Here is a 72,089-nt window from a genome sequence, read left to right as displayed (position 1 = left end):
AGGAACAAAACAAAAAAGTACAGCTATAGGTTGATCCCAGCCATGCCATTCTAGTTTCTGGCGACTAGACATCTTAGGATGACGTAAATAGTTAAAATTGCAGACCAATTTTTTGCTTATAGTTATTGATGGACTTACATCAAAACATAATATAAAAACATCTTAAATGTCAAGGCTGAAGGTAGAGATCTGCATGGGGTACTCAGATGGTTACAGACTGTAAATCCTTGGAAAACAGATTAATGGGTGGTGCATAGCTGAACTGAGTAGAAATTAGATGATATACTCTCAATCTATGGTATCACTCTTGTTGAACTCATGTCATCCATGTCCATTGGCCAAGCTAGCTAGGCCTGATGGAATTTGGAGTCAAGCAACATCTGGAAGGCACCATGTTGACTGTCCTGAATTTTGAATAGAAGCAAGAGGACTTATATCCCCACCCCAAAAATTCAGTCTTTGGAAATTCTTGTCATTCCTTTTAACTGAGCAGGAAAGGAATTAAATCTTTGTACTAAGATTGTTGCCTGCAGGGTTACCTGTATAAGGAGTATTCCAGACTACATTTGGATTTTGCTAAATTCTTAATTTTATTATATTATAGTGAGATGCAGAAATAAATAAAGTATTAAGTGGAGTTCAAAGCATGTCTGACATATGCTTGTTAATAATATACATTGGTTAACTCACTTTAATTCAGATTTACAGATCACTTTAGTCCTATTGAATCCACTCCTTCTGAATCTTAATGGATTGCTTGCAATAAAAACTGGTAGGTCTGCCAACTGCTAATATCACTGACTTTAGCACGAGTCAGATATTTAGAGTTTGTGGAAGTAAGATGAACTATGTTATTTTGGTTCTTGAATATTTCAGGAAATGCATAATTATATGGCACAAAGAGATGGTTTATGATGTCATTTTTACACACCATGATTAGCCAGCTTCTGTGCAGCCTACAGATAAAAATATGCTCATGATAAGATAAGGCTTGTTTCAGTGCAAAGGGATTTAATATTGCAAAAGTCAAGAAGCCTACAAACCTGAAGGTGGGGCAAATGGTTTCTCACACAAATCCGTTTCTCACACATTGCTATTGTATACATCAACATGAAATCTTCCTTGTAAGTGGCACAAGGACAACACCACCAATACTGAACCTCAGATTACAAGGAGATTTGAGAAGTATTGTGGCCCTTAATTCCTGTGCAGTCATCTCACCTCCCCAAACATAATACTCCAATGTGATGGCAAACTAGAGATGGAGATAGACCTTGATACATGCACTGATTTTCTCCTTCAGGAATGCTGATGAAGAGAGACACTTGCACAATTTAAATTACAGTCTTACTGTAAGATGATCTAAAGTGACCATTTGAATGGGCAGAGTCTGTGATGTTCACTCAGATTTTTTTAGCAAGTCCTCCGGTGTGTGTTTGCACAAAAGTAGAGATTTCCAACCCAGCATCCCTAACCATTGGTACACCAGTGAAACAGGCTGGATAATGACTAGAGCGCAAGCAGCAAAAGATGTGATGTGAAGCTGATTGGGCACGAGTAAAACATCAGAACAGTGCCTATTGTGTGGCAGTGAGGGTGAGAGAGACAAAGAAGGCCTACTTCTCTGCCTCCATCACATCCTCAAGTAGCCGTCCAGTGAAGCTTTTCCGTATTGTCAGGGGTCTGTTGACATCAACTCCAGGAAATGGAGTTTTAGACCCTTTGGAGGCCCACTGCGAATTGTTTGCAAGGCACTTTCAAGGTAATTTCTCGCTTCCGTAGCAATCTTGATGTCCCTGACTCGCCAATGTGATGTTCAGAGCAACATCTGCTGCAACTTCTTGGGATCAGTCAGTGGCGTACCTAGCATATTTGACACCCGGAGCGGATCACTTTTTAACACCCCCCTCCTCTATATGACAAAATTATTTTCAGTAATAATCATGAAATGAAACAAATAGTAATAACGGCCAGAAAAGAAATTTGCACTTACCAAACAAAAATATTACACCTCGCAGTTCGCACTCTGTTTCACTATTTTAAATTTTAAACACAAATAAAAACTCCAAGTGGTCACATAGAATGACAGAATTGAAGTAACTCAAGTTCTCTTTCTTCATCTTTACAATTACTGTGCTATCATTGTTTATTTCAAATCTCCTGTTTAAATGCAGGAATATATAGTACCATCCTATCTACTATGTATTTCTATAAATAAAGTAGCTTTTCTTACTTTACTAAGTCTTAAGTCTCAATGCTCTCAATGTAGGGTAAACACCTGCTATTAGGATGCACACTAGGATGCACACCTTAACGTGGTGAGGGGGTTTGAGAATGTTGAAGAAGCTGAGAGCAATGCAGTCAGGAGTCTAGACCAAGAGGCTAGACTCCTAGCAGGGGCAGCCAAGGCAGAATGGTCAACGCTGAGACACCAGACTAAGATGCATTCAAACTCAGAGGAAGGCAATGGTAAACCACCTCTGAATACCTCTTACCACGAAAACCCAAAATGCAAGATAGTGCTGGAAGATGAGACCCCCCTGGGTCAGAAGGCACTTACCAAGCTACTGGGGAAGAACAAAGGACAAGCACGAGTAGCGCTGTGACTAATGACGCAGCTGGGTCAAAGCCAAAAGGAAGCCCAGAGGCTGATGCGCACAGATGTTAAAGGAGAGTCCGGAGTTGTACGACACACACAATAGAAACATGGAATGTGAGAAGCATGAACCAGGAAAAGTCAGAAATTGTCAAGCAAGAAATGGAATGTATCAACATGACAATACTTGGTGTGAGTGAATTAAAATGGACGGGAATGGGGCATTTTCAATCAGGCAACTACAAAATATTTTATGCAGGAAATGAGAAACCAAGAAGAAATGGGGTTGCTTTAATAGTGAGAAGTGATGTAGCAAAAGCAATTAGGAGCTACAACACAAGGTCTGAGCAAGTGATATCAACGAGATTAAACAGGAAACCTATTAACATAACCATCATCCAAGTCTATGCTCCAACAGCACACACAGAAGAAGAGGAATTGGGAGAGATTTTATGCAAAAGTACAGGAAGAAATTGATTACACACCAAAACAAGATGTGCTGATAATCATGGGAGACTGGACTCTCCTCTGTAAAGTTGGGCACATGGTCACCCCATATCTTGTTGTGGGTGAATACGGTTGGTCACAACTGACAGGGAAAGACATGGATAGGTAAGAATACTTGTAAGCATGTAAGATGTTTTGTTTTAATATGTTTTTAATGGTTGTTTTGTTTTAATATATTTCAAAGTCTGTTTTGATGGTGTTTTAAAGTGTTTTTAGTGCTTTTGTTTGTTGCCCTGGGTTCCTACTGGGAGAAAGGGTGAGATATAAATCAATTTATTTATTTATTTATTTATTGTAGTTATATACCGCCCCATAGCCGAAGCTCTCTGGGTGGTTTACAGTAAACAAACAAACAAATAAATAATAGGGATTCCTGAATATTACCATTCAGTTCCACATCTCGAAGCAGTTAAATGGGCACATACGGGGTAAGGCAATCCTGCAAATAAACTGGTCTAAAGCTGTTAAGGGCTTTATTTACCAACAGCAACACCTTGAACTTGGCCCAGTAAGAAACAGGCAACCAGTGCAGATTTCTGAGCAGAGGTGATATATGCTGACAGGGCCTCACTCTTCTTAACAACTATGCTACAGCATACGTAGCAGTAATCCAATCTTAAAAGTCATGCATATTGAATAAGCAAGCACCTGACACTCATAAACAGGACACGTGGAAATATAATGCAAAAACTAAACTACAATATACTTATCTATCTTTGAGAGGAATTGTATGTATCATAAGATTCTGGAAGCAGCTCTGAAGTATTCAGACAGTGTTTTTCAGTTTCAGCAGATTTCCAGCATCCCATATGGCTAGATACTTGGGGTGTGCACTGGCCGCAATATACAACTCGTATCTGTATATGGGAAGCAGCTTGATTGGTTTTGAAGTCATTCTGTGTCTTTCCAGTTTGACTTGTTATATGAGACTGAATTAGATCTGTTAAAAATGAAACTCTCTTTTTCCCCGTTGACTATAGTGAGGAATCTAAAAACAGCTATAACGTTTTTCTTTATCACAGAATTGGATGCAATTTGCAGACAATGAAGAACCTACAGAGTGTATTAAGTCTGTCAAAATGTAGGCAAAAAATAGGTTTTTTTTGTACAGGGCACTTAAAAAAATTGATTTAAAAAAAGAAAAAGAAGTATATTTTATTTTCTGAAAGAATTGGATGCAATTTGTATCCTTCTGAGGGGCCAACACCTGCCAAATTTCAGTATGGTCACTGTTGTGTGATTCTCCTACAAGGCAAACTTTACTATTTTGGGATGGATACAGTAGGAGGAGGTGGTGGAAAAAGAGCATGATACTCAGGAAAGACTGGAGTGGGGGAAATGCCATCCTCCTAGCAAAGACCATGTTGCCCCAGAGGTCATTGGTGTGATGTGGGCTTCTCCCCCACCCCAACAAATTTCAGGGGATATGGCCTATTCTACCTGGGAGAGAAATCTCTTGCCACTGACTTGCACAGAGAAAGGGGTGGTGGTAAAAAAAATAGCATAGCTCAGTGTAAAAAACAAACATAGTTTTTAATATTAACTTCAACATCCCTCCTCCAAATAATTATAATTGGAGTATCCTGGGAAAACCTAGACCTCTAAGGAGACAAGAAGAAATATTAACTGCATCTCTCCACCCCTTCCCGCTTGAGCTCAGGGTGCTTCCCTAGTCAGCTTGGTTTATCTTTTTATTTTTATTTTATTTTAAACAGCAATCACTTTTAAATTGCAGTGTTTTCTTGGCACCCAAGTCCACAGAGTGACTTAGGACTTCTGGAAGTCCCTGATCTGAGTTGAGGTGCCTTATTAAGAGCTCAGTCTGATGTAGGCATGTGAAAACCTCATAGGAATCACCCATATTCACCCTGTAATTTGGGAAGTACACAGTTTTAAAAAAGACTATTTGCCCTTGGCCCTGGGAGACTAAAGCAAGATTCCATGGGGGCTTAAATGCTCCCTGTAGAGCATATTTATGTAAAGGTCAATAGAGCCCTTGAGGCTAGCACTTACTGCTGACTTCAGCAAATCCCAAACTTGGCCAGAGAAGCAGCCACATCCTTGTAATCCTTATTACATGCTGGGGTGTTTTTTTTGGGGGGGGAGCCTGTACATTTATGATGTTAGTGCAGCCTGGTTCTTTGCACTTTCCAGGGCTAGAAAGGGATCATGTCTTGCCTGAGTGTGCAATGTGTCTCTGTGTGTAAAATACAGAGATACCTTGTACTTCCCAAGTGTCTTTGCAATATACAGGAGCTCCCTTCAGGGCTAACTGAATAGATTTTACTCACTATTCTCTTTTATTATAGTGTACATCCTTTTTTTTTACCAGAGTGGCCTAAGAATCATCCAAATAATCAAATCGTAAATAGCTTGGATAAACTAGAGTGCTTCTTACAGATAGTTACCTTGATATGGATCAACATTCATTTATCCAAGACAGATGAGGCAGGTGACTTCAGGAAACCAGGAGGTTGAGATAATGGCGTTCTGCTGTAACTGATGAATGGTTAGAAAATGTTGACCTAGAGCAGTCCTTAGGCAGACTTCAAAACAGAAAGGACAGAATTATGAATAATACACACCCTTGTAATTTAAAGCACATGGAATAAAACTAATTTATTTCCCATTAATCTTTAAGCACTGTGTCCATTCTGCTTAGGCATAGTGATGGGGGGGGGAGTGATCATCCCAGCTGGATGCTTGACTAGAAAAGCCATTGTGGGTCCAATAGATATGGGCCTTAAGTGGAAGCATAAATATTTATTCCAAACATGAGAATATTTCAAAAGGGTACAGATTATGCATGGCATACTTTTTATTTAATCTTGGAAATAGGCCACTTTTGCATGTCTCTAAGGATACCAGTCCTCTTATGAATTATGTACAACTGAGCACCTTGCTTTTTGATGGTTGTTGCGCTGGGATAACACTGAAAGGCCAAATAAACAAGGGAGGGATCCTGAAAAGTTCGCTGAATGTAAGCACCTGCTCCCAAAGCATAGATGTGAGATGTCATCCCCAGAACTACTTATTTACAAGACACTGAATTAAATAACCTTTTATTGCGTCCATTGGTGCTTTCAATATTGCTGTCCTGATACTCTATGGAAATGGAACAAAATGTGTGTTTGCTGTCCAACTAGCTAGATAGAGGGTTAACTTTCATTTATTGCACACAATTTGGGATCCTAAGCACTTAAATCCTTTCATCATAATTGTAGGGTCTTTGCACTGGGCTTTTATGGAGCCAAGGGGGAAGGACTGTTTGCCTCCTCTAAAGCTGCATTTCGGTAATATTTATTTATTTTCAAGATGTCTTACCCACCCTTCAAAAAGTCCACAAGGTAATGCAATCTGAAGTGCTTTAAACCTTAGAGCTGGATTATTCTAGGCCTTCATGTTGCCATAAAGTTTCATTTACAAATTGTTTAGACAGGATTTCAAAGGTTTAAAGTCAAGCTTCATGAACATCCATCAAAACGGTTTAAATCTCTGGCTATAAAGAATAGGGAAGAAAAGATCTGTTGATACCTGTTCTCTCAGTTTTTCATTTTTCTATTCTTAAATTCAGTTTTCCACATTTCTACAGCAATTTGCAGATTTTTAAAAATCCTCATGAAAATTCTTCAGTATTTTAATCCAAATTTCTCCTAATAAATTTCTGTATGCAGTTTTGACTAATCACACTTTTGCAAGCAATTTATCCTAACACAATGCATTGCTGTATGTTATTTTCACTAATATATTTATTTTGTGCACAGTTTCCACTAATGCATGCACTTTGTAAACATTACTTTGTTGGAGAATTGCATCGCAAAATTTGAATAAGTGTGCATTTCAAAGGATGGCTTGCTGGAGTGGATGAAGGTCCAGGGGGACATTTTTACATCTTTGGTGGGAGTGTCCCCCTGTATACTATTTCTGGGTGGAAGAATATCAAGAAATTTCAAAAATATATTCCAGTCAAATATCTCAATTACCCCACAACTGCTGCTGTTGAACCTATGGGACCCCTGGATAACAAAGTTTCATGCAAAAAGAACTGCTTACATGGATGTTGGCTGTGGCTCGAAACTCCATTGCTCAAAGATGGAAAACTGCTCAGGATCTCCCGTTAGCTATGTGGTATAAAAATCTATGGAATCTATCAATCATGGAGAAATTGACTCATGGTTTGTGGGTATCTAGAAGAGCAGAGGAACCAAAGTGTTTCTATGCAATATGGTGGGAATTTGTCACGTATTTTACTGATATTGAGATCTGTACATCTTTACCTGTTTCTGTACAAGACATGGCATAATGTATTTTCCTCCTCCTTTGGCCCTACTAATGTAACACCTCGTAATGGCCCTGTTTATGCTTCTGTTCTAGTTTATGTTTATATATGTAATAAAAACAAAACAAACATTAAAAAGGATGGCTGTGTTTTGGTTCTCATATTGTTTCAGAAAGTGCGAATTTGATGAATTCAGCTTTAAATGGGAACCAAATCAAATTTCTCACCCATTCTTATGCTTTGTGTATACAATTGCTCTTTGTGTTTTGTGGGCACAATTGCACAGTAAACCTTCCTCAGCATGGAACAGAATGGATCATCCTCAATTTCTGTGAATGTATGTGAGCATCAGAGCCCAATGGAAGTCAGGATTGTGGCAAATGTATTAAGGTGTAGGATTCTATGTAAAAAAAATGTAAGTGGATTAACAAATTAGGCAACCATCTGGTAAGCATATATTAATCCGTTATAAGCCACTTATACATTCCAGGTGTGGCTCTTTGCCTTTTAGAATGACTATTACATTCTTTTGAGATGACTGTTGCATTCCTCTTCTCTTCAATGTAAAATTTTTCTTCCCAGATAAAATACAAACTGTCATAATTTATTCTTTCCTCTTGTGATATAGGAGAAAAATAAAGCAAAGCTTTTTATTTGAAGCCTGTGTTTCAGTCCTAAGATAACAGTAGCTCAAATCCTCAAAGCATAAAAGTGAGTATGTACTTGCACTCAGTAGCAGAAGGCATGGTGAGGCTGTGCTGCTCATCTGACCTCCATCCAGCTGAGTTACTTCTGAATACTGGGACAGAGAGGGTGAGTGATGTGGTGGTGAGGTCAGTATTGTACACAGTGTGTCAGCAAGAGCACTGGATAGGCTCCACTGGTGCATTTTCACCACACCAACTTTATGGCTGCCTTGCACTTCCCCCCTCTATATGCAGCAGCAATTCAGCTGGAGGGAAGTCGGATGAATAGTGCAGCCCCACCACGCCATCCGCTACTGCTTGCACTTAAGTTCAGGTCCAGTATTACATGCTGGTGTCATTAGTCATTTTCCATGGCCTAGTAGGGAGCCCACTGCCAATCTCTGGAGTCTCCTGTTGCTGCCATTTCACCTGCCTCTGGGTGGATGAGCAGTGAGAAGAGTGTATAATAACCTCTACACCAGGGTGGGGAACTTGTGGTCCTCCAGGAGTTGTTAGACTACAATTCCCACCAGCTCTAGCCAACATAGTCAATGGTCATGGCTGATGGAAGTTGTAGTCCAACAACATCTGGAGAGCCCTGGTTTCCCATTCCTGCTCTACATCCAGTTTAAATCCAAGTATAGAAACAAGCACATAGCTAGTGGCAAAAGTTGGGAGAAAGAGGAGGTGTCCATTACTTGCCTGAGAGACCTTCAAAACATGACATTGGTACTGCTTGAGACATTTCAGCATATACCAAAACATTTGACAAAGGAAATATTGTAATTACAAAAAGTAAACAAGAGTTATATATTGAAGTGAGCAAATTGTTTTATATCATTTTGGAAGAATTAACGTCAGAATACATCACCCTAAAAAGGTACATTTAGATCTCTTAAATTAGTATGTTTCCATTTCCACACAGCCATAACACCAAGAGTTGGTTCAAATACGTGTGGTATAATCCTCCTTTGAACTGCAAAGTTTCATACTGCACTGCTACATACATGTTTCAGTGCTCCACTGAGGTGTATTGGATGGACATGTTTCCCTGGTTTATGTTGTTGCTCTGCTGCTAAACTAATTTGGCATCCATTTAAGTTCAAACAATTCAAAGGGGAGAGATCACATCAATATTGTCTCACATAAGGTTGCAATTCAGGTACTTCTTGATTAATTTAAGAAATTGAAATTCTGCAATTGGGCTATTCTTTCCATTAAAGTTATTTTTAAAAATTGGACCCACACTTCAGGTTTATAATATGGATTTATCAGAAACAATAGCGAATGGCATGGTGGAGCAGTGATGCTCACCCGATTTCTGGTTGGTCACGTCACTGCTGCTTACCAGGAAGTAGAGGGGGAAGGAGGAGACAGCAGCGAGGTTGGCAAGAGCCTCCACTAGTTTGTTTGCACCATACCAATCTCGCTGCCCCCTCTCCTTGCCCCCTCTCCCTCTTGGTAAACAGTAAGCATGTGACTGACCTAAGGTCAGGTGACCACTGTCACCCTACCATGCTGACCAATTCTGTTTCATACCCAAATTAAAGAAGATGGTGAAAAATAAGGACTGGCCTTTAAGGCTTTCCCCAGGAACTACATATGTCAAGCAAGAAATGGAATGTATCAACATTACAATACTTGGCATGAGAGAATTAAAATGGACGGGAATGGGACATTTTCAATCAGGCAACTACAAAATATTTTATACGGGAAATGAGAAATTAAGAAGAAAAGGGTTGCTTTAATAGTGAGAAGTGATGTAGCAAAAGCAACTAAGAGCTGTAATGCAAGGTCTGAGCTAGTGATGTCAATGAGATTAAACAGGAAACCTATTAACATAACCAGATCTTGGAAAAGTTACTTTTTTGAACTACAACTCCCATCAGCCCAATCCAGTGGCCATGCTGGCTAGGGCTGATGGGAGCTGTAGTTCAAAAAAGTAACTTTTCCAAGCTCTGAACATAACCATCATCCAAGTCTATGCTCCAATGGCAAACACAGAAGAGGAGGAATTGGAGAGAATTGTACGTCTGTGTAGACGTACCAGAAGAAATTGATCACACACCAAAACAAGATGTTCTGATAATCATGGGGGACTGGAATGCAAAAGTATGGAACAGAGAAAAACTAGAAAGACCTCAGTGGATGACTGATGAAACTCTTAAAATGGTTCAAGAAAGAAGGAAAACAAAAGTAAAAGGAGATAGAAAATGGTCAGAACCCTCAATGCAAAAATACAGCGACTAGTACACAGGAACAAAGAGAACTATACAATAGTTATTGTATAGAAATAGAACAGGACAACAAAAAGGGTAGAACAAGATCCCTATTCCAAAAGATTAGAGAAATTAAAGGGAAATTTAAACCAAGAGTAGGGATGTTGAATAATCAACAGGGGAACACACTGACTGACCGAGATGAAATAAAAGGAAGATGGAAGCAATACACTGAAGAACTCTATAAAAGAGATGACAGGACGACAGAATCATTGATGGAGGAACTGTATGATGAAGAACCAGAAATTTTAGAATGTGTGGTAAAAGCTGCTTTTAAAATACTTGGAAGAAACAAATCACCAGGAACTGATGGCGTACTAATACAGTTGCTACAAGTTACTGAGACTGAATCTGTCCAAATTTTGACAAAAATTTGTCAAGAAATATGGAAAACTAAACAATGGCCCACAGACTGGAAGCGTTCAATATATATCCCAATTCCAAAGAAAGGGGATCCCAGGGAATGCAGTAATTATCCAACTATTGCCAATATCTCATGCAAGTAAAGTAATGCTCAAGATTCTACAACAAAGGCTCTTACCATATATGGAGCGAGAAATGCCAGATGTCCAAGCTGGATTTAGAAAAGGACGAGGCACCAGCAGAGCCGGTTCCAAAGGGTGGCCAGGTTGGGCACTGGCCCGAGGGCCCTGCAGCTACAGGAGCCCCTGGGGGGGCCCTGAGGGGCCCTCTGCTCCCCTTCCACAATCCGTGGCATAAGCCGTGCCGCGGATAGCAAGACAAGAGCTTCCGAGCCACCCGCCACCATCCCCCAAGCTTCACCTACCTTTCTCTGCTGTTCTTTGCGGCTGCGCGCACTGTGCGCACAGGGTTGCCATCAATCAAGATGGCAGCCAAGGTTTCCGTAAGGGGGGATGGTGGCGGGGAGATGGTGGCGGGTGGCGGCGGCGGATGGCTCGGAAGCTCTTGTCTTGAGATCCGCAGTGCAGCTCATGCCATGGATCACAGAAGGGTAGCGGAGGGGCCCGGGGCAGGCTGATGCCCAAGGGCCCCGGCATTTCTGGAGCCGGCCCTGGGCACCAGAGATCATATCACAAACATACACTGGATAATGGAATGGACCAAGGAATTTCAGAAGAAAATCACCCTGTGCTTTCTAGATTACAACAAAGCCTTTGATTGTGTAGATCATGAAAAACTATGGAATGCTTTAAAAGAAATGTGGGTGCCACCACATCTGATTGTCCTGATGTGCAACCTGTATTCTGCACAAGAGGCTACTGTATGGACAGATTATGGAGAAATCGATTGGTTCTCAATCAGAAAGGGAGTGAGACGGGGTGTATTTTATCACCAGATTTGTTTAATCCAAATGCAGAACATATCATACGGAAAGCGGGATTGGACCAAGATGAGGTGTGAAAACTGGATGGAGAAACATCAATAATTTAAGATATGCAGATGATACCATACTACTAGTAATGATTTGAAATGAATGTTGTTGAAAGTTAAAGAGGAAAGCAAAAAAGCAGGACTACAGCTGAATGTCAAGAAGACTAAAGTAATGACAACAGAAGATTTATGTAACTTTAAAGTTGACAATGAAGACATTGAACTTGTCAAGATTATCAATACCTCGGCACAGTCATTAACGAAAATGGAGACAATAGTCCAGAAATCAGAAGAAGGCTAGGACTGGGGAGGGCAGCTATGAGAGCACTATAAAAGGTCTTCAAATGCAAAGCTGCATCACTGAACACTAAAGTCAGGATCATTCAGACCATGGCATTCCCGATCCCTATGTATGGATGTGAAAGTTGGACAGTGAAAAAAGTGGATAAGAAAAAAATCAACCCATTTGAAATGTGGTGTTGGAGGAGAGCGTTGCAGATACCACAGACTGTGAAAAATACAAATAATTGGGTGTTAATTTGTTCTAATTAAACCAGAACTATCATTAGAAGCTAAAATGATGAAACTGAACTTATCATACTTTGGACATTATGAGAAGACATGATTCACTAGAAAAGACCATAATGGTGGGAAAAACAGAAGGGAGTAGAAAAAGAGGAAGACCAAAGTAGAGATGGATTGATTCCATAAAGGAAGCCACAGACTGAACTTACAAGATCTGAACAGGGTGGTTTATAACAGATGTTATTGGAGGTCACTGATTCATAGGGTCGCCATAAGTCGTAATCAACCTGAAGGCACATAACAACAACAAACGTTTTCTCAGAACAGCCAAGAACAATATCAACCACTCGAGGATGAGACTAGAGAACAGCCTGTGGTGGAAGAATTACAGGAGACCCTGTGTGACAACGAGCAAGAGGCTGAAGCTCAAGCAAGTAATAATAATAATAATAATTTAATTTATGTGTCGCCTATCTGGCCAATGGCCACTCTAGGCGACGTACAAATCAGTTGCAGTAAATGCAGCACAATAAAATACACATAAAATACAATATAACAAGGAAACTATAAATCGGAATGATAACAGTTCAGAGTAATAGGCAATTAGTCCTGAAAATTAACCATCCCCGGAAGTCCCAAAGGCCTGTCTGAAAAGCCAGGTCTTCAAGGCTTTGCGGAATACATTCAGGGAAGGGGCATGCCGAAGATCGTACGGGAGGGAGTTCCAGAGAGTGGGGGCCGCCACTGAAAATGCCCTCTCTCTAGTCCCCACCAACCTAGCTGTTTTAGTTGGTGGGACTGAGAGAAGGCCCTGAGTGGCTGATCTTGTCGGGCGGCATAATTGGTGACGCTGGAGGCGCTCCATCAGGTAAACTGGTCCGAAACCGTGTAGGGATTTAAAGGTTAGTACCAACACCTTGAATTGAGCCTGGAAAATAACTCGAAGCCAGTGTAGATCGAATAACACTGGAGTGATGTGTTCCCGGCGGCGACAATTTGTAAGTAGTCGAGACACAGCATTTTGTATAAGTTGTAATTTCCGGACCGTTTTCAAGGGTAACCCCACGTAGAGCGCATTGCAGTAGTCTAAACGAGAGGTGACCAGGGCATGTACTACCAGTGGGAGCTGATGAGCAGGGAGGTAGGGGCAATGAAACCACACCCCACAACAAGAAGAGTACTAATAGTGAGAGACTTCCTACTGCGTGGGATTGAAACCCAAGTATGCTGAGAAGATCCATGGACTCACCAGGTTTGCTGTCTACCTGGAGGACGGATTAGAGATGTGATGGAAGGGTTGCCATCACTCATCAAGCCCACCGACAGGTATCCCTTCCTCCTCATCCATGTGGGAACAAATGATACTGCCAAATGGAGCCATGAAGAAATCACATCAGATTTTGAAGCCCTGGGAAGGAAACTCAAGAACTTTGGGGCTCACATAGTCTTTTCATCCATCCTTCCAGTACTTAGAAGAGAAGTAGAAAGGGAAAGAAAAATACTCCGTGTGAACGAATGGCTATGAAGGTGGTGCCAACGTGAGAGATTTGGATTCTGGGACCATGGGCTATGGTTCCTGGAAGATGGACTGCTGGCAAGTGATGGGTTGCATCTCACAAGGACTGGGAAGAATGTGTTTGGCCACAGCATGAAGTTCATCAAGAGGGCTTTAAACTGAATCCTAAGGGGGAGGGAGACATAAACTTCAGGATAAGATCTCTTGCATCCGCCAGGACTTGGACTCCAATGTTATAGCAGTTGAATCAATTGAGGTGTCCAGCGCACAGTCTTGTCCTGTTTTTTTGGATGAGTTTCAGTTGGTACAGCTTGAGGACGTTGACAAGGTGCTTGGACTGGTGCGTGCGACCACTTCTAGGTTGGATCCTTGCTCTTCGTGGCTAATAAAAGCTAGCAGGACTGGAACAGCCAGCTGAGCCAGGGCGGTGATTAACGCTTCTTTGCGGGAGGGAGTGGTCCCTGGACTCTTGAAAGAGGCGACAGTGAGACCACTCCTAAAGAAACCGTCCCTGGACCCGGAAAATCTTAACAACTATCGGACGGTAGCTAATGTCCCATTCCTGGGCAAGGTCCTGGAATGAGTGGTCGCCAACCAGCTCCAGACACTCTTGGATGAAACCGATTATCTGGATCCATTTCAGTCCGGCTTTAGGCCCGGTTTTGGCACGGAGACAGCCTTGGTCGCCCTGTATGATGACCTTTGTCGGGAGACAGATAGGGGGAGTGTGACCCTTCTGATTCTCCTTGATCTCTCAGCGGCTTTTGATACCATCAACCATGGTATCCTTCTGGGGCGACTCTCTGATTTAGGAGTGAGCAGTACTGCGTGGCAGTGGTTCCGCTCCTATTTGGCGAACCGTCCCCAGAGGGTAGTGCTTGGGGAGCATTGCTTGGCACCTTGGGACCTCCGATATGGGGTTCCACAGGGGTCAGTTCTGTCCCCCATGCTCTTTAATATCTATATGAAGCCGCTGGGTGCTGTCATCAGGAGTTTTGGGGTGCGTTGCCATCAGTACGCTGATGACACGCAGCTCTATTTCTCCTTTTCATCTTTTTCAGGTGAGGCTGTCAATGTGCTGAACCGATGTCTGGCCGCGACAATGGACTGGATGAGAGCTAACAAACTGAGGCTTAATCCAGACAAGACTGAGATGCTGCTGGTGGGTGGTTCTCCTGACCAGATGGTGGTTGTTTGACCTGTTCCGGATGGGGTTGCACTCCCCCTGAATGATCAGATTCGTAGCTTGGGAGTTCTTTTAGAACCATCCCTGTCGCTTGAGGCTCAGATCTCCTCAGTGGCACGGGGTGCTTTTTACCAACTCCGGCTGGTGGCCCAGCTACGCCCCTATCTGGACAGAGAGAACCTTGCCTCTGTAGTTCATGCGCTGGTAACCTCGAAACTAGACTACTGCAATGCGCTCTACGTGGGGCTGCCTTTGAAGACGGTTCGGAAACTGCAGCTTGTGCAGAATGCAGCGGCCAGATTGTTAACGGGGACTAGACGGTCCAACCACATTACACCGGTTCTGGCCCGCCTGCATTGGCTGCCTATATGTTTCCGGGCCCGGTTCAAAGTGCTGGTTTTAACCTACAAAGCCTTACACGGCACAGGACCACAATACCTGTTGGAACGCCTCTCCCAATATGAACCTGCCCGTACACTACACTCATCATCGAAGACCCTCCTCCGAGTCCCTACTTATAGGGAAGCTCGGAGGGCGGCAACACGGAAAAGGGCCTTTTCAGTGGTGGCCCCTGAATTGTGGAACAACCTCCCAGAGCAGATACGCCTGGCACCAATGTTACTATCTTTTCGGCACCAGGTTAAAACTTTCCTCTTCGCCCAGGCATTTTAATCATTTTAATCATTTTAACCATGCTTGTATGTATGTATTGGAATTGTTTTAATTTAATATTTTGAATTTAATTGCGTTTTAATGTGTTATATGCTGTTGTGTTCTTATGTTATTCCTGTGAAGCGCCCAGAGAGCTTCGGCTATGGGGTGGTCTATAAGTTTAACAAAATAAATAAACTTGGTGGTAACGACTGATGAAGGCTTGTGCACAGTAATGGGAACAGATAAATCAGCTCTAATAGGACCCAGTAACAGTCCTCAGAAAAATGTAGTAAGGAAGCCAAGCCACAAATCACATGGTCTTCAATGTCTGTATACTAATGCGCAGAGCATGGGAAACAAGCCGGATGAACTTGAACTCTTAATATAGGAGGGTAATTACGACTTGATAGGTGTAACTGAAACTTGGTGGGATGACTTCCATGACTGGAATACAGCAATTGAAGGATATAACCTATTCAAAAAGAACAGAAGGAATAGAAAGGGAGATGGAGTCATGCTATATGTTAGTGGAGGAAGTAACCAGAAGATCAGCTATCCTGTACTTGATTCTAACCAATAGAAATTGGTGGATGAACTGGCAGTTACAGGAACTCTGGGGGAAAGTGACCACACCATACTTGAATTCTTGATTTTAACAGAAGCAAAAGCCATATGCGCACCCTGGACTTCAGGAAAGCTGATTTTAATAAACTCAGAACAATTGTAAGTACCGTTCCATGGCAAGCCACCCTAATGAGAAAAGGAGTCCAAGATGGGTGGGAGTTTCTAAAAAAGGAAATTCTAAAAGTGCAATGGCAAGCAATTCCAACAAGGAAAAAAGGGGGGAAACAACAGAAGAAGCCAATATGACTTCATAAAAAGCTTAGAGAGGACCTGAAAACAAAAAAGGACACATACAAGAAGTGGAAAGAAGGCCAGGCCACAAAGGAAGAGTACAGGCAGGTATCATGGAATTGCAGGGATGGCGTCAGGAACGCTAAAGCTGAGAATGAGCTGAGGTTAGCGAGAGATGCTAAAAGCAACAAAAAAGCTTTCTTCAGCAAAAGAGAGAGAAAAGAAATGGTGGCACAGCTACTCACTGAGGATGGCAAAATTCTAACAGATGACAAAGAAAACACAGAAGTGCTCAATTCCTACTTTGGCTCAGTCGTCTCCCAAAAAAGGGTCTATGACCCTCCCGGGAAACATGAAGTAGAAGGGGCAGGATTGGGGCTTGAGACTGATAGACAAACGGTCAAGGAATACCTAATCACTTTGAATGAGTTCAAATTGGCAGGGCCCAATAAACTGCATCCTAGAGTATTGAAGGAACTGGCTGAAGAACTCTCAGAACAGCTGTCTATTAACTTTGCAAAATCATGGAGGACTGGTGAAGTGCCGGATGACTGGAGGAGAGCTAATGTTGTCCCTATCTTCAAAAAGGGCAAAAAAGAGGAACCAGGGAAATACGGACCAGTCAGCCTAACATCAATCCCTGGAAAAATTCTGGAGCAGATTATAAAGCAGTCAATCTGTAAGCACCTTGAAAACAATGCAGTGATTACTAGAAACCAACATGGATTTATGAAGAACGAATCCTGCCAAACTAATCCTATCTCATTTTTTTTAATCAGGTAACCTCCCTTGTAGACTGTGGGAATGCTGTGGACATAATATATCTCAACTTCAGCAAAGCTTTTGACAAAGTGCCCCATGATATTCTGATTAGCAAGCTAGCTAAATGTGGGCTGGATGGAACAACTATCAGGTGGATCCACAGTTGGCTCCAGAATCAAACTCAAAGAGTGCTTATCAATGGTTCCTTCTCAAACTGGGCGGAGGTAACGAGTGGGGTACCACAGGGCTCGGTCCTGGGCCCAGTGCTCTTCAACATTTTTATTAACGACTTGGATGAGGAGGTACAGAGCATGCTTATTAAATTTGCGGATGATACATAATTGGGGGGCACAGCTAATACTGTGGAAAACAATAACAAAATTCAAAGGGACCTTGATAGGCTGGAGCATTGGGCTGAAAACAACAGAATGAAATTCAGCAGGGATAAATGCAGAGTTCTACACTTAGGAAAAAGAAATCAAATGCACAGTTATAAGATGGGGGATACTTGGCTCAGCAATACAACATGTGAGAAGGATCTTGGAATTGTCATTGATCACAAGCTGAATATGAGCCAACAGTGTGATGTAGCTGCAAAAAAGGCAAATGCTATATTAGGCTGCATTAACAGAAGTATAGTTTCCAAATTGCATGAAGTATTAGTTCCCCTCTATTCAGCACTGGTCAGGCCTCGTCTTGAGTACTGGATCCAGTTCTGGTCTCCGCACTTCAAGAAGGATGCAGACAAACTGGAACAGGTTCAGAGGAGGGCAACAAGGATGATCAGAGGACTGGAAACCAATCCCTATGAGGAGAGACTGAAAGAACTGGGCATGTTTAGCCTGGAGAAGAGAAGATTGAGGGGAGATATGATAGAACTCTTCAAGTACATGAAAGGTTGTCACACAGAGGAGGGCCTATATCTGTTCTCAATCGTTCCAGAAGCAGGACATGGAATAATGGGCTCAAGTTGCAGAAAGCCAGATTTCGATTGAACATCAGGAAAAACTTCCTAACTGTTAGAGCCATACAACAATGGAGCCAATTACCTGGAGAGGTAGTGGGCTCTCTGACACTGGAGGCATTCAAGAGGCAGCTGGACAGCCATCTGTCGGGAATCCTTTAATTTGGATTCCTGCATTGAGCAGGGGGTTGGACTTGATGGCCTTATAGGCCCCTTGCAACTCTACTATGATTCTATGAGTGTGATAATGATACACAGCTCTATCTCTCTGTTCCATTTGAATCAGGAGAGGCTTTGCAGGATCAGTGTCTGGAAGCAGTGATGGGCTGGATGGAGGCCAATAAACTGCAGCTGAATCCTGATAAGACATAGATGCTATGAGTGGGCAGTTCCAATGTCCAGGAATTAGATAGACAACCTGTTCTAGGAGGGGTTGCACTCTGCCTGAAAGAACAAGTTTGTAATGTGTGAGTACTCCCGGATTTCAACCTGACACTGGAGTCTCAAACAGCTTCTGTAGCAAAAAGTGCTTGTGCTCATCTTAGGCTGGTTTGACAGCTATGGCCGTTCCTGGACCAGGATAGCCTGGCCTCAGTTGTCCATGCTCTGGTAACATCCTGCCTGGATTACTGTAATGCATTCTATGTAGTTTTGAAGGTTGTAAGTACTGCAGAATGTGGCTGCTAGGTTGGAAAGTGGACAGCCCGATGGGACCATATATCACTGGTCCTGGAAGTGCAGCACTGGCTGCCAATGAGTTACTGGGCCCAATTCAAGGTGTTAGTACTAGCAAAGAAAACCCTAAACAGCTTGGAACCCAAGGGTGGTATTCAACTAAATAATAGTGCTAGCACAAAGATTGGTACTAGCATATTAGGACTTTCCCCCCTCTCCTCCCCCCACGCACACCCTGCACTGTCCCTGAATCTTCTCTGGAGAGTTGGGGAAAACCTAGAACAGCTTTATGGGGCAAGTGGGAAGAGGAGAGGGGGCAAGTCCCATTGTGCTACCACTAATACTTGCGCTAGCACTATTATTTAGTTGACTACTGCCCCAAGTACTTAAAACAGCACTCCCCCAATATCAATAATTTTGGGCCCTATTTTTAATTGTATTGTTTTACCACTTTGGTGGTTGCTTCCCTGGGCTCCTTTCAGAGGAAAGGCAGGATAGAAATTTAGATGATGATGATGATTTGTCTAGATAAAGTTGCTTAGACTGCTAGACCAGAAGAAATGATTTTCTAGGACCTTGTGCCTATACACTTGCCTGCAAGGTCAACTAACCACTTTCAGGCTGACAGAACTAGAGGGTGTCCTTGCTCTGTGGAGCGTGGTCTGGCTATCTGGTGGTGCAGGACCTAAGGTGCCAAAATCTGATAGCTGGAAACCACGGCTTGAGACCATCATGGTGCATTACAGTGAGTTTTGCAGAGATGTCAAGAGGTTAGCCTATATACGCCTCATGATGGCTTCAATTTTCCTGATGAGATCAGGGAAAATGAGGAGGCCATAAAGTAAAGAACAGTGGTGTCTAGGAAGATCTTATACTGAAATAATATGAACCCTATACAGAGAGCAAAAACAGGATCACACCACCATCAAATCACAGTTGCAACTTTGTTGAGCAACTACAACTGGAAAGAAGTGTTCTTACTTCCTATAAGCTCATAGAGGGAATTAGGAGCCTAAGTGACAATTCATGAATGGCATTTGGTTCATTTACTTCCTTTCCCCATAGAACAGCCAAAGGCTAGGCCTGGACACTTTCCAAAAGTGATGCAAGGAGTTTGAATTTAAGCAGGCATTTAGTGGTTGAGGATAAGTGTGGGGTTATTTTAGTTGTATATGTATCTTAGCAATATCCGTTGAGCATGTATAATATTTTCAACTTGTTGCCTAGACTGACCCTGATCAATAGGACAGGTTAGAAACTAAGCAAATCAGTGCTGAATTTTTTTTCTAAACATTCAGCACTGCCACATTTCTAAGAATCCTGCTCAAGACTGTAACTGTTAAAAAGGCATGATATATCAGCCCAACAGCTGACACAGCAGCCAGACATGGATGCGACTGCATTCTTGATTAGGCTCTGCCTTTGCCATGACATTTATTCAGTTTCAACCCTCCCTACAAATACAGCTTATACTGGGCTGTGCTTGCAAACTCAAACCTAACTCTTGGCAAGTTAATATATTCCTGCTGAATATACAGGAAATAGCTGCCCACGGGAATTGGTGGCAGGATAAAGCAATAAACTTGGATATCTTTATGAGCTGATGAGTTCGGGTTCACCCCCTGCTCTGTAGCAGCATACAAGAGAAGGCTCACACACCTGGCATTTTTCACATTTTTAAAAAAAACTTTTCTACACAGTTCTATGCATTTTCTAATACCAGATTGAATGTATTACACAATCTACATTCTGGCTAATGCAATTGTAGCTATTCACCAAAACCCTAACTCACAGGACTTAACAGAAGTCTTGGGGTGATTTCAGTGGGCTGTGTGTGATGGACTTTGGAGATCACCATCCTATTTAGTGAATCAGGAAAGTTCTGTGGAAGCGGCTGCTCCTTTGCAAGATATAACAGGGTGGCATTGCAATAACCAAAGTAAAATTCGCCCTGTCTTTGTCAGCCAAAGCTGAATTCCAAGGCATTTCACAAAATAGCCTGAAAGTGCAGATTCCCAAAATCAACTTGTGAGTGTGTTGACTCAGACTATATGTTGATCCTTTTACAAGACTGTGATTTACGCAGATCTTCATTGCAAGGTGACTGCAGAAACTAGTGTTTTCTTGCATTCTCTGCATCAACATTGGCTAGACTGTACAGTTGATTTAAAAATGACTCTACTATATTCAGAAACAATGCTCATGCATGGAATATCTGTATGAGCAGGACCAGCACTGAATAGCCTCACCTCCAACTTCATGCATGCTAACTTGCCACAACTCTTATATTTGCATGTTCATTGTGAACATAATGAATATGCAGAGGTCATGGGGCGCGACTACTTGATGTGGTTCTGTTCTCTGCTCTCAAGTTGATTCAGTGTGAGAGCTTTATTTCTGAATATGGTTTCTGCCTATCACATATGTATAGAATTCACAAGTAATGCATTTCAACTCAACAGGGGGCCTTTCAGCATGCTCACATGAGGAGCAAATACATAAGAACATACGGATATCACTATTGGATAAGATCTGGGGTCCATCTGTTATAGCACCCTGTTTCCAACAGTGGCCAGGTGCCTTCAGAAAGTCTGCAAGCAAGACATGACCTACTTTATACTGAGAAGTGAACTGTATCTGAACATGCAGGTTCCATTATTTAGCTATCATGGTAATAGTCATTGATGGATCTACCTTCCATTAATTTGTCTAACCCATTTTATAAGCTTCTAAATGAGTTGTCATAATTACACCCAGAAGTGACTTCCTTGTTAATTACACATAATAAGGAATTAGTGCTTTCTATTATTACACCTGCTGCCAGTTAATGTCGTTAGGTGACCATGACTTCTAGAATGGGGAGGGAGGGAGAAAAAACTATATTTTCCTACCATGCATTTTTTAAAATAAATCTCTATCATGTCTGCCCCCCACACTTTTTTTTCTAAACTAGAAAGTTCCAAACATTTTAGACTTCCCTTATATAGAGGATGATGCTGGGGTGAGGCGGGATGGGAAGAACTGAATTTACATTCTAGCCAATGCAAAGTTTACATTCACAAAATAGGCATATTTTAGCACAAACCGATGTATCCCACTCATGTGGCAGTTCACCTTCATTTCAGTTACTAAACTTGCCTTGTGGCTTATTTCCTTTCTTCGTTCGCAACATGTTCATTTCTCAGGCTAAGCCATGTTCGTCCATGTTAAAAACATGTCCTGGCTAGGGCGCCCTAAGGCTCCAGAACAGTGCTAAGAAAGAAAAGGGCATCCAGAAAATCAAGGTATTTCCTTCCTTGCCAAACATGCCTGTATTCTCTTTCAAGTTTCTACTATATTTTCATGCTCAGATTCTATCTATTATTTCTTTTTCTTTTTTTAAACTTCAGTACCATTTCCTATTGCTCCACTTTGCAGACCTCTCATTCAAGGCAGGCATTGTCCCAGTTTCACAAATCCCTGTAACACAACAGCTCTCTGTCATTTTGCTTTCTAGGTGTGCAACATCCCACCACAAATGTATGTGTGTGTGTGTTGCGGGTGGGAGGGGAGGTCTCCACTGGTTCTACTAACACTTGGAGAAATGCATGGTAGGAAATTTCTATAATATATAGAAAAACAGCAGTGAGAATGATTCAGTAACATGAGTGCCTCTATGCACATATCATAAATGTGCATGCCTGTAAAGTGGGACTGTACTGGGTTGTATTCTTACAGTTAGGAATGCCTCTTTCCTGAGAATGATTTTTTTAAAAGCTACATTTATAGTATCATCTTCAACTTAAGCAACTTGTGGAATGACTTAGCCACTGCATATTTGCTGAACAAACATGAATTTTGCATTTCCAATGAAAATTCAGTCTGTACAAACTAAGAGGGCACTGAGGGCTCTGCCTTGGCTCATATCATGCTTGTGTTGGGCTATCATTCAGGAATGTACTGTATTTGCATGCCACACACCAAAGGCTGAATATCTAGAAATAGATGGCAGTTTGCCTGTCTCAACCAGAAGACCACAACAAAAAAGTGGAAGACAGTATCAAAATGAGAGCACAGACAGATGTATCAAGTCTCTTCATGGAGGTACTTCAACCAACAGGTCTGTAGTAGGATCAGAACCACAGTCCAGTTTGGATGGGCTAATATAATCCAGATACTTCAGGCTGATTTTCATCTACATGTTCAGTAATTGCCAGTAATTATGGCCTTTGCTTGCAAATGGAGAACAATATTACTTCAGTTATTTCTCCATCCCTGATGGGGAAGACGCAAGAGGGACTTTTCAGTGGCTCTTCCATGCAAAAACCTGGAAATGCCATCCCTTTCCAAATGACATCTCAGCAACATTTTATCCTGGGCTGGTCTTCAGGAGTGAGCTTTATAGAATCAGTTAGGTAGTTCTCGATGATCCCTTTGTACTAAAAGAAAAACATAAACCGATATGAGTTATAGTCTACATTCCTTGCTGGCTCAGACCATGTCATCCAGCACTCCAACAGTGTCCAGATAGCTGCCCCTGAAAAGCTCACAAGAAGAGTGTGATAGATATAGTCACTCTGTCTTATGTCATCTGCATCTGGCAATCAGAAGTATGTAGATGGTACATGGGCAAGACGAGGCAATTGCCTCAGGTGACAAGTGCAGAGTTGCAGTGGATTGGCATCCCCTGGGCCCCTGCTCGCTTGCCTTGCTGCCTGCCAGCCACTGCTGCTGCTCTCACTGCCCACCTGCCATGCCATGCCTTCCTCTCTGCTCCCTCCCAAACCTCATCTCTGCCTTCAGATCTCTTTACCAAGTCAAGGGCTGTTTTGCTCCTGAGCTCAGCCTCTGCGGGATAGCCAAGGCTACATCTCTGGTGTCAACACACTAGCCACTTCCCTAGAATGCCAGCCACTAGTGAAAGAATAATGATGGGTGAGGCCAATGATGCTGGCAGGAAGAAGCAGCATGACTGATGTGGACATCTCACCTGGTCCCATAACAGCTGGGAACTGTGCAGGGAGATATGGCAAAAAATGGGGGGAATGCAAGGCAGGTATTTACAGATAAGCAAGCTAAGGCAGCTCCAAAAGGTTGGTGCACTGAAGAGAGGAGGATGGATAGTGTAAATCACTTGCTCCTGTTTAGTAGCTGAGGCCAAGGGAAGAAAGGACTGGGTCATCATGACTAGGGATACTTGAAGAATTTGATTTTTCTGAATTTGGGCATGAAGTGATGTGATTTGCATCTCCTAGACCAATTTGCAGATCAGAACATAGTTAACCTTTGAATTTCACACTTTTCTGAATTTTGTGATGCATTTCTCAGCTCAAAAAAACACAACAAAATGCATTTTAAATTTTTTAGATACACTATAGTTATAAATGCATATTCTCAGATTAAAAAATGTAAACATTTGCATTTAAAATGAAAATTTTCATATGGATTTAAAAAACCCAAATGCAGATCAATGCAGAAATGGGTTGAATGAACACAAGGAAAATAGATAGTAACCCATCTGCCAGAATTATCTGCTACATTTTAGAAGGGTCCAAGAAGACTCCAATTCAGTGTGAGAACAAGGCAAAACAAAAGGCAAACATGAGCTTAATTGCTACATTATAAGGTCAGCCCTGGTTAAGGATGTGGGAGATATTTGATTTACAGAGCAATCTAAGTCATGGGGGCCAGAGGAGAAGGAGCCGGCGTAAAACTCTTCAGCATCCACTCACCGCTTGGGTGCCACTGGGCTGGCTCAATGACAGCTCAGTTGGGAGCAGCACTCACAAACAGAAAAGCAAAGCTGGCTCTGGCAAATACCCCTACCAGTGAGTAAGAGCTCCCCATTGAGTGTCATTGTAATTGATTTCTTACACCTTTTTGCTGATGAAACATCTGCAAGGATTGGGACCCGTGGGAGCTTGTGATGTCCTTATATGTTAACACCTGTAAATATGGTAAGTGCGGGTTTATTAAGGGATATATGGTAAGTGAATTGAATGAGAGGGGGGAGAGCATGGGTTGGAAGGCTGGAGAATGCTGGATGATCATTGGCTGAGTGTTTGAATGGCTGAAGGTATAAATGGGAGGATGACAGTTGAGAGGGGGTCGGTTGGTGAGAGTTGTTGGAGAGTCGTTAGTGGAGAGTTATTTGGATGGGTTGGTTTGCAGAGTTCTGAGGGAGGGTTGGATTATATTTGGCTGATATTTGCACAGAATATATATAACTGGAAACATAAGAGTGACACTATATGAAACCATATGCTTGTTAAACATTCCTAAAGTAATTTGTTATTTCCTAGTGTTATCAAATAAATACTTTTATTGGTTTACCAAAAGCCTGATCCTTGGCTGGGGATATACAGACCAGAAGGGAGGGCAGGGTAATTACCAAGGCTGAAGGGAAACTGTATCTAATGGTGGCAGCAGTGAAGGAAGAAATTGTAACATCGTCAAGTATCCAGAGCAACCCAGGATTGTATGCTTTATAGACAAAGATACAGGGGGGGTGCGGACAGCAAGGACACCCAGACACAAAGTAACAAGCCAAAGGGAGACTAAGGCGAAGTCTCTAGCAGCATTGTTTACAGGGAGTGGCTGGTGGTCCTGCCTAGCAGTGGGATCTTGAGAGATCTGTGCTAGAGCGGAGTGAGAAAAAATAAAAATGACGATCCTGACTGGTGGTGTCCTGAGGTGGTGCCTAGTGAAAGGCGGTAGCCACAAGCGGGTGGGAACCTGACAGGTGGAGCCAAAGGTGGGATTGTCACATGTGGTGGCAGTAGCAGTGGGATACGAACAAAAGAGAGTCCCTAAAAAGTGGTGTGACTGTAAAGGAATAACAAATAAAGATTATTTGTGAGTGTGTGGCAGAGAGTGTGTGGCAAAGAGTGTATGAGCTCCGAGAAACATGGCTGAGTTCATGAAGATGAAGAGAGAGGAGCTGGTGGGAAAATGTATAGCGTTTCATTTACCTCATGAGGGTAAAGGGGTGGATGAATTGTAGGTGGCATTAATAACATATACATCAATCCAAACCAAAGAACCAGTAAGAGAAGAAACCCCAGAAGGGTGCTTAAGTAACCCTGCCTATGTGGAGTATTTAAGAGAGAAGTTAAGATGGGAACGTGAGGAAAAAGATAAAGATAGAGATTGCAATGGTGAAAGTGAGAATGGAGGCTGAAGAGAAGGAAAAGCAACGTGTGATGGAAACGAAGAGATTGGGAATGGAGGCTGAGGAGAAGGAAAAGTAATGTGTGTTGGAAACTGAAAGGTTGAGAATGGATGCTGAAAGAGTGAGAATGGATGCTGAAAGAGTGAGAATGGAGGCTGAGATACAATGGAAAGGTTAAAATTAGAAAGAGAGAAGTTTCATTCTGATGAAACAAGGAAAGAGAGAGATGAAACAAAAATAAAAGTCACTCCAAAAGACTTTGCTGTGTATGAGCTTGGTGAAGATCCACAAATTTACCTCACAACATTTGAAAAGGAAGCTCAGATGTGGGGGCTACCTGAAGATAAATACTTGCAGTATTTATCAAATTTAATTAAAGGGGAATTGGCTGAGGTGTATCAGTATTTCCCCTCAGACAAGCCAGTGACATATGCTGAATTCAAAGAAGCAGTGTTTAAAAGATTTAGACTGGGGCCTGATTATTTTAGAAAACTGTTCAGAAACTGCCAGATACAGACAGGAAGGTCTTTCGTGGAGCTGGGGGCAAAACTGATGGACATATTTGGAAAATGGCTGACAAGTGCTAAAGCTCAGTCTGTGGAAGAAGTGAAAAACCTAATGATATTAGATCAGTTGTACCATCAATTGCCGCCTGAAATTACGTTGCTGGTGAAAGATCATTCCCCTAAATCTGTGCAGGAAGCAGCAGAGCTGGCAGATCATTTTACCTCAAACCGAACTGGTTGGATGGGGAAACCACAAAGAGATTTTAAACCAAGACCAAATAACAATAGCAGAAAAGATGTGGCACCACAGAGAGTAAACCCTCCAATAAAATCAGAAGGGCACAGGACACCTCAGTTTGGGTCTGTGTTTCCTAAAATGGAGGAGAAACTCTGCTACAAATGTGGTAAGGCAGGCCATCTCCATATTCAATGTGAGAATATAAACCCCATCAGTAATCTTGTTCAAGTAAGTACAGTGAAAAGTGAACTGAGAGAGGGAGAAACGAAGAAAATACAATTCTGTCAAATAAGCTGGTCAAATGTTCAAGATTTTGACTCAAGCTTGAGAGAAGAAGTATGTGTGCAAGGGGCAAAATATTGGGCTTTGCTAGACACTGGTGCTGCTCAGACCTTACTGAGGCCAGATTTGATAAGATCTGAAGATATTTTTCCTCAAGAAAAGTTGGTAATCCAAGGTGTGAGAGGTGAACCAGAAAGCATTCCCATGGCCCTAATAAAACTGAAATGGAGAGGAAAAGAGGAGACTTATAAAGTGGGCATCAGTGCCCAGCAACAAGAACCTGTAATTTTGGGCAGAGATGTTATGGGGGCACAAGGAAAAATTTATGTGGTGACCAGACAACAACTTGGCAAAGCAGCAGAGGCCATTTTATCTGATGCTGAACAAAACAGGGTGGAACCTGTAATCAAGCCTGAGGTCGCTATAGCAACCCTTAGTGTGCCTGGAGTGAATGAAACTTTGTTACGAATGTTTTCTACTGCAGAAACACAACAGTTCAGGGATGAGCTGGAAAATGATAGCAGTTTGAAAATAATAAAGGAAAAAGCCCTTCCACAAAGAATCCCCTTTACAGAAACTCTGAGGGATCAAACTGTATGGGAGAATGGTGTACTGTATAGGCTGTGGTTACCTAATGAGAGAGAGAACTACTGTGAACCAGTTAAACAATTGGTTGTACCTAGCAAATTTAGATCCAGATTGCTAGAGGTAGCACATGATGTTCCTTGTTCAGGGCATCTTGGAATAAAAAAGACCAAGAAAAGGCTGGCTGCACATTATTATTGGCCAAACATTTCTAAAGATGTCAAACAATATTGTTCATCATGTATCATATGCCAAAAAGCGGGAAAAAGTGGAGTAAAAACAAATGCTCCACTGAGATTTCCTATTCCATTGGTGCGCTATGTTGTGAAAGAAACCTCACCCATTTGGCACCTTTATGGGGGGAAGGACTTTGGAAATGCACCACCTACATCTTCAGCTAAAAACTGCATTAGTCCTCAGAGTTCTCATTCTCACACACCCACGAAGCATGGGCGTAATACAGCTTGTGGAGAAAGAGGAAAGAACCCAGATTTCTTTATGGAAATACAATTAAGCATGGTGAAATTCCAGCCTGAGGTATATCCATCTGGCGAATCAGAGTGTGAGGTCAACTTGTAAGAGCAACCAGTTTCTCGTCAAGTGTTTGTGGTTCAAGATCTTGAGATCAGAGATCGCTTGGCTACATCTCAGATGAATAAATTTCTCTACCTTTACTGTAGTAAGGAAATGCTTAGAAAGGCACATTCTAATACGTTGACAGTCAAAGTGTTGCATGTGCATCCTGAGTTGGGCAGATCACAAGAGTGTTGTTTATGAGTGTCATTAATGCCACTTCGTCTCAATATTGATCAGGATGCCCTGTTTTTCTTGAAGGATTTTTTTCACTAGTCTGTCTACAGAAGTAGAAATCCTAATGACTCCAGATCCTGAGGTTAAAAAGCCTCCTGGTGCAGACATAACATGTACCTTACCCAAGCATCCCAGCAGTTTCAAGGAGCCAAGCCCGATTATTTCTTTCTCATTACACAAACGAGTGAGTCAGAATGGAAGAGTGCTTGAGGAAATCAGGAAACAAGTGAGAGCATTTTTATGTATGGCTGGTTTTTATAGAAAGTTAATAAAGGGGTTTGGAGAAATAGCAAGCCCACTGCATGTTAATGCAGAAAAAGTGTGCTGAGTGCGTGAGATGGGATGAAAGGTATCAAAAAGCTTTTGACCAACTGAAGCAAGCTCTGTGTCAGGGTCCGATATTGATAGCTCCGGACTTTGAACAACCGTTTATAGTGGCAACAGACGCATCTGATTTGGCTCTTGGAGTTGTGCTGATGCAAGAGAGGGAAGGCATCAAGCACCCCATTGCCTACCTAAGTCGCAAACTGTCAGCGAGAGAACGAAACTACTCTTCGGTGCAAAAAGAGTGTTTGGCAGTCATGTGGGGCCTGCGAAACCTGCATCCCTATGTGTGGGGAAGGAAGTGCACGGTCATCACAGATCATCGTGCGTTGCTGTGGCTGGACACTATGAAAAACAGCAACACTATGCTGCAACGGTGGTCCTGGGCACTGCAGGAATATCAAATATACTTTGTTTTCATCAAGGGAAAGGACAACGAGCTGGCGGACGGACTTTCAAGGCAGATTGCTGATACTACAATCAAGTGATCAAGATGTGAGACATAAAGGACACTTTACCCCTGAGTGACGGACACTTATATAACGCGTCGCATTATTCCTGGGAACAGGAGTAATACTTTACTTTTGTTTAAAGGAGGGAAATGTGATGTCCTTATATGTTAAAACCTGTAAATATGGTAAGTGCAGATTTATTAAGGGATATATGGTAAGTGAATTGAATGAGAGGGGGGAGAGCATGGGTTGGAAGGCTGGAGAATGCTGGATGATCATTGGCTGAGTGTTTGAATGGCTGAAGGTATAAATGGGAGGATGACAGTTGAGAGGGGGTCGGTTGGTGAGAGTTGTTGGAGAGTCGTTAGTGGAGAGTTATTTGGATGGGTTGGTTTGCAGAGTTCTGAGGGAGGGTTGGATTATATTTGGCTGATATTTGCACAGAATATATATAACTGGAAACATAAGAGTGACACTATATGAAACCATATGCTTGTTAAACATTCCTAAAGTAATTTGTTATTTCCTAGTGTTATCAAATAAATATTTTTATTGGTTTACCAAAAGCCTGATCCTTGGCTGGGGATATACAGACCAGAAGGGAGGGCAGGGTAATTACCAAGGCTGAAGGGAAACTGTATCTAATGGTGGAATGCAGTGAAGGAAGAAATTGTAACATCGTCAAGTATCCAGAGCAACCCAGGATTGTATGCTTTATAGACAAAGATACGGGGAGTTGTGGACAGCAAGGGCACCCAGACACAAAGTAACAAGCCATAGGGAGACTAAGGCAAAGTCTCTAGCAGTATTGTTTACAGGGAGTGGCTGGTGGTCCTGCCTAGCAGTGGGATCTTGAGAGATCTGTGCTAGGGCGGAGTGAGAAAAAAATAAAAATGACGATCCTGACTGGTGGTGTCCTGAGGTGGTGCCTAGTGAAAGGCGGTAGCCACAAGCGGGTGGGAACCTGACAGGTGGAGCCAAAGTGGGATCGTTACAGAGCTCCCCAAACAAGAGTAGGATGTCTCATAAGTCCCCCCTCAGCACCTCTTCCAACCCCCCCAAAACACCGCATTTTGGACCTTCCTTCTTCCAGGTTCCACCAGCTCCCTATCCACCAGGCTTGCTCTCCCCAGTAGGTCCCCGGCTGAGCTGGCAGGGTCCCAGTGCCACCATGGCTCAGCCAAGATGAGGGGCTTCTGCTGACTCAGCCAGGGGTCTGCCACACCCAATTCCCCCCAGGCTGGCACAAATACAAGTTGGATTGTACCCTTAGTTCACATTCAAAGGCAAGCTTACCTAATTTGCACTTTCCAAAACAATATGTGAACCAAAACACAGCCATCCTTCAAAATTTGTACTTATCTGAATTTTGTACTGCAGTTCTCTAGCCAAATAATGTGTATAAAAATGCTAAGGATGGAAGGATCTGTTAATTTTGGTTCTCTCAGTTTCTCATTTTTCTAATCTTAAAATCCACATTTTTGCAACAATTTGCAGATTTAAAAAAAATCCTCATGAAAATTCTTCAACATTTTAGTGCAATTTTTGCCTAATAAATACATTTTGTATGCAGCTTTGACTAATGTATGAATTTTTGCAAGCAATTTAACCTAACAGAATGCATTTTGTTTGTTTTTTTCACCAGTATATTCATTTGGTGCACATTTCCCCTAATATATGTATTTTTGAAAAACATGTTTGGTTGGAGAACTGAATCACAAAATTCAGATAAGTGTGAATTCTGAAGGATGGCGGTTTCAGCTCTCATATTGTTTTGGAAAGTGTGAATTTGATAAATTTATCTCCAAATGCGAACAGAATCAACTTTCTTTGCCATCCTGAAAAAATGCATATACTAGGGTAAAGTGAGCATATAAATGCATATAGTAGTGAAAATAATATGCAAAAATGTGTTAGAGAAAATTGCTTTGCAAAAATGTGTATACTAAGCAAAATTGCATTAAAAATGAGCAGATTGGGAGAAATTGGGCCTAAAATGCTGATGAATTTTCATGAGGACCTTCAAAAAAATCATAAATTGATGTTGAAATGTGGAGAACTGAATTTAAGCTTGGGGAAAAATGAGAAACAGAGAGAAACTGATATTGACAGATTTGCCCATCCCTAGCCCTGCACAAGGAGGTACTTTGGAACCAAAATCTTGGAATGAGATTCTATGGCCTTTCTCTGTGTCATAGCCTGAACAGATGGCAACACCTTGTGGTCAGAGACAGTAATCTCACTTAACACACTTCAGTGTTAATGAGACCCAGAGAATCCTTTCAAACACAACTATCTTATGACCTGAAACTGGTTTTAATATAAAGTTCAGTTTGTCATAGTTCTATGGCTAGGAATCTCTAGATTTCAGTTCATATAAGTCTTACTCTTTTTGTAACGCCATATTATTTGTTCATTTCCTTCCTTCCTTCCTTCCTTCCTTCCTTCCTTCCTTCCTTCCTTCCTTCCTTCCTTCTTTAAAAGTACCCATAACCTATTAGTGGTAATTCCTATATAAAAAAGGCTTTTTAAAAGGTACTCAGTCATGGCTTCTGTTTTGTAATCTGTAGCATTCTAAAAGGTGTATAAAATTATAAATATTCACTAATAGGCAAAAAACACTTGCGGTTTAAGAAAGTACCTATAGCCCACAGCTATTTCTATCAAACTTTAAAAAGCAGGGAAATTGGGCAGCTATAATGAATTCACCAGGGGAGCAGGAGACCTGAACTCCTCTCTCTGAGATATTGTGCTCCCCTACAAATTTGACAAAATGCAAACACAATTTGGGTTGGTCTTTCAGAGTCCAATCCACTTCCTGCGTAGTTTGGAAGAATTTGGTAACGTGTGCCTCTGATAATATGGTGAGTGGTGGCAACAACTGCAATCATGCTTAGGATAGGTGAAAGTGACCACAGGGGGAGGAGGGGGGAGGAGGAGGAAGGGCAAGGGTAGAGGAGAAAGGGCAGAGGGGAGGGGGGAGGGGAGCAGGCAAGAGGGATAGAGGAGGAGGGCAGGTTTGATCATTTGCATGTTTATTGAGTTCAGTGGGATTCACTCCGGTGCAATCATGCTTAGGATAGGTAAAACTGACCATGGGAGGGAAGGAGCGAGGGCTGGAGTGGGCAGAGGAGGAGGAGGAAGGGAGGAAGAAGGTAGAGGAGAGGGGAAGGAAGGGAAAGGCAGGTCTGATCATCTGCATGCTTATTGAGTTCAATGGGATTTACTATGGTTAGGATAGATAAAACTGACCATGGGGGAGGGGGAGGGGAGAGAAGGAGGAAGGGATGGGAGAGGGGAGTGGAAGGAAGGGGAGGAGGGAGGGGATTGTAAGGGGAGGGAGAGGGGCGAAGGAAGGGGGAGGGAACGGGCAAAAGGGAGGTGATGGGAAGGAGGAGAAGGAGATCATTTGCATGCTTATTGAGTTCAGTGGGATTTACTCCCGTGCAATCACGCTTAAGATAGGTAAAACTGACCATGGGGGAGGAGGAGGGGAAGAATGGGATTGGAAGGAGATAGTGGAGGGGGAGGGAGAGGCAAAGGAAGGGGGAGGCAAGAGGCAAGAGGGAGGGGATAAGAGGAAGGAGGAGGGGAGGGCAGGTTTGATCATTTGCATGCTTGTTTAGTTCCATGGGATTTTCTTCTGTGCAATCATGCTTAGGATAGATGAAGCTGACCTGGGAGAGGGGCAGGGAGGGGAGGGGAGGGAGGGAGGGAGAGGGGAAGAGATTGGGTGGGTAGGTGGGCACTGGGCAGAGGTAAAGCCCCTTTCCTTTCCAAAAGGAAAACATTGTGAACAGTATTGTTTTTCACCTTTTTATTCTACAACAGGCACATGTAGTCTCACATCCAAATTTAAACCAAAGCTGTCACTAGCCACATCCACACCATTTATTCCACTTTGGACAGCCATGGCTTCTCCCAAAGAATCCTGGGAAGTGTAGTTAGTGAAGGGTGCTGAGAGTTGCTAGGAGATGCCCTGTTCTCCTCACAGAGCTTCAATCAGAACAGCTGACTGTTAAACCATGCTGGCCACTGGAGCTCTGTCAGGGGAATAGGAGTCTCCTCTCAGCACCCTTCACGAACTACACTTCCCAGGATTCTTTGGGGGAAGCCATGACTGTCTAAGGTGAAATAAAGGTCTGGTGTGGGTGTGGCCCCCGGATTGGCCAAGCCAAGCAGCTGTGAGTCTGGCTTTTAGAACACTGACAGTTGGTTCTTACTGTGCATGCCTGGGCTTATCATTGACTTCAATGCTATGTTTCTTAAATTAATTAAAAATCAGCTAGGCATTTTTTTAAACTTTTAAACTGCAGAAGATGAAGGTCAGAGTATGGGGCAAGGTCAGTAATAGGATTACAGGTATTCTGTGAACATGGGTGATTTTTAATTAATTTCAACAAATTATGAGAACTCTGACAGAAAAAAATCTAAAATGGCTCTGGATGTTTTTCTTTCTTTTTTTACACTTTGAACTCTCGATTCTCTCTGACTGTTTTGTATATCACCATGAAAATTTAGAGGGTTGTTAAGCAAGCATTTGTGAGTTCAGGACTATAAGCTTTCTAAAGTTTTATTTTGAAATGAGCTTATGGGAAGCATCAGAATGGCATGGGGGATATTTTCAATTTAACATTGAGAAATGCAAACAATCCATGCTGACTAAAGTATACAGCCACTCCTGTGGCTGTATAACATGCCTTTACTTTTATACTATATAGCTCTAATTCAATCTGCCTTGGTTTCTGTGCAGAATCAGACAGTTCGTGGGGGGCAGAATGAACTGCACTGCACTTGTTGTAGATCTGCAAGTGAAACTGTGCAAGCCCCAAACTTTAAAAAGGTATCACTACTAACTCACACACCCGTTAGCCAAATCCAAAGCTTTGCTCCACCTTTGATTTTACAGAAGTGGTCACAAGAGGGTGCTGTTTGCTTCACATGTAACATGTGCTAGACATTGACTGAGGGAGGATCTGACCCTAGGCTTTCAAAACCAAGAACAAATACAACATCCGGGGGGAGGGGATGTTATTCTCTATTTTAAAAACCAAAGCTATCATTTGTTTGCCATTTTCTATTTGGAATTAAGATTACTGAAAAACTGCACCCTCAGAGCTGCCGTACTACTTCTTTCTCTCCCAGAACTGGCTCTTGGAAGAATTGCATTCCAGATGATGAATCCCCTAATCACAGAAGGATGAGGAAAAACAGTTTTGAGACACTGCAGCAGATAGATATCTCCCAGCTATATTCCTATTCCTATTCCTATTCCTATTCCTATTCCTATTATTATTATTATTATTATTATTATTATTATTATTATTATTATTATTATTATTATTATTATTATTATTATTATTATTGCTGTTGTGTTTCCCTTTGGTTTTAATGAGCTGTATTTTTTACAGGAGGTTGTATTGATTGTTTTATATATTGTAAAACATCCTGCAGGCATTAAACTTCAGAGCGGGATGATTAAGCAACATCCCAACTCAGCAGTTGTGGTCAAGAACAAATCACATAGCACTGCAAACACCTGAACAGATTTCCAACCACAGTAACCAAACCAGACCTTGCTTTCTCCCTCCCTTTCCCAAAGTTCCCTCTTTGCTCTGAGGCTTGCAGCCACTATATTAATAGTAGCTACAATGGGTTGTATCCAGTACAGTGTAGGCCCACTGAAATTAATGTACTTCATACCCATTAATTTCAGAGGGTGCTCTCTGAGTATGACTAATGTTGGCGACAACTCAATATATTTATTCTAAACAAAGTCAAAACTCTAAATAGGTGTCACAAGGGCTTTTTAGTGGTGTGTGGTGGGATACACATTTTAAAAATAAAGCTGAGGAGAGGGTCTAGGTTCCCATCCACTAAGATCTGACAAAGTGTTTAGGAATTGGGATTCAGTTTTTAAAATATTTAAATAGAACCAGAAGGACACCAAACTTTTACCACCAGAAGTTTCCTTTCTTGTCCTAGATGACATCTGCTAAGAGACTAGGGATTAGTAAATGACATCAGCCTTCATATTTTGTAGGTTTTCCACAAGGCACTTTACGGTGGACTTGGGGCTGCTCATGCATGCATGTTTTTCTTAGTGTCCACATGATGTCATCCTCATCAAAATGCCATCCTATATTATTTTCCCATTTAACCCAGATTTATCATTTCTGCAAGCAATCTGATAGGTAAAAAACAACAATTCCGCAGAAGCAGTAAAACAGAGAAAATATAGAATGGCATTTTGATGAGGATGACAGTGTGAGGACACTGTGAAAAACTTGCATGAATGAGGAGCAGCAAGTCCAAGGCCATGTGAAAGCATCCTGGAACTCTTGCATTACTTTTACTATACAGGAGACACAAGACTACTACTTACCCTTGATAGTGCTTGTCTTGCTAGAGTCTCAAAAGCCTGAACCACATTGATATCATTCTTGGCGCTTACTTCAAAATATGCAATGTCCTTTTCTTTGCACCAGGATGAAGCTGCCTCCTTGGACACCTGCAAGACAAAAATAGAAGGAATTTGATTAGGTAATCTTAGGCCACTTCCAGATGACTTGTTTATTCTCATTTGTTTGCAGGCAGATTAGATGACACTGCATCAAGCAGTCAATATCCTACACTTTCCAGGGCATTTCCCCTCATTTTCTTTATCTCAAATAGTCTGATTTTGCAAGGAATTGGGTTTGATGCACAAGAGTGCCAAATCAACTTTAATTGGATTTGCTGGCATGTGACTGAATCCCACCTGGAAGTAGCAACTATCTAGAAGTGCCCCTAATCCAGTGATGCAGAATGTTTCCAAATATTAGGTCCTTTCCAGGGACAACATTTCTTTCAACACCTAGTACAATGAAAGTGATATTTCTATCTATACCCACAGAGAGCTACCCTTACTGCAAGAGGATAACTTTGTTGATGGATAATTCTTTTAGAAGAAACCCACAACTGTATTTCTGGGGGCATGTGCACCAGTCATTGGACAAAAAGAATACACTGCCTCTGAAAGGAAAGGAAAGGAAGGCTACAAAATGGGACAGGAATGTAGGTTTTGTGAAAGAAGGGCTTGGTGGTGGCGCCACTGGCTGCTACCTGCTTGGCATCGACCCAGGACAGGGCCTTCTCAGTGGCAATTTCTGATTTGTGGAATGCCCTCCTTGGAGAGATTCATCAGTCTCCCTCATGATACCTTTCAGGAGGACCTTAAAAACATTCCTGTTTACTGAGGCATTTGATGGCTGAAATGTACTGTTCCTGCCAACCTTAAAATTATTAGCTCTGAGGACGTTTTTAATTGTTTCTAAATGCTTTAAATATGTTTTTAGTTTATTTTTAATTGTATTGTTTTAACATTTTCCTGTGGGAGGAAGAGTCGGATAGAAATTTAAGAATAAGCATAAAATAAAATAAGTGCAGCTACCTTCCTTAAACCCAGAGGGCCTATAACACCCAAGGTAAGCTAGGGGCAGGAATAGCTGTTTACCAGTAATTTGAGGTAGAACTAGAGCTAGAACAAGCAGTAGTTCCACCACCACAACAGGAGTGCCTTCTGGGACAATATTATTTGACTGCTCCAGTGACTACCATACAGTCTTCCTAGGAGAACATCAAAAAAGCTTATAATTTGAGCTTTGGTGCTGTCAGAGTCTCCAGCCAGCCATCCCCTTGGCTCAGAAGAATTAACTTTTCTGTTGCTGACTCACTTTACTGTCATAGTGAGCAGGGTGTGAGGGAGCTGAAATCTCCCCACCTCTCATGATTCACCCATTTGGAATTGGCTGAGCTCTTGAAATGGGTTCTTAACTTGTACTAACAGGATTAGGCCCTACTAGTGATTCATATTTAGCTGCCCTAATTCATAGTCCTAATAATGTCATCAACATTAATTCTTGTTCCTGGTCAGCAGGCAAATGAATGGGTAAGCAGCTTTTAAAAATACTGTATTATTTATGCTTTGCTTCACAATGACACTTTAATTGTGATGTCAAGAATGCAGAAACGGCTTTGCAGTGTCCTCTGTTCATCAAGGTAACATTCTAAAGGCTCAATTCTTTTTTTAAAAAACAAACTTTATTTCAATTCTTGCAAAATGTTCTCATAGTAAGTACATATACCCTACTACTTGTAAATTTCTCTCTCCTCCCCATAAAATTAAAATATTTCTGTAGTTTGATTTCCCTCCCCTCTAAATTAGGTGAAACGGGCAGTACCCAATGAATGCTATCTTCAGCACAACAGGACACCCCTCTTCTCCTCCCCCATAATTGTGCCCTCCCCAAATATGCTTTGAAGAGTTGGTAAAACCCCTAGAACAGATTTTGGGGGGGGCGAAGTCCCATTGGGCTAGTGGTAGTCCTTGCGCTGATGGGACTGTGATAGCACTACTTTGGATGCAACCCAATGTTATATTTCTCAATCTTTTCATGTAAATGATCTCTCTCTCTCTCACATACACACACACAAACACACTCACATATGTAATGTGATTTAATTTTTTAAGAAAGAATAAAAAGGATGGCAGCTTCCCTCATGGCTAGTTTAGCACTGTAGCACAACGCTAGAAGTGTGTTGACTTGTGTGTGTGTGTGTGTGTGTGTGTGTGTAGTACCCCCCCCCAAAAAGGACCATTAGGGCAGGAATTGTGTAAGGGTCGCTCACTGGGATTCTGTTACATGCTCAGATCCTACTAGTGCCCAGTCTGCCAACTGGAGTACCACAGAGCAGCATCCGGATCTTCACAATTAAATTCCATTGAAACCAATGGGACAAGTTAGAGAAATGTGAAGCAGTGTGAATGTTGGCTCAACAGCCAGAGACAGAAAGCCTTCCATTGACTGTTTCTAGTGACTAGGCATTCTTTTCACATCATTTTCTAGCGTGAGGAATTCTCCTCTCCAATCGTGATACGTAAAATTTTCAAGTACTGTATGTTTAAAGATAAACCATTCTGTTTCCTCCCCTCAGTCATAATTCCTTCTCTTACCTGCCGATCCCTCAAATCAATTTTATTCCCCAGCACGACCATAGGGAAACCTTGCTCCATAGGGACAACCTTCTGCAGAAAGTCTTCCCTCCAATCATCCAAGGACTCAAAGGAATCCATGTCCGTGACATCAAAGGCCAGCATGCAGCCATCTGAGCCTTTGTAGAAAGTGGATACCATGGACCGGAATCGTTCCTGCCCTCCAGTATCCCAAATCTAAAAGGAGGATGAGCATACAGAAATTTGTAAGCACTGAACCACTACAGATGCAAGACAATGGTTTCTTGTAGTTCCAACTACAATGTATTTATTTATTACAATGTATTTGTTGTATTATTTTTATTTGAATTTTATTGTGTTTACTGTATTTTTTTCTTTTTAATGATTTTTGTACACCGCTTAGGGGTTTTTGCAAAAAAAACCCTTAGGCAATCTATACATTTTCTAAACAAAGGGTCTGTTCACATATTACTTCTCTATCTATGATGCCCAAGAAGCTTCCGAGTACCAGTAGTGGTTGCAACAGCTACTACAAATTGCTATCACTAAAGACATGCACCCTCCTGGAAAATTGCCACTGCCCTTTTGCCTGCTGCTCAGAGGAAAAACAGCAGGGTAAAGCCATTAATGCTCCAAAGGAAGGAGTTTAACGTTGCAGATTTAAGACATCTCTTAGTAATTTGCTGTCAGCTAGAATAGTTAGGGCTTATCCAAACGGAGCGGGATAATCCATGGTTTCCATATTCGGTTTGTCATCTGATAGTCCTCACTTTGCCTTTTAGTTTGCTCTTTCCCAATTAAAAAAAAAATGCTTTTTTGCACCCGCACACGCAGCGGTAAGACCCCTACATTCTTTTCGCTTTTTCCAAGCTCCGCCTCTAAAACCTCCCCCTATTAACCAATTGGTCAGCAAAAAAATTACATATGCTCCTCTCCCCCTTTGCAACGAAGCACAATATGGCTGTAAAGGAGTTCTCACCTTGGAAGGAAAGGCTGCTGGTCGGTTTCACGCCTGCCTTCCCATGGAGAATGAAATTGACAAAGCTTTCCGACCAGAAGCCCTTTTCTTGTTTGCATTTGCGATATTACACTTAAACGAATGTATGCTTTTCTGCCTTTATTGATATTTAAGGAGATACACACGCTGGCAATGCATTTATTTCTCCAAAAAAGCAAGAAACGTGTCACCCCCGCTCCTTCTCCCTTTCCTTCCCACGGAGAATTAAATTGACAAAGCTTTCCGGAGCAGGCTTGAAACCAACCAGAAGCCCTTTTCTTGTTTGCATTTGCGATATTACACTTAAATGAATGTATGCTTTTCTGATTTGAAGCAAAACCCCCAGCAAGTAGAATGAAATTGACAAGGCTTTCGGAGGCAGGCTGAAACCGACCATCCCCCCTTTCTCACTTGCTGTGCATTGCAGATCTCACCCAGAGCGGCCACCCAGTTTGCAGGCTGGCAAAAAATAAAATGCATCTGCGCAGTAGTTGCAGACCCCCCCCAACACCCCACCATTGCGATGATTGGTTCCATTTTCCCGGGCTTATTCTTGCACATGCACAAAAGTGCAGATACGTGATTGGCTGGAATGAGGAGAAGGGGCAAGGGGAAACGCCCAAGAACCATCCATCAGCTGTAAAGTCTGCGGTATTGCATCCTAACTCCTGAAGGCACAGCAGATGATTCCCGATTTTAAACAGCAAATCGCATTTTTGCCGGCATTGCAAGGAGCGGATTTAACCCGCGAAAATGCGTAACAGCGTGAGACGTCATTTGGACGACCGAAAAATAATGAACACACATAGCTGGCGTGTCACACATTTTACAGTCGTCTGGATGAGCCCTTATCCTCTGTGGCAAGGAGTGTCTTTCATTTCATTATTTCATTTTTAATTTGTATACCGCTTTTCTACATCACTGCACTTAAGGCAGTTTACAACATTAGCTTAAGCTGGTGTTTTCTAGACAGAAAGAGTCTGGCCAGTTATCCATGCTTGGGCAACATCTAGAATTGATATAATGTGTTCTGCGTGGGGCTGCCTATGAAGACTGTTGAAAACATCAGTTAGTTCAAATTACAGCCACAAGGTTAACTGGGACCAGTCTGTGAAAATATCCTGCCAGTTATGAATGAACTCTGTTTGCTTTTGTCCCATTTCTGAACACAATTCAATGTGCTGGTGCTTAAAGACCTACACAACTTAGGACCCTAAAGGAGTAACTATTCCTATACCAACCTGCCAACACATTAAGGTCATCTTCAGAGCCCCTCCTTCAGGTCCCCTGCCATTTTGCACTCTAATTGCAGCTGCCCTTGAAGACAATTTGGAAGCTGCAACTGGTGCAGAATGCAGCAGCCAGGGAGGTGGTAGGCATTACTGGTAGCTGGTATACTTCCAAACTCAGTTCAAGATGCTTATTTTATTTATTTATTTATTTATAACCTGCCATTCACCATGAGGTCCCAGGGCCGGTTACAACAAATAGAAAAATACAAATTTAAAACAGATAAAAATCGCTGCAATTTCAGAACACATTAAACTGTTCCAAAACAGAAAAAAAGTTGACATATGAAACCCTAAATGACTTTGGCCCCAAACACATGAAGGAGTGTCTCCTTTTCTGTGGTGGCCCCCAGATTGTGGCATGCCCTTCCCTCCAAGGTGCTTCTGGCCTTGCCATTGTATACACTTTGTTATCAGGTCAAGATGTACCTTTCTGCACAGGCCTTGGAGGTGTGGAAGATGAGATCAGAATATCCCTCCCATTTACATGTTATGTATTACAACTTATGTATTACAAGGTTGAATTATATTATGCTGTATATAGCCCACCTGGGACTGCATAGTGAAGGGCAAGCAATAAATGTCTATGAAACTGATGAATCAGCCTGAAGTACTCAGTGAGAGTGTGTTGGTGCCCTGCTTGTGGAATTCCTTCTGCAGAGAGGCTTCCCTTGCATCTGAGAAAGTCTGCTTTTTTAATTTTCCCAGGCTTTTTTTAATGCATTAATGAATATTTTAATTTGTTATTTAAATTTTATTTGTATTTTATCTTCTTGTAAACTATCCTGGAAACTCTAATGAAGGGCAATATAGGAATCTTTTAAATCAGTTAATCAATAGGAGCAACAGTAAGGATCACATAGCCCCTATCATTTTAGAACAGTGGGTAAACTACACACTTCTACTGGAACATGGAATAGGAGATCTGACACATTAAGATATCTCTCACCTGCATTTTCAGTGGGGTGTTATCCACAACTACCACTTTGGACAGGATACTGGCTCCCAGGGTGGTTCGATAGTCTTCGTAAAATTTCTTGTGAACATACTGGTGGAGGAGCGAGGTCTTCCCTACACTAGGGTGAAGGAAGATACATGTGATTATTTAATTCTTGTGGCTGTTTTGTAATTATGATTATGGTCTTGGTTTTCATGCTAATATCTCGATTTAAGATTTGGTTGAATTGTAGATTGTTTTATATTTACTACTGTTGTATTTTATTGTTAGCTGCCTTGAATTTTTTTTGCAAAATAGGTGGGACATACATTTTGTAAAAATAAATAAATGCAAAGTAGTATTATTTTTAGGGAATTTGGGCTGTGAGCCAAAACTAGGTTAAGACACTTGTCTATGTTGTGTTTCACTTCAACAAATGAAACTGAAGGCCAGCAATAATACAAGACTTGTGACCAGGGCCTGCATCAGGCATGACTGGGCCCTTAGGCACTAGCCTGGCCTGGACCTGTGGCACCCACATGCAAGCACATCCCACCTACCTCTCCGTTGCTTCATGAGAATGCCTTGCACGCTGCCATTAACCAAGACGACAGTGGGGGCTTCCCTAAGGGGCTGATGCCCCCACCGCCATCTTGGTTGATGGCATGCATGCACGCTATGCTATCCACATGCCTGCCATCAACCAAGATGGTGGTAGGGGCATCTGCTCCTTAGAGAAGCCCCACCGCCATCTTGGTTGATGGCAGGTATGCACACACAGTGCGCACAGCATTCACTGCAATAGTAGAGGTAGTGGAGTGTATGGACGGGCATTGCATGCTCATGCAGTCTGTGTGGAGGGGCTGTGAGCTCCCTATCTGCAATCTGCAGCAGGATCGGGAGTTGATGCTGCTGTGGATCGCGGAACAAGAGCGCTACCCTCCCACCCTAAGGAGGGGCCTTTTAGGGGGCCCTTGGCCAGGGACCGACCTGGCTGCCCTCTGGCGCCGGCCCTGCTTGTGACTACTGAATATAATAAAACAGACCTATATACACATCAACTATTTATTTATTTTATTTATTTAATTTAATTTATATACCGCACAGTCTGACTGATTGGCATAGCATTGTCTCAGTACTGTATCTATTGATTTTTGTAGTCTGTTCTGCAAGCTGATTGGAGCTCCTTTCCTGAGTATAATTTTCTTTAGCCTGTGTTTCCCCCATTCCATTCTTTTTCTGGAATACATTGAAGGTGCCTTTTGTTGCATCTAAAAATATCACTCTGTAGGGGAACCTGTGGCCCTCCAGATGTTGTTCGACTATCATCCTCATCATCCTCAATAACTGACCATGCTGGCTAGGGCGGATGGGAGTTGGAGTCCATTCCAATAACATCTGGAGTACTGAAAGTTCTCCGTCACTGGGTTTTCATATGAATGTGATGCTACCATTCTGGTGACATTTTGTACATTGCTTGTGCAACAAGCACCACTGTGCATGGTCAGATTTAGAAGCAGGTGAGCTAGATAATTATCTGTGCAAGTGATGCACTCAACTTTTCAAAGCTCAAGCTCATTAGAACTTTTTTTTAATAATGGCTGGTGAGAAAGTGCTTTCTATTTCATCAAAAATGACATTAGCTAGTCTTTTGGATCTCACAGTGCTTCAATTTGCAAGGGCAAAGGCAAGAAAAGGTGACTTTTTTGAACATTAGGTTTCACATGCTAGGGCTGTCACTTACTGTAACTATATTTATTACTGATCCACTCAGTATTGATGCATTGCTCAGTTTCTTGAAATTAGTACATTTCAGTTATTTTTAAAATTATAAAGGTTTAAAATTATAAAGGGCTGCACTCCGTCTTTGGTGCACACAGCAAAAGCCTCTTTGGAGGCTTTTCAGATAGCCCTGAATCACTACCAGTCAGGTACAGTGGCCCAGAGCAATCTGGGGCTATCAAGGGGAGGGGCACAGGGCAGGAAGGAGCGAACTTTTAGTGTATGCAGGATATGGTGGTGATGCTGGTGGCGTGGGGAGGAAGGGCAAGAGTGAAATGAGGGGCCAAGGACAGAGCTAGGCCATGGTGCAGATGGGTGGATGCCGGCGGGCCGAGAGAGAGAAAGAGAAAGGGGGCAGGTGTGGGTGTCCTCCCATGAGGCGACTGTGGCTGCACTTCTTCCTTTTCCTTGATTCTCCTCAGAGGCTGCCCCATCCCGCCATGGTCCTCAGTGGCAGCGGTTCCCATCAGGCACTGCATTGGGCTGGCTGGACCTCCGTTATGGCAGCAGTGGCTTCATCCTCACCTGTCTGCTCTCAGTCTGGGGGGGAGAAGAAGACATAGTGTCTCCTTCCCTCCCTGGCCATACTTTTAATTTTAAAAACCCATTACCCCTGCCCTCCAAATACTTTCTCGAGTACCATCTATAACACAGGGCAGATTGGCCCTCCTTAGGGCCCACATTTCAGGGCCACGAGGTAGGTCGGGAGGCCTACTATAAGCTCACAGGAAACAAATTTGTTTTTATTTTCTTATATAGAAAATTAATAAATGCAGATTTAGAGATCGATGTGTGCAAATGTACATGGCAGGGATGAACTCTGTATGCAATTTGTGCTTCATGAAATGGACTACAGACTTACAAAGGCAATAAAAACAATGTGTTAAAAGTTGAACAAACGGAAGTGGTGCTGACCTTTGCCTGGGGTGGTATCATTTGGTCTAGGACCAGCCCTGCATATATGATCCACTAGACAGACTTTAGTGGCTGTAGTGTTTGTATCCCTTTGTTGTTACAAAGTTTTGCTTGCTCCATCCTATATACAAGGAACCCATCTTCTTTTTCTCCACCTAAGATGTGTCCTGTAAGCTCAAAAGTCTAGTTTTCTGTGGAATAACATTTAAGCTGAAGCCTCTCCCTGTGCCAATGACAGCATTGCCAGGTACGCATCTGCCCCTTTAATTTAGCAGGCCTTCTTCCTAGTGGCCTTCTTCAGCCTCCACTTTACTATCCTGACCCTTTTTTCTGTAACACAATTTGCCTAGGGATAATTAAGGCGTGATAAGGCATGTTTTGAATTACATGCGCTTTCAAATATTTTGAATTTCCTGGGGGGGTTGGGAAGGGGGCTTGCTCATTGGTTCCTACTTGCTGTCTATGCGTTCTGCTTAAGTATGAGCATCTGGGTCTCCATTTAGTGTTTTCAACCTAGTGCTGGTAATATCAGATGCTTGGCACATTCTGACTGTGGCTGTGTGTGCACCATACTTTTAAAGCACATTGCTTCTCCCAGAGTATCCTGGAGCTATAATTCCCAGCAACCTTAATAAACTACACTTACCAAATTTTTCTGGGGGGAGTCATGTGCTTAAATGTATATTGTGAACACAGCCTGCTTTGTCTAAACCAGGGATAGCCAACATAGTACCCTTCAGATGTCATTGAACTACAGCTCCATCATTTGCAGAAAACACAACCAGAGGCCAGGGGTTATGGGAGTTGTAGTTTAAGAACATTTGGAGGGTACCACATTGACTACCTCTGCTCTAAACCACTGTGGGCCTCCAGATGTTCTTTGACCTATAATTCTCATCATCCCTGACCATTGACCAAACTTGCTGGGGGTTGATGGGAGGTGGGAGTTCAACATCATCTGAAGGGTCACAGGTTTGCCTGACCTTTCGCTGGGCTAAACTGAGGGCCAGTAGGAGGACAGGACATTGGAGATTTCTTATCAATCTCTAGCATTTTTAAAGGGATATGCAGGATTAATGAAATACAATTTGATTATATTTTGATTATATATAATATGATTTGATTATAGCAGTAGCACTGGGGAAGGGAAAGTTAACCCTTTCCTATGGGCAGTTTTGTGATCAAAATTCTCCCTTAGCAGCTTTTTGCACCTGGGGAAGAGGGGAAATACGGGAGCTCCAAGGATATGGTAAACAGTTAAATTCCTCATATGTAAAATTAAGAAAAATAACGTCTCACTTTTTAACCTGTTGAAAAGCTATCATTATCATCAACAAATTTCTGATGCAATTTGGCCATAGCAATAGCAAAGATGGACACTTGTAGTGTGGCATTTCTCTTAAAACCAGCAAGTACAAATTCAATTTTCTGCAAGGCTGACTAGCAGCTTAAGAGAGGCTGAGCTCTGTTCTTTGATCCAATATTTTCATAATTAGGACACATACAGTATCTTAGTTCATATGGCTTTTTCCTAAACTTGTGAGCCAATGTAAAAGCTCTTCTGAGAAGAACTCTATTGATTTCTGAGAATTATTTGTCATAACCATTATTTTTATTTATTTATTTATTTATTAAATTTATTAGTCGCCCATCTGGCTGGTTGTCCAGCCACTCTGGGCGACATACAAAATAAAAACATACAAATACATTAAAACATTAAAAATCGCAACAATAATAAAACCTAGCCCACTCCAAAAGCCTGCCTGAAGAGCCAGGTTTTCAAGGCCCGGCGGAAGCTCATCATAGAGGGGGCATTATAAGGCTATATTGCTGTTATGACAAGAGTCATGATAGTTATATCTCAGAAATTATTAAGCTTGATTGTTGAAAGCCTGGAAGTCATTGTCATTATCAAATTACATTGGATGTAGCTATCATGCATCCTCTTTTTTTCCTTGTAGACATGCAACTTCTACATGATTTCCCTAGAGATACATAATTCCAAGAAACCCCAAATAGTAAATTAAATTACCATGATGTTCCATTGTGTATGGCTGAAATACAGTTTAATTAAGGAAAACTATGCATTTCTCCAAACACATGCAGGGACAGGGAGCATTTGAGGGGAGGAATTGGCAGAGTGCTTAACCCGTGCCAATTCTCCTTCACAATCCCTCCCTCTCAGCCTTCTCTCTCCAGCTGGGCTTGTTTCTGTGCTAGGAACTCAGCTGGGCAGAGAAAGGGAAATCAAGAGAGGGAGGAGAAACAGTCAGGAGGGAGGGTTAGGCCATAGATAAGTGGCAAAGCATCTGCTTTGCGTGTAGAAGGTCCCAAGTTCACTCCCTGGTGTCTCCAAGAAGGGCTCGGAAAGACCCGTCTGAAATTCTGGAGAACCGCTGTTAATAAGCATAGACAATACTGAGCGAGATGGACTAATGGTCTGACTTGGTATAAAGCAGCTTCCTGTGTCATGACTGGAGAAAAGATTTAGTGCCCCTCCCACCTGCTACTTCTCTCCTGCAAATGCCCCTCCTCAAATTAGCATTGTGCAGCAGACACAGGTCTGGGAGCCCAGTTCACAGTTTAATGATGGAACGCCTCTCCCGACATGAAACTACCCGTACACTACACTCATCATCAAAGGTCCTCCTTCGGGTGCCTACTCCGAGGGAAACTCGGAGGATGGCAACAAGGGAGAGGGCCTTCTCAGTGTTGGCCCCCAAATTATAGAATGATCTCCCTGATGAGGTGCGCCTGCTGCCAACCCTGTTATCTTTTCAGCACCAAGTCAAGACTTTCCTCTTTTCCCAGGTGTTTTAACAGCATTTGAATAACATGTGTTTTTAATTTGCTTATCTGTTTTTATGGGTTTTAATGGTTTAAATTTGTATACTTGTTTTTAATGTTCTTAATTGTTGTAAACTGCCCAGAAAGCTTCAGCTATGGGGCGGTATATAAATGCAATCAATCAATCGATCGATCAATCAATCAATCAATCAGTCAATCAATAAATAAGTGTAGTTGTGCTGTGATCCACCTGAAATGTATGATATAACCATGAGAGTCCCTCTTGCCCCATTAATAAGATCTTACACTAATAATTAAAAGCGCAAAGCTGTATTTCTCATCTCAAGTGGAAATATTTGTTTCCATTCTTGGAAGGCCCATATGGGTGCACTACATATTAAAAATACCATGAAGTGATGTAACATTTCTAACTCGGACAGCTAGCATGGTTGATGTGTCAGACTAGGACTATTGGGAGACCCAAGTTCAAATGAACCTCACTGGGTGACCTTGGGCCAGTTGCCAGCTCTCAGCCTAATCTGCCACTTGGAATGGAAGAACCTGTCAATTTCAGTTTCTCATTTTTCCCTTCTTAAATTCAGTTCCCCACATATCTGGAGCAATTTACAATTTTTAAAAAATCTTCATAAAAATTAATCAGCATTTTAGTGTGACTTTCTCCTAATTAACACATTTTTGTATGCAGTTTTGACTAATATACACATTGCATGGTACCCTAAGCTCCTTGGAGGGTGTGTGGGATATAAATGTAATCAATAGAATACAATAAAATAAGCAGTATTATCATCAAACAAAGGTGAAAAAAGCCACTGCGGTGCTTATGCAGATAAGTTGAACATCTCTTCAAATGGACTGTTCAAACTCTAAAAGTAAAGAACATTGCTTACCCCAAAGCTCCAATGATAATTATTTTCAAATCTACTCTCTTACTTGAATTCATGAATGGAACCTAAAGGGGGAGAGAAGAAAAAGACATTTATTCATATCTTGTGAGAGCCAGTGTGGTGTAGTGGTTAGAGTGTTGGACTATGACCTGGCAGACCAGGGTTCGAATCCCCACATAGCCATGAAGCTCACTGGGTGACCTTGGGGCAGTCACTGCCTCTCAGTCTCAGAGGAAGGCAATGGTAAACCCCCTCTGAATACCGCTTACCATGAAAACTCTATTCATAGGGTCATCATAAGTTGGGATCTGTTGTGTAAATTTGTAATATATATTATTTATTTATTTATTGCATTTGTATGCTGCCCCATAGCTGAAGCTCTCTGGGTGGTTTACAACAATTAAAAACATTAAAAACAAATATACAAATTTAAAAACACATTTTTAAAAAGCAATTGAAAAACACATTAGCAGAGAACGTCAACAGTCTGAAATGCATGTGTGCCAGTGTGTGCATTTACCTAAGGAAGCAGGCTTTTACCCTGCATTGAGATCACTGGTAAGTCTTAGTAAAATAAGAAATACATAGTAGATAGAAAGGCATACCTAGTTCTAACTAACTAAGTTGGAGGCGCAACGCCCAGGCGTGGAGGTTGCCGTCATGGCTCAGGGGAGAGAGAGCAGAGACGAAGGTGTCTCCTCTCTCTCGGACAGTCGAAGAAGAAGAGGGAAAGGGCGAAGGAGGAGGGGCAGATAAGCTCCCTAAGACATATCAGTCTGCGACAGAAGGAAGTCAGTCAGAGCATCACAGGTAAAGGTAGTCAGTCCTAGCCATCTGGAGGACCTTAACTCTATCTCCCTTCTGGAAAATAAACAAAAGAACAAAACCGGAGTTGCTCTTGCCCGACTTCCAACAGGATCAACTTGAAGGCAGTCCATTTCCATTTCATTCACATCTTGTATCTTGAATCATGCACCGTACACAGCATAGCAGAAGTCAGCAAAGAAGGCTAGGCATCTAATGGGTAACATGCCTTTCAGTGTGCCACTATATAGGAAGCACGCTTTGTTCCTATTATAGATTTTGGGAGTTGTCCTCCCACAATTGGAGCCTGTAGATGCAAAAGGACTTGGGTCTAATTAAAAAAAAAATTGACAAACAAATTTTGTTAGATTTGCAAGGCCCAAGAAATTACATGGTGAGGTGTGGCATGTGGCTACTAGCAAGAAGGTCTTTTCATGGTGGCACCCCAGTTGCTGTCCCTTGGGATACTCACCTGGTTCCTACTTTATGGATATTTTAGTTCCAGGCAAATACCTTTTCATTTTCCCAGGCCTTTTACCCTGTAGTTTTAAATGTTTTTTTTTAATCAGTCGCAGATTTTATTTGTCACTGTTTTAGTTTTATGCAGCTTCATATTTTGTGTTTCATTGTTGATTGTTATATTTTAATTCTGTATTTTGATTTTTATCTTTATGTTATAAGTCACCCAAAGAACCTTGATTGTTTTGCAGAGGAAGGGGGATATCAATAATGTAAATAATACTGTGCATTTGTGTCTTTGCTCCTATCTGCCCTTCCCCTCACCCCACCCCAATAATTCCCACATTTGTGCAGTCCTTTCTGCAGTACTGAAAGGAGAGAGGACTGGGTGCATCTTCAACATACAGATGACAAGGAGACCATTGACACTAAAATGGCTCTGAACAAGCCTATTACTGTTGCTGCTGCATGCAAGAGACAGCACCACTCGACATCATTTAGCAAAACATTCTCTTTTGATGCATTACTGCTGCTGTCAGAAACTACACAGTCTTGTCTCCATGGTTCTATTTTGTGCATTCTTTGTAACTAGGGAGAAAATTGAAAGCCCTTATAAACAGAGGCATTAGAAGTAACAGGTGAGGGGATGATTTTTATTTGGGGACTATGCTTCCATTTAAGCATGAAGGAATGGAAAATCAAAGAAGTAAGTATACCATTTTCTCATAATCACAAACCATGGTTACATCTGAACTGAGCCTATATGGGGTACTTTTTGGAGCATAGTATCATCAGTACATAATCAGAAGTTGAATGCAAGTAGCCCATTTTTATTATTAATGGTGATGAGTCTAAAACAGAATTTCTGATTATTTATTTCTGCATCTACAGTAAACTACAGCAGGGAGCTTTTCAGTTCTTTAAAACAGTACAGTGTGAAGTGTCCTGAATGTTTCTAACTTGCCTGCACTAATTCCCACATATTCACAACAGACCTTCAGAGCATCAGGGTACTCTGTAAATGCAGCAATGCCCCAATCCCTCTCACAAGCATCTTCTCCACCACTAAATTTGCACAGTAAGAGTCTATAAAGACAATCTGGAGAATATGTGGCTGCTGACAATGGTTCACATCTCCCCTGGAACATTTGGGTTTTTTAAAAGCACAGTGGGTTGCATTCAGCGTAGCACTAAGCAAATCCTTCCGTCAGCACAAGAATTTCTCCTTGCACAATGAAGCAATCTCCCCTTCTCCCCCCTGTGTGCCCCCTAAATATATTCCGAGGGTTCCCCCATCCTACAAAGCAGATTTGGGGATGGTGCAGGGAGCACAGAAAAGGGTGGGAGAGGAGGGGAACCTCGTTATACTATCACTAACCATTGCACTAGCACAACTTTTTAGATGAATACTGCCCAATGGGTGGTATTCAATGCTAGTCCTACTCAGAGTAGAACCACTGAGGTTAATAGACATGAATAACGTAAGATGCATTAATTTCAATGGGTCTACTCTGCGTAGGACTTAGTTGAATACAAACCAATGGCACATAATGCCCAGCATTTCTCTACCCCACTCCAGTTCATTACATGCTGCTTGCAAGGGACAGGCTGTGATGTCATGTCATCCTTTTTTCCTTTCTTCTCACCCTACAGATTATAGGAAAGATGCAGGCTGACAGCAGCATTGTGGCACTTGTAACATTTAGTCAGGCCCAGGATCTGTAGTGAATATCACATGGATTTCAAGTGAAACTGTATTAACCATTTACATTATAGGAAGGATAGGGAACCTGTGACCCTCCAGTTGTTGTTGGACTACAACTTCCATCCTCCTTGACCCTTACCCATGATTGTTGAAGCTCATGGAAGTTGGAGTCCAACAACATTAGGAGGGTCACAGATTCCCCATAGCTGCCTTAAATCATACCAAGCATTATGCAAGATTTCTGAGCCACAGACCAACAAGACTTAAGGACCAAATTTGCAGATCTCATGATGAGTGATATCTTTCAAGCACAAGCAGCTGACTCACTTATTTTGGATTCTGAAAGAAGTAAGGGCCATAATGACTGTGCAGGAAAATGTACTGCTATTTAATTATGTAGAAATCTTCATTCCTGTTACTACCTGACAGGGCTATTTGATCAAATATAGCTACTACAGCAACATGTGACTTTGCTCAGATTTCACTCATCATCCCCCTGCTGTAATTGATGTTTGGCAATGATATTCCAGGGAACTAACCTTTCTGGGGAGGGAAGAAAAGAAAGACTTGCTCTGTGTTGCCCCAGAGGTCAAGATTACGCTTCCTAGCTGTAAGAGCTGTTTGACATTGAACAGACTGCCTTGGATGATGGTGGTCTCTCCTTCACTGAAAGTAATTAAACAGAGGCTGGATGTCTATCTGTCAAGGGTGCTCTAGTTACTTTCTTCAAAGAGCAAAGGCTGGAGTGCGTAATCTCTAAGGTGCCTTCCAACTCAACAAATGTTATATCCTGCTTTCTGCTGCAAGTCACTTAAAGGTGGCTTATAACAAAAGCAAAAACAGTAAAACCAAAAAGCTATCAAGCAGCAGTAATAAAACAAAGATAAAAACAGCACAGCCAGTTGCTAAAATAGTAGCAGCAAAACCCAAACTACACCCATTAAAAAGGTCTCAGGTACCATGAAAAGCATAGGAGAGCAGGATAGATTTCATCCGGTGCCTAAAAGACAGAAGAGGCCAAAAAACATCTAAGGAGAGAACTCCATAGCTTGGGCACCACGATTGTTAAAGCCCTACCTCTAGCAGCCACCCACCATTTGTTTATCCTCTCTTACCTTACTTTATGAAATGGAAATGGACTACTATCAAGTCAATCCCAACTTATGCTGACCCTATGAATGGGGTTTTCATGGTAAGTGGTATTCAGAGGAGGTTTACCATCGCCTTCCTCTGAGGCTGAGAGGCAGTGACTCGCCCAAGGTCATCCAGTGAGCTTCGTGGCTGTGTGGGGATTTGAACTCTGGTCTCCTCTTTATTTTTATTATGTATACATTTTATTTTTTGATACATTGATTTTATTCTGTTATTTAATATTTCCATCATTAGCTGCCTTGGACATTTCATTGCAGAAAGGGGGAATATACATTTCAAACAATGACTAAATAATAAATAACCTCACAAGGTGGAGGCACTGACAGAGATCTTAACGGGTAGACAAATTCAAGTAGGAAATGACAGTCTTTTAGATACCCAGCTCTGGGTTGTTTAGGGGAAAGTTAGCACTTTAAATTGAGCCTAGAAACAAACAGGTGCCTGTTGTGGTGTAATACAGCCTTTGCCAACCTTTGCGTCCCCAGATGTTGTTGGCCTACAAATCCCATCAATCCCAGCCAGCATGGCCAATCATGAAAAATGATGGAAATTGTAGTCCAGCAACATCTGGGGACCCAAAGGTTGGCAAAGGCTGGTGTAATATGTTCCTTAGCAGAGTGGTCAGTACTAGTTAACAATTTGGCCACCACATTCTGCACCAGCTAACATTTCTGAGCACTTTCCAAAGGGAGCCCCATGTACAATACATTACAGTAGTCTAGCATGAATGTTACAAGAACATCCTTGCAGGGATGGTGGACAGATTAGGATGGTCCACCCCAAGAGATTAATGGAATCCACTGGATTCCTGAATGCCCTGGGGGAGGTCCCAGTAGATAGAGCAGGTGACCCTGATGAAGCCCTTGTCATGCTGTGGAAGAACGAAATGCGATGGGCTCTTGACACAGTTGCTCCTAAGTGCCCTCTCCAGCATCGTGGAGCCCAGTTTGCACCTTGGTACAGCAGTGAGCTAAGGCAATGACACAGGCTGAACGAAGGCTAGAGCGCAAGTGGTGAAAAATGTGCTGTGAGGCTGATTGGGCACGAATAAAGCGTGCCTACTGTGGCGGTGAGGGCGGCAAAGAAGGCCCACTTCTCTGCCACCATTGCATCCTCAAGTAGCAGTCCAGTGGTTTTTTCCATATTGTCAGAGATCTGTTGACATCAACTCCAGGAAATAAAGTTTTAGACCCTTCAGAGGCCCACTGTGAATTGTCTGCAAGGTATTATGAAGGTAAAGTTGCTCACCTCCGTAGCAATCTTGATGCCCCATCCACATCTAGTGTAGTCTCCAGTGAGGTGTCCAGTGCAACTTCTTGGGATCAGTTTCAGTTGATGCGGCCTGATGACGTGGACAAGGCACTTGTGACGATGCAGCCAGCTACGTATCCTCTTGACCCTTGCCCTTCTTGGCTTATTAAAGCTTGCTGAGGGGGGTTGACAGTGTGGATCCAGGGTGGGGTCAACACATTGTTGTGAGAGGGAGTGGTTCCAGCCACCCTGAAAGAGGTGGTGATCTGACCGCTCCTGAAAAAGCCCACCCTGGACCCATTGGTCTTTGACAATTACTGCCCGGTCTCAAAAAAAAACCTTCTTAGGGAAGGTGATTGAGAGGGCTGTGGTGCAGCAATTGCAAGTAGTCAGATGAAACAGATGATCTTGACCCATTCCAGTCTGGGTTCAGGCCTGGTTATAGGACTGAATCGGCCTCGGTTGCCCTGATGGATGACCTTTATCGGGAAAAGGATGGGGGTAATGCGACCCTATTTCTTACTTGATCTCTTGGCAGCTTTTAATACTATTGACCATGGTATCCTTCTGAGTCGACTTGGTAAGATGGGTATTGGAGCCACTGTTTTATAGTGATTCCGATCCTACCTCCAGAGTTGTTTTCAGCGAATAGCATTGGGTGATTGGCTTTTGGCCCCCTGGCAGTTGTGGTCTGGGGTGCCGCAGGATGCCAGCTTGACCCTCATGCTGTTTAACATCTACATGAAGCCCTTAGGATTGGTCATCAGGAGCCTTGGGGTGAGGTGTCAGCTGTATGCTGATGATACCCAGCTCTATGTCTCTAACATCTGAATCAGGAGAGGCTGTGCAAGCCCTGGACCAGTGTCTGGACTCTGTGGTGGGCTGGATGAGGGCCAATAAACTGAGTCTGAATCCTAGCAAGATGGAAGCACTGTGGGTTGGTGGTTCCCGAGTTCAGATAATTGGTCAGTTGCCTGGTTTGGATGGGGTTGTAGTCCCTCTGAAAGAGCAGGTCTGTAGTCTGGGGGTGCGACTGCCACTGGTACAGGGTATCGTCAACATGTCACGCCGCTGCTAAAAGAATTGCACTGGCTACCTATTAGCTGCTGGGCTAATTTCAAGGTTCCAGTTTTGGTGTACAAAGCCCTATACAGCTTGGGACCAGGATACCTGAAAGACCATCTTATCCCTTATATGCCCAATCAATCACTGTGCTCTGCAGGTGAGGGCCTCCTGCAGATACCATCTGATCAGGAGGTCTCTTCTGCACAACATAAGAAAAGGACCTTTAGTGAGGCAGCACCTACCCTGTGGAATTCCCTCCCCTTAAACATTAGGCAGGCACCATCTCTGCTATTTTTTCGGCGCCTATTGAAGACCTTCCTCTTTCAACAAGCCTTTTAAGCAGAGATCTTATCCCAGTCTGCGTCTGTGTTGGAATTGCTTTGTAAGACATTTTTAAAGCTTTTTTTAAAAGATGCTTTTAAAGATGTTTTATTTTAATATGTTTTGATGTCTGTTTTTATGATGTTCTGGAGTGTTTTAGTGTTTTTCTTTGCCATCCTGCACTCCTACTGGGAGGAAGGGCAGGATATAATTTATTTATTTATTTATTTATTTATTTATTTATTTATTTATTTATTTATTATTATTATTATTATTATTATTATTATTACTGCTACTACTACTATTACTATTACTACTAATAACAATAACAATAATAATAATGGACAGCTGTACACCATTTCTCTCTAAGAAGGGACTCAACTGCTGCAGCAATCCAAGTTACTGAACAGTGTGACAAGTTACCCAAATGCCACCTGTACATCTATCAGCAAACGTTTGACATTAATGTTTGGCCACCACTCTGGTTCAGGGTGCCTTTGTGCATCACTAGTAAGCCACTTTGCCTCCTTTTCAGTTTAACAGCTGCACAGAGGACATAAATTGAACCGCTGCCGCTCTCTCATCATTGCAACGCAATGCTGGGTTTTAAGATGTTGGGGGTAGTGGTGGGGGTGAGGGGTGCCGATTTTAGCAGGAGAGCTATTGCCATGTTTTTAAGGCTTTATATATTTTTGTGTATTTCTATTATTAGACAAATATTTTTAAAATTACACATACACACACAGCATATATATATATATAGTATTGGCTGTCCTAGGGACTCCTAGTAATTTGAAAGGAACAGAGGCAGCTTCCTCGTGCCAGGACAGACGATGTCCATCTGGCTCAATATTGTATAGTCTACTCTGTCAGTCTCTCTCTCAAGAGATTCAGGCAGGGGTCCTTCCCATCACCTGCCACCTGATCCCAGTAGTGCAGCGGCAAATTCTGAAGTGCAGGGTTCCTTCATATAAGTGATAGCCACGCCCCCCCATTTTGCTGTGGGATTGAGAATGAGATCCTTGTTAATGCCTTCTCCCACGATAGACATCCCTAGGAACCAATAAGCATGAAAGAGGAGAGTGTTAGCTACTGAGAAGAGTCTTCTCAGTGGCTCACTCACCTCCTTTCACTCTCATTAACTCCAATCAGCAGGAAAGGTCAAGGAAGCAGTGGCTAAGACACTCCCCTTTCATGCTGATTAGCTTACAGGATCCTGAAATCACAGGGACCCTGCTGAGACCCTGCTCCCAAAAAAGTACAGGGATTAAGACCCACCCACCCCGAGACCCTGGACAACTACACTCCTGCCTGATCCTTTAGCTTGAGATGCTGGAGTTTGATCCAAGGACCTCGTGAATGCAAAACATGTGCTCCACTACCTAATGGTGGTTCCTCCCCAAGGAAGGATACAAATGCAAAAAATAAGTAAAGCAAAAAATAAAATAATCACCTCTTGAATTTGTCTGTAAATTGCAGAGCATCTATCAGAGTGGGAATCTTGTCGGGGAACTTGCCGAGGATCACCCAGCAGGCCAACCATAGGGGAAAAACCTAGGTTGATTATTGATCCTCTGCATTATGCACAAATCTAAACCACTTTAGAATTAGAGCTTCACCGACATTTCTCAGAAAGTTTTTTCTTCATAAATCTTCTGAAAGTTTTCTGTTTTGGGACACCTCCAAATTTTGGAGAATTTCAGGATGTGCCCCACCTTCCAAGAACATCTGATGTAATCCCCTGATCCCCAATTTTGCCACCCAGTAATAGCATGGAGAATTTCAGGCGCAACTGTGGATTCTTTATTATTATTAATAATAATATTAAAGAACACAATGGGCTTGGCTACTACTTCTTTCTGCCCTACTTCTTTTTGCCTGTTGCTCACTTCATCTACCAATATGAACGAGCAATACTTCATTAAATATTTTCTAAGGCAGGGATGGAGAAGCTGTGGCACTCCAAATACTTCCATCATCCCTGACCATTGGGCATGTTGCCTAGAACAGGTGGAAAGTGTAGTCCAACTTCTGAAGGGCCACAGATTTTTCACCCCTGCTTTAAGCCAACATTCTGAAGAGAATTTCTTTCTTTTTCACCCCCACTTACTGGAAAATTCCAGACCTCTGAGAATTTTTAGTAAAATCCCCATCCTTCTGGAGAGGCTTGTGGAGTTGGGAGTTGGAGGCACTGCTTGGCAGTGATTCCGCTCCTACTTAGCGGGCCGTCTCCAGAAGATAGGCTTGGGGAACACTGCTCGACACCGTGGGCTCTCCAATGTGGGGTCCCGCAGGGTTCGGTTTTGTCTCCCATGCTTTTTAACATCTATATGAAGCCGTTGGGCACAGTCATCAGGAGCTTTGGAGTGCGTTGTCATCAGTATGCTGATGACACGCAGCTCTACTTCTCCTTTTCTTCTCCTTCAGGTGAGGCCGTCGATGTGCTGAACCGTTGCCTGGCCGCGACAATGGACTGGATGAGAACTAACAAACTGAGACTCAATCCTGATAAGACTGAGATGCTGTTGGTGGATGGCAGAGCTTGGAAGTAACTAGTTACAAGTAACGAATTACTTGTAATTCATTACTTTTTTGAGTAACAAGTGGGTAATTCCTTTACATTTTGATTGTAATAGAACTAGGAGTAATTTTACTACTTTTGTGGAGTAATTGTAACATTTCCAGAATTACTTTTGGGCATTACTTGGGGGGGGAGCAGGGGAAGTCTTCTGCTCCTCTGATTTGTGGATGAAAATCATGTGCCTCAAACTGGGTTTCTGTGCAGTGTCGCTCTTTCCTCATGCTCTGTGGATGGGTAGGAGGCAACGAGGGAGGAGATGGAGAGTGAGACGGGGTGGAGTGGAGAAAACAATTATTTTAAAAAACAGATAGTGGTGGTGAAGAATGGAGTGGAGGGGAAAAGGATCTGGAGGTCAAGAACATGGATAAAGGAGGAGAAGGAGGCAGCAGCAGAATGGAGATAAAGAACTGTGGAGGTGAAAGATGACAACGTACGTTCGTGTGAGAGAGAGAATACTGTGTTTGCACTTGGCACACAAAGTGGCCTCCACCACTCTCTCTGGCTACTGTGCTGCATTTGCAGTGTTTTAACTTTTTTGCATCTCAGGGGAAAATGTTTGCTTGAGTGAGTGTCCCTTAGTTGGTGGCAGGTCAGGGTCCGGGAGGTGGTTAAGTGACAGAGATTATGCTGGCTGGCTGAGGGGTGGTGGTGGCACTTGGTTTGACGTGCAAAGATCTGAGTAGTGTCCTCAGCCCCTCCCCACCTCCCTTACCAGCGGAGAGACCACCATTGCTATCTTACGAATAAAAATAATTATTCTACTACCTCTGTATGTGTTTGTTTACTTTTAATGTTGTTTTAGGCTACTTAGATGTGCAGCTGCCAAGGCCAGCAAATTGTAGGCTTTTTTTTAAAGTAACTGAAATGTAATTGTAGCGATTGCTTTGGAGGAAAAGTAAAGTAATCAGTTACTTTCAGAGCAATTGTAATTGTAGCAGTAATTACTACTTTCTGGGCCATGTAATTATAACTATAATTTATTACTTTTTAAAAGTAATCTTCCAAGCTCTGGTGGATGGTTTCTCTGATCGGATGGTGGATATATACCCTGTCCTGGATAGGGTTACACTCCCCCTAAAGGAGCAGGTTCATAGTCTGGGAGTCATTTTAGACTCTTCCCTCTCACTTGAGGCTCATGTAGCCTCGGTGGCCCGGAATGCGTTCTACCAACTTCGGTTGGTAGCCCAGCTACATCCCTATCTGAGTAAGGAGGACCTCACATCAGTGGTACATGCTCTGGTAACCTCGCGTCTGGACTACTGCAACACGCTTTACGTAGGGCTACCTTTGAAGATGGTTTGGAAGCTACAGCTAGTGCAAAATGTGGCGGCCAGACTGCTAACAAGAACCAAGTGGGAGGCCCGGAGAGTGGTGACAAGATCTAGGGCCTTCTCAGTGGTGGCCCCCGAACTATGGAATAGTCTCCCCGAGGAGGTGCGCTTGGCGCCGACATTATCATCTTTTCGGTGCCAAGTTAAAACCTTCCTCTTTTCTGAGGCATTTTAATTTAAGTCGACTTAATTTTAAATTGTTGTATCTGATTTTAGATTGTACAGTTTTATATACTTTGTTCTATTAGATTGTGTAATTGTATTGTATTTTTTTGATGTTCACCGCCCACAGAGCTATTGCTAGTCGGGCGGTATATAAGTTTAATAAATAAATAAATAAATAAATAAGACCAACGAGCATTCTACAGAAGTGAGAGATAATGTAATACAATTTAATAGATTAGGAAAAGGGTGCAAAATAATATCCAAGTGTTTGGATATCTGAGTGAGCACAGTTGGATCAATAATCAGGAAGTGGAAGCTGTATCACACTACCCAGGCACTGCCAAGAAAAGGCCGTCCCTCAAAACTCAGCATTCGAACAAATAGTAGACTTGTGAGATAAGCCAGAGAGGCCAACAATCACTCTGAAGGAGCTACAGAGTTCAGTGGCTGGAAGTGGAGTAATGGCGCACCAGAAAACCATATCAAGAGCTCTGCATAACACTGGCCTGTATGGGAGGGTGGCAAAAAAGAAGACTTTACTCAAAAAGTACCATCTGAAACCACGTGTGGAGTTTACCAGAAAGCATGAGGGTGTCCCAGCTGTGATGTGGGAAAAGGTTTTGTGGTTAGATGAGACCAAGATAGAGCTTTTTGACCAAAGCTCAAAGCGCTATTGGTGGTGCAAACCTAACACTGCCCATGCCTCAAGACACACCATCCCTACAGTGAAGTATGGGGGTGGCAGCATCATGCTGTGGGGATGCTTCTCATCAGCAAGGACTGGGCATCTTGTTAAAATCGAAGGAAGCATGGATGGAGCAAAATACAGGGAAATACTGCAAGAGAACCTGCTTCAGTCTACTAAAAAACTGAAGCTTGGGAGGAAATTCATTTTTCAGCAGAACAATGATCCCAAGCACAAGGCCAAAGCAAGATTGGAGCAGCTCAAGAACAAAAAGGTGAATGTCCTACAGAGGCCCAGTCAAAGTCCTGATCTCAATCCCACTGAGAATCTGTGGCGCTCTTTGAAAATTGTGGTCCACAAGTGACGTCCAGCCAACCTGAACAACCTGGAATGAATCTGCCAAGAAGAATAGACCAAAATCCCTCTGACACTGTGCAAAGCTGGTACATACCTACCCCAAAAGACTTAATGCTGTTATTGTGGCAAAAGGTGGCTCTGCCAAATATTAATGTGTGTGTTGAATACTTATGCAAGCAACATGTTTCAGTTTTTCATGTTTCTTACAAACACTTCCCAGCACAAAACCAATATAACTTTAATTGATTTTGAGTTTCAGTGTTTCAAAATAAAATGTCATACAGAACGAAATTACAATGTACCATTTGTAATTCAGTAATATGAGAGCATTGGTCAGGGGTCTGAGTACTTTTGCAAGGCACTGTATAACAGGCCAATTAGGTTAAGCAACTCTGGTGGATGCATACTTCAACTTGTCACATCATATCTAGACAGAGATTTTAAGCCATCTAAGAAGACTAACTCTAATGTTCAAATGTTCAAAACTCATAAATTGGGTCCTCTCAGATTCTACTATTTAATTTAATATCATGAAATTATGAAAAACAATTGAATTCCTTTCATTTATTCTGATTTCAGTGCTTCTTGAATAGAGATGCAAGGACAAGAAACTTCTATCTTCTAATATAAGCTAATATTCTAACAAGGTTGAAATTCCTTCATAGAAAGCTTGATGTCTCTTATTCTGTCCCATCCCTTAAGTCTGGAAGTTGGAGTACTGTCATCTCTCTGAATCTAGCCCTTCCAAAGTGACTTATCATTTAAAAAAATGCCATTTCCAGCTTTTTAGAATATTAGGTTACATTAGAAATTTGCTCCGTTGCAGACATTTGCATCCAATGTGTAGGCCTGATGCCAGCAGGCAGCCAGACTGGGCACTAGTTGAGGGCCCCTGACATTGAGAGGGACCCCTACTGCTGGGGCTGGGCAGGTGCAGCATGTGGCCCACACCCTGATGCTGACATAGAGCATGGAGTGGGAGTATCTCTCTCAAGCAACATCCTCCTGTGGCCAGCAGGGGTGGCAGGCAGCACAACTTCCTGTGATGCCGCAGTGCTATGTCAGTTCGCTTTACATGCATGCTTATCATCACCCAAGATGGCGGTGGGGACAGAAACATCCCCCCACCATCTTGGGCGATGGCAGGCATGCGCTAATCTACTGACAGTGCGCTAATCCACTGACATGGCCTATTTAAGCCCGCAGCAGCAGTAGCAGTGCTACTGCGGCGGTGCCGCTACCTCCTTCGAGGGCCTCTGCAATGTGTTGGTCAAGGACATGCTGAAGTCTGGTGCTGGCCCTGCCAATGTGTAATTAATCTCAGCACTTTCAAAACAGGCAGAAGTACAATAGGTGCAGGTTTCCCCAGCACTGCATTGACATGCCAGGAAAAGCTGCACCTGTAATAGTCACAGAGCTTCTGACAGGGAAAAAAGATGACAGTCCAGTGTGCATCAGATAGGGGGGAACCCAATGAATTAATGAAAGAAAAGCCATCTCTGTTGAATTTCTGTGTACTGTGCAGGTGTTAGCTCAGAAGCTTGTCCTCAAAGACTCAGTCTGTTAGATTCTACATCTACATACCTGAAAGAGAAATACCAAGAGCTATTGTGATTTTATCTACAGTTGTCATCTTTTTCCTTTGTGGGTGCATGTTTGTTTCTCACAATTTTTTGTGACCTAATGTGTGTGCACAACAGGAAGAAATTCAATAGAGATGGCTTTTGCTGGTATGGAGATACAGTGATGTGATGTGTTCATATTTTACAAAACATTACATGACATGTCAGAGGAAGGGCTGTAGCTCAGTGGTAGAGCATCCATTTTGTATGCAGAAGGTACCAGGTTCAATCCCTGGCCTCTCCAGGTGGGGCTGGGAATGTCCCCTGTGTGAAACCCTGAACAGCCACTGTTAGGGCTCATCCAGACGACTGCAAAATGTGTGACACGCGAGCTCTGTGTGCTTATTATTTTTTGGTCGCATTTTCGCGGGTTAAATCCGCTCCTTCCAATACCGGCAAAAATGCGATTTGCTGTTTGAAATCGGGAATTTCATTGGGACATTTTTTTTCATTGGGAAACAGCAAACAAAAAGGCAAAAAGTGAGGACTATCAGCTGACAAACCAGATATGGAAACGGTGGATTATCCTGCTCCGTTTGGATAAGCTCTTAGTCAGAGTAAGATACAACAATAAGCAAGATGCACCAGTGGCCTGACTCTATATAAGGCAGCGCCCTATGTTTCTATTAAATATGCAGCTATAAAAGGCACAACAGCCCTGCCAGAAGAAAGGGGAAATTCCAATTTCAGCAGTCATATACTAAGTTTGCATATGACTTTGCCAGGCAGATTGCATGATCAGGCCAATTTACCCCTAGTTCTTGTGGGAGCTCTTCTGCAGCAAACAGAACAGGTTTCCTGTTCCTAACACTGCCTTTGTACATATGCTACTTATCACAAGAATTGCTCTTGTCTTTAGGGTAACCACATGCAAAACAGGTCAGGGCACTAACCGTAGAGGAAGAAATTATTAAAGGTTCAGGAGCCCTGTGTCCTCTTTCGCATCTGATCACCTTGTGTTCCCTCTATATCTCTCCCGCTTGAATGGTTTGCTCTTTCCTAGGCCACAGATATGGCTTCCTGGACAACAAGTTTCTACTTTGTTTAACCATTGTTTAGATAAGAGTTTGTATATCAGAACCAAGTACTTATTGTTCAGTTTAACGATGGGCAGGATGGTTTGTAAAGTAAAATAACTGATGATGGGTTGCCAGTGTTTTTTTGTTTAAATGGTCCTGCTCCTGTTCCTTTAGTCGTCTTTTCTCATTGCATCACAGATCTCCATTTCTCCCTTGGTACTGTGGTGCTGCTGTGTCCCACTTCTCCACCCTCTCCCCTAACCCACACCCCAGTTAGTGAAAGTTTTCTAAGTTGGTAGCTTCCTTTAGGTTGTTGGCATTTTCTTACCATCACTCTTCTGGCAGAGTCTGGGTGTCACCCTGCTGTAACATTATAAGTGGCCTATACCCATCCAGACAGTGCCTAGAAATAGCCCCAGGTCTAGTCATATAGCCCAATTGCTATGCATGGGGAAAGAAGCAGTCCAGCCTGCACTCTGCCCAGAACACCAGATGGGAATGTTTATCCCTAGGCTTGGATCCCAACATTCTTTCCTAGTGTGTTTTTTCTAAAACTATCCTGTGTTAAGATGATGCAGCTCAAATAAACAAGGGCCCCCTTATTTTGATTTTTTCTGCTATAGCCAGTGGAGAAATGGAGAAAGCTACTCTTCCTCCCCCAATCTAATATTCCATACACTGGAGTGGATCATCCCCCTACTGCAATCTTTCTAGATCTCCTATGTCAGATTTTTTAAGAGAAAACACCAGCTCTATGTTATCTGCCTGTTCAGCTACTCTTTTGCCATGTGTACAAATCTCCCTGGTTCTTTGTGTTAAAGTTCAACATTGCAAAAGCTGAACCTTGCAAATTGATCTGCCTGTAGGGCAGTTTGATCCTCTATTTGTCAGTCCCTCCTACCCCATCCCCATCTGCTGTGCGACCCTCTCCTGTCATCTGTCACGCTTGCTCCATGTATAAAAAGGTAAAGGTGTCCCCGCACTTATAGTGCGAGTCGTTTCCGACTCTTAGGGTGACGTCTTGCAACGTTTACTAGGCAGACCGTATATATGGGGTGGGATTGCCAGTTCCTTCCCCGGCCTTTCTTTACCCCCCAGCATATGCCGGGTACTCATTTTACCGACCACGGATGGATGGAAGGCTGAGTGGACCTTGACCCCTTTTACCGGAGATTCGACTTCCTCCTTCCGTTGGACTCAAACTCCAGCCGTGAGCAGAGCTTCAGCTGCGTTACTGTATAGGGTAACCCTTTCAAAAGCAGGCATAGGCAAAAAAGACTTACTGTTATTCCTCCTGTGGGATCCGGCTTTTTCATGAGCTGCAAACTTCCAACTTCTCACCCCTCCTCTGTGCCTGCTCCCGAGAATGCTCAAAAGAGAACAAAAGCCTTAAGGAGACAAGACAGTCAGGCAAGATTTCAGAGCAGGATCCCATCCCATGCCCTGAGCGTGGTTGATCTTCTTTCCTGTTTCTTTCTTCCCCTCCTCCCCCGCATCCAGTAGTCCGAGTAGAAGTGCTGAAAAAGAGGCTGTCCAGAAATGACATCATTTCTTATACTTCTTATAGTTTTATATGCACAGAGAATTCTGCAGTGTGCAAAGCATAGAGGAAGTTAAGACTTGAATAGCCAGTTCTGTAAGCATGTTTACTTAGGTGTTTATTCCACCGAATTCTCTGGGACTGAATTTCTTGGTAAAGATAGTTAAAGAACCCAACTTTAAAGGAACATTGCCCAGTGGTGAGAAGGCTGAATAAACTATAGTCAGACAAGAAAAAGCCTGACCCTAGTTTAAAAAATGAAAGACTTGTTGAAGTAAATGGGGGGTTCAGACCCCTACATTCACTCACACACCCTGCTAGGCTAGCCCACCTTCTGAGTGTTAGTCCTTCTGATATTTCATTTTTAAATCTGTCAGGTTTTCTTTCTTTCTTTCTTTTTAAAAAAGCTTCTCTTCTTTCCTTAAGCCTGCAAATAATAGCCTTTGAAGTGAGCAATCCTTTCTCACTCTTGGGATACTTCCACATTGGTCATTTATTGTGGAATCACCATGGTTCATTCACTTGCATTTATCAGAGGGCAGTGGTGATCTAGATGCCACCATCATCATAATCCTTTTGTAATCCTCCCATGTTTTTAAAGTGTTTCTTCTGTTTCCCCCCCCACACACACACACACACTCTGGAAAACCTGTCTTTAAAAAAAAGTAGTGCCAAGTCCACGCTTCTTTTAAGGGATGTGTAGTTTCTAACTCGTTCTAACACTACACTTCCTAATTTGCAGGGGATCTATGCCTCCGTCATTTTGCCAGTCATGCTTTTCATTTCCTTTTAATAAGTAGCTGATCACTGCAATGGCCATGGGAACACAGGAAGCTACCTTTTACTGAGTCAGAGCATTGGTCCATTTCGTTTATCATTGCCTACACTTACTGGTGCTCTCCAGAGAGGACTCTTTCCCAGTCCAACCTGTATAGGACAGGAACCGAACCAGGACCTTCTCCATGCAAAGCATAAAGTCTGCCATTGAGCTGTGACTGTTTCCTGAAACACTGGATCTGCTTGACTTTTGGGAGGAAGCAGAAGTTTCTTTTGCTCCCCTCTTGTCCCTGTTCATCTCTGCAAGTACATCTCTCTCGTAGTGTACACTTTGTTCCAGTTCTATTAATTCTTCATAATCCTTCAAAGAACAGAAGCATTCTCAGCAGTCTGATACTGGTATATCATTTCATATATCTGAGAGCAGAGGTGGTTTTCCGTGAGGTGGGAAATGTCCTCTGCACATGCTCAGAAGATGGTGGTAGGAGCAGCTCTTCTATTTCTCCTTCCCCTCCTCGTCGCTTGAGGTGACGTGGCCGCCTGCCCTTTGCGCCCTTGTTGTGCCTGGCTCCGCTGCTCCGTTACACGGCATTGGCACAGGTAGTCTGGACTGCTCGGCTCAATGTCTCATGGAAGATGCCTGGCAGCAACCAGAGCGGCTGGAGCGCCAGTGAGAATGGCATCTACGGGCAGGACTTGCCCCTGCAGCAGTTGGCCAGTGTGCTGGTGCTGCCAGAGGGGCTCCACACCATCAATGCCTGCAACCCCCTCAGCAACTTCAGCATCTGGGCTGCCGCCACCGCCGCTGCCTCCGCCACCACCACAAATATGCCATGGCTCACCCTCATCCAGCGGGGTGGCGGGTGCACCTTCTCTGAGAAGATCTACATGGCTGCCAAGTGGGGGGCTGCCGCCGCCACCACCATTTACAACTACAGCAGCGGGATGGGGAACAACATCCAGGCCATAACCCACCCTGCTTCTGCGGGACCGGCTGGTGCTGGGGAAAGCTTACTTGTATTTTGCCATCAGAGAAGCTGATCAGAAGTTCAACTGAATGTGTCGGACTTGCAAGCATAGAAGGAAAGAGAGAGAACCAACTTACAGCTTTGTTGGGGGCAACCTGAGATGTTTCTGCTGCTCCAGATGCCTGCACCACCCTGTATTTTCACTGGAAGTTATAATCGCTGTTTTTAAAATAATGTTATTTATTTAATTTTTGTAAATTGTATTGTTTTATTGATGTATTTCTATATTTGTGTTTTTCTTGTAATCTGCCTTGAGGGCCTTTTGGCCATAAGGTGGGGTATAAATAAGCTAACATCATCATCATCATCTTTACTGCCCCTTTGCAGGGACAGAATTACCAGGGACAATAATTAGCCCTAAAAGGTTTGGGACTCACAAGTTTAACATCACCCCTCTGGTTAAACTACAGCCTCCAGCTATTGCCTAAGCATTCTGCAGTGTAAGGAAGAAGTGTGTATTTTATATATGTAATACTTCTGTGTATAAAATAAATTCTGGAGAGAAATTCTAATAGGTTGCCAACTGAACTGGCCCCTCTAACTTGTCTTTTGAGCAGCAGTTTGCATTTGAAGCAGCAATTAGCAGGTGGTCATATTTAGCTCTATGCCATGAAAAGCTCCACCTGCTGATTTCCACATATTTTTCTGGTTAGTTGGCAACCCTAAGCAGATTCTATGAACAGTAGATAACAAACAGTTTCTGTATCCTGTTCAGTGCTTATTGGAGAAGGGACTGGCTTCATGCCCAAGGCACTTGACTAATAACAAAAGTGTAGGCAGATTCTTTTATACCTGGGCAAGTTCCTGCCATGTCCTAAAATGCCTCACCTTTGGCTTTGGAAAACTGTTTTTTTATTTTTGAGATGGTCTTGAATCATCTCTATCAGTGAAGCTATGCAGTAGATTGAGGATTCTTGCATCTCCCCTTGGTCTGTGTCTACCCAGATAACTTGTATAACAAATTAATAAGTATGTTATATGTTTATCATAAATAGAAAGCAATAAGAGTTTATGTTGTTGGTCTTTCCATGGACTACGACCTGGGAGACCAGGGTTTGAATCCCCACACAGCCATGAAGCTCACTGGGTGACCTTGGGCCAGTCACCCTCTCAGCCTCAGAGGAAGTCAATGGTAAACCATCTCTGAATACCGCTTACCATGAAAACCCTATTCATAGGGTCACCATAAGTCAGAATTGACTTGAAGGCAGTCCCTTTCTATTTCCAGACTTGAGAAGGCTCTCAAGTGGGATCTTTGCCCACTTGGTTCACCTAGTCAGATCTAACTGCTGGCAATAACAGTGGAAGCTACCACAACTGTTGTATAAGTTATCTGGGGAGACATGGACCTAGGGGAGACATAAGAATCCTCAATCTAGTGTATAGCTTCATGGATAGAGATGGTTTGAGGCCATCGCACTTTGCCTGGAAAATTGATTCAGGGAATATATCATGGGACAAGAGATTATTGAGACTGTACGTTGGGGCTACAGATTAAACTTTATAGTTTACAGGTTCAGGAATATCTGTCAACATTAAGGCTCTTGTACAAAAGAGGATATTTGAGCAGATGCTTTTTCAAGTCTCTGCACCTCACGTTGGAATTCCCTCTTCTCAATTATTAGCCAAACAAGAGCTCTATCATTGAAAACGAAAAACCCATTCCTGATTCTGACCCCTTCAACCCTAATGGCATTAAAATCAAGAGAGAGGGAATGTCTAGCTAATCTGGGGTCTTTCTTGCATCCAAGCAAAGCATAATCACTCCCTGCAGCATCCTTAGTCTTGTAAGTCCTGTCTCTGTTGGTCTTTGTTAGGCAAGAGACAGACTGTGGGGGTAGAAACTCACTCACTGTTCTGCCTGTACCAGTGTGTCTCCACCTCTGTCTTCCGAAAATGGGGAACATGATGCTAGTCAAACCCCACCCCTTTTTACTGTCAAACCTGTGGGAGCAGCTTGAGTGCATTTTTTAAAAAAAAAAACAGCTTCAAGGGGATTTTGCAACTGATTGGCAGATCAACCCTTTCCCCCTCCAAGTGTGCCTAATGGAATTGCTTTGATCTGGTATAGTCAGTGTGTTCACAGCCTGGTTTGTAAGTGATCTGAAACTGGGTTGTGAGAGGGTTTATTTCCCACAATGTACACATGTAGTTTTGTCCCATTGTTGCCTCTGGCAAAACCGTTTTTGCAGCATTGTTTACTTGAACTCTGATTTAAGTGTTGAGGTGAAATCTGGATGAAGGTACACTCCATTTCATTATCTATCTATCTATCTATCTATCTATCTATCTATCTATCTATCTATCTATCTATCTATCTATCTATCTATCTATCTATCTATCTGTCTGTCTGTCTGTCTGTCTGTCTGTCTGTCTGTCTGTCTGTCTGTCTGTCTGTCTGTCTGTCTGTCTGTCTGTCTGTCGTCTGTCTGTCTGTCTGTCTGTCTGTCTGTCTGTCTGTCTGTCTATCTATCTATCTATCTATCTATCTATCTATCTATCTATCTATCTATCTATCTATCTGTCTATCTATCTATCTATCTATCATTTATAGCACTAGTCTTCCACTAGTGGGTTGGGAGGACCACTGCTAGGTTGCAGCCTGATCTACAGTGGGTGCAACACCAGCAGCAGCAGCAGCAGCACCCCATGGTAAAACATTAAGAAGTGGCTCCTCAAATGCATATTTATTTATTTATTTATATCCTGCCTTGCTGAAGCAGAGCCAGCATGGCTTCTGCAAGGGAAAGTCCTGTCTCAGTAACCTATTAGAATTCTTTGAGAGTGTCAACAAGCATATAGATAGAGGTGATCCAGTGGACATAGTGTACTTAGACTTTCAAAAAGCGTTTGACAAGGTACCTCACCAAAGGCTTCTGAGAAAGCTTAGCAGTCATGGAATAAGAGGAGAGGTCCTCTTGTGGATAAGGAATTGGTTAAGAAGCAGAAAGCAGAGAGTAGGAATAAACGGACAGTTCTCCCAATGGAGGGCTGTAGAAAGTGGAGTCCCTCAAGGATCGGTATTGGGACCTGTACTTTTCAACTTGTTCATTAATGACCTAGAATTAGGAGTGAGCAGTGAAGTGGCCAAGTTTGCTGATGACACTAAATTGTTCAGGGTTGTTAAAACAAAAAGGGATTGCGAAGAGCTCCAAAAAGACCTCTCCAAACTGAGTGAATGGGCGGAAAAATGGCAAATGCAATTCAATATAAACAAGTGTAAAATTATGCATATGGGAGCAAAAACTCTTAATTTCACATATACGCTCATGGGGTCTGAACTGGCGGTGACCAACCAGGAGAGAGACCTCGGGGTTGTAGTGGACAGCACGATGAAAATGTCGACCCAGTGTGCAGCAGCTGTGAAAAAGGCAAATTCCATGCTAGCGATAATTAGGAAAGGTATTGAAAATAAAACAGCCGATATCATAATGCCGTTGTATAAATCTATGGTGCGGCCGCATTTGGAATACTGTGTACAGTTCTGGTCACCTCAGCTCAAAAAGGATATTATAGAGTTGGAAAAGGTTCAGAAGAGGGCAACCAGAATGATCAAGGGGATGGAGCGACTCCCTTACGAGGAAAGGTTGCAGCATTTGGGGCTTTTTAGTTTAGAGAAAAGGCGGGTCAGAGGAGACATGATAGAAGTGTATAAAATTATGCATGGCATTGAGAAAGTGGATAGAGAAAAGTTCTTCTCCCTCTCTCATAATACTAGAATTCGTGGACATTCAAAGAAGCTGAATGTTGGAAGATTCAGGACAGACAAAAGGAAGTACTTCTTTACTCAGCACATAGTTAAACTATGGAATTTGCTCCCACAAGATGCAGTAATGGCCACCAGCTAAAAGAAGATTAGACCAATTCATGGAGGACAGGGCTATCAATGGCTACTAGCCGTGATGGCTGTGCTCTGCCACCCTAGTCAGAGGCAGCATGCTTCTGAAAACCAGTTGCCAGAAGCCTCAGGAGGGGAGAGTGTTCTTGCACTCGGGTCCTACTTGCGGGCTTCCCCCAGGCACCTGGTTGGCCACTGTGAGAACAGGATGCTGGACTAGATGGGCCACTGGCCTGATCCAGCAGGCTCTTCTTATGTTCTTATGTTCTTATGCCTTTCCTCCCAGCAGGAGCCCAGGGCACCATTTTTGGGTTAAAAGTGGGTCCTGGGTCTGAATAATTTGAAGAGCACTGTTTTACAGAGTACAAGAGAACAGGTCTGTGCTTCTGAGGACTTTACAATCTAAAATCTGACCCAGGGAAAAGGAGGAGAATGGAGAAGTAAAGAGTAGAAGGGTGTTTGTTTATTTAAGTTAAACATTCTTAGACTGCTGTTAAACCACCTTCAGCTCTGGAAAAAAAATGCCTGGCTAGAGTAGGGTTCACACATATTTGTGCCTTGAATTGTTGCTCATGACAGGCAGAAATTCAATAGGTACAGTGTTTCCTTCTACAGAGACACGGTGATAGAAAAGCTGTGCATGTTGGATTTCTGTCTCATGTAACTGTTAAAAGCACAAAAATCAAGACAGAAAAGGGAGGCAACCCTACTCTTCTATATCAACCATGAATTTGATCCAGTAGTTGCGCAATTCCTGTTTCATACAGGATTGAATCCCAAAATGCTTCTCCCAAAAGACACTGCCAAGTTAATGGCAAACATTTTCTTCTATTCTTCCATATCCAATGCAAAGAGTATTTTCAACAGAACTTCCAGGTAGCTAGAAGGGGACAACTCTGTCACAATTGTCAATAAATTCACTTCTTGTTGAATCTTTCAGTTTCCTAATTAGGTTTGCTTTTTTAGCTATCTTGAGCAATCAACGGGGTCTGCAGAATATTTCCTGAGTGTAAATTACAATGACACCATCTTTGGGAGGCACAACAAAGTAGATTTGCTTGTTTATTGATTTAGAGCTCATAAAAAAATAAAGAGTAAAGTAAGCATAGTGCTGACATATCACTCAAACTAAGAAATCTTAGCAGTAAAGTGAGCCAAACAATTATGAGTCAGAACTGCAAAATCATAAGATAAGCCTAAAATTCATGAGACTTCTAAAACATATATTTCTACCTATAACCTTGTTTGGCTGTTTAAAGTTTTGTTTCTGAGGACCTAATTTGGACTGTTTTGTCCTTAAAATACCTGACTGAGACAAGGTTGAGCTACAATTTCCATTTTATTGATGGTGAACTCAACAGGCAGAATTAGTGTATTGGTTGTAGACCAAGGACTAGTACCCAGTGGCTCTCCAGATCCTGTGGACTATAGTTCCCATTATCCCTGACTTTTTACCATGCTGGCTAGGGCTGATGGGTGTTGGAGTCCAATGGTTCCTCATCCCTGCTACACTCTAATTTTATCCATACATTTTTATGAATAAGAAACTCATGCAATCTGAAAAGGAAGTATAATGTTGCTGCTACTGGGTAACCATTCTTCGTGAAGATGCTGGTTGGCAATGATCAGAGATGATCAGGTTGTATTCCCTGATGGCAGCATAATAGCAGGAAATCTCTTCTGGTTTTAGAAGGTGACACCCTACAGCAGGAAGGCAGGCAGAGAAACAATGTTGTAATTATGAACTGGGATACAGAAGCCCCTTTCATGGGTTATGTGAACACAGGGGAGTAAGAAACCAGGGCCAGTCCCAAAGGGCAGCCAGATCAGGTCCTGGCCGAGGGCCCCTGGAGCCACAGAGACCCCTGAGGGGCCTCTCAATAGGATGGGGGAGGAGTAGCGCTCCTTTTCCGCAATCTGCAGCAGAGTAGCTGCCACGGATCGCAGAGAGGGAGCTTCTTCCATCCACCCTTCTCTCCTATCTTTTGAGGCTGTGCGGGCTGCACGCGCAGGACTGCCATTAACCAAGATGGCGGCCGAGGTTTCCCTAAGGGGCTGAAGCCTCCGGCGCCATCTTGATTGATGGCAGTGATGCACATGGGTAGCATCCTGCACAGCTGCAAAAGATTTAAGGAAAATCCATGCACATTTTTGTCCAGATTTTGTTTAATATACACATTTATATATGTAATTTTGCCTATGTATTTCTGCAAGCCATTCTTGCTAATATAAATATGTTTGTAAACCATCCTGGGAAAATAACTGAATAGCAGTATAAAAATAATTGTATATATAGTATCTCCATTCATAACCTGAAGCTAAACATGTAGAATTTCTCCATTGAAAATTATTATGCTGAAGGAGATATGAATGATATTGTATATATTGATTAAGAGCTGATGCAAGCATTCAGAAGAAATGTGTATTACAGACCTCCATTGACTATATTGCTTCAGAATGTAGGTGAGGAAATTTGCATGTTAACAAACTTCCCAGAGTACCAAGCAGCTGAAATGTGTTCTAACACACTAGCTCTCTGCAGAGAGAGTTTTTGACATGAAGTATCTAAACATTAAAAAAAAAACCTTAGTCATCCTT

General features: G+C 42.6%; 1 protein-coding gene across 1 annotated transcript; it reads right to left on the bottom strand.

The window, feature by feature from the left end:
* Positions 1-19,227: 19,227 nt before the first annotated feature.
* On the bottom strand, positions 19,228-63,832 carry RAB7B (RAB7B, member RAS oncogene family). The gene is made up of 6 exons (XM_061632126.1): positions 63,592-63,832; positions 47,795-47,856; positions 41,415-41,541; positions 38,180-38,395; positions 35,570-35,695; positions 19,228-23,255 (listed from the first exon to the last, which is right to left on the bottom strand). Exons 1-6 carry the CDS (start codon positions 63,622-63,624, stop codon positions 23,175-23,177), a joined length of 645 nt encoding a protein of 214 aa, XP_061488110.1. The 5' UTR covers positions 63,625-63,832; the 3' UTR covers positions 19,228-23,174.
* Positions 63,833-72,089: the final 8,257 nt, after the last annotated feature.

The sequence above is a fragment of the Rhineura floridana genome, chromosome 6 (genome assembly GCF_030035675.1).
Source record: "Rhineura floridana isolate rRhiFlo1 chromosome 6, rRhiFlo1.hap2, whole genome shotgun sequence".
NCBI lineage: Eukaryota > Metazoa > Chordata > Lepidosauria > Squamata > Rhineuridae > Rhineura > Rhineura floridana.
Note: the sequence above shows the minus strand (reverse complement) of the source record. Positions and strands in the feature narration are given on the sequence as shown.

Bases quoted from the DNA above. Each gene is read 5' to 3' on its own strand.
- RAB7B (XM_061632126.1), bottom strand. From the start codon at position 63,624: ATGAAAAAGCCGGATCCCACAGGAGGAATAACA. The intron at 38,396-41,414 runs GTGAGAGATATC...TCCTCCTTTTAG, and splicing joins ACACCCCACTGAAAATGCAG to ATTTGGGATACTGGAGGGCA. The intron at 35,696-38,179 runs GTAAGAGAAGGA...TTTGTCTTGCAG, and splicing joins TTGATTTGAGGGATCGGCAG to GTGTCCAAGGAGGCAGCTTC.